A 59,490-nucleotide genomic window follows, 5' to 3' on the forward strand; every position below is an offset into this window, starting at 1 on the left:
GCGAGAAAACTATAAGTCTGTCTGTTGCAAAGTTATGCTTTAGATCTCACTCGCACTGCGTTGTGAAGTGACATCTCCAGAGCTCTGTATTAATAAAAGGCCACAAGGTAACGCACTGGTTCCTGTCTCTTCTTTCCTGCATCAACGAAATACACAGCGCTCTTAAAGTTGACGGCTTTTCGACTTAACCTAGGGTGGCACTACGCTACGTCCTTTTTGGGGGGACTTAAATGTGGCTTTCCTTTCATGTTGACCATTGCTTTCTACAGACTGCGGCTGTTTTTTCTAAGGCTTTACCATTCTTCATAGATCCCGCAAGAAATAGGCCGATGCTAGACACGCCTTGCACACCATCGTCGGCCGCGCTGCTTGTCAGAGTGTGTGTAGTCGCAGTTTAAAAGGAGAAACACAATACTCAACTAGCGTGCGCTAAAAATAATTATCAGAAAAAGTTTCATGTATATCCAACTAGGCGTCGTTGTTGCCACAACAAGATGAAGGCATGGTGTATTATAGGGGTAACGGATGACACGCTTGTTTATGCCAACAGCAACTAAACCGTCACGCCGTAGGTTTGATATTTATCTATGCTATAACCGGCTACTTCCTCCTTTTCATGCAAAATGTCGGTTGCATTTATTTTTAACAGGTGTGCTATTATTAATCATGCAAGGTTAATTGCCCTCTTGTTTATTTTTAACAGAGATCAGCACTTCCAGTTTTGGCACTTGGTATAGAAATTAAAATTAATAAAATTAATATTCATTAATTATGAAACTCAAAATACAATCAATCATTGTGTCAGACGTCTACAAGAATGAAAGACATAAAAAAGGAATAGACGTTTACATGCATCATACGTTTACCACATGAGTTCAGAAAACTAAAATTGGGTGGTTAAATATTTAGATACATGTACTCTATAGCGGTAGCTAACAGGCTGCTATGCATGTTATAATTATTAAGTTGTAGTCCAACGCTTGTAGCACCACTTGTTAATTCACTCAAGTCAACTGACATTTTACCAGAGTCTTGGTATCCTGTGTACAGGGTGTCAACCTTTAATAGCCTTATTCATGAGTAAGTTTTTGAAAAAAAAAAAGGAAGTTCTGTGTCTTAATATAAATTTTCATGTAAATGCTGTTAATGCCAACAATCGACTACAGCATAAACCGATATCTATACATACTCAAAATATCCAGACATCTGATTAACATCTTATTATACAGAACTGACAGATATCCTACAGCTACTGCTACTGAATAGGCATACCTAATAAACTGGCAACTATTTTACAAGCAGTTACTTTTATTATTTATTCTTAGCAAGAATTCTTCTATGGAAATCTCAGGCTCTACAACTGTATGATCCAAATCCTCAAACCTAGAAATTCAGGTCACAGATAGTTTTACCATGATGTGTGTTCAGAGGCCCGCGGACCACTGTTGTAACTGTTGTTAAAGGCTGGAAAATCCAAAGCTTATCTTTCGCCATGAGGTATTTGACAGAACCTAGGATCTTTTGTGAAAGAATGGGATGGTAAAATTACGTTGCTGAGAGACATGTCTTCAAAAACAAAGATACGGAAGCCTGGATTTCCTGGAGTCATTCTTGTTAGCAGTTTGCTACCAACATCTTGCACTGGATTTTTCTTAATCTGAAATTCTTCTAACAATTACATCGGTGTTACAGCAATATCAAGACATAGGATCAAGTTGAATGTGAAATTTTAACAGTAGTATGGAATGTAACGAAAACGTTATGCTCCTGTGATCCATGTATCGTGAATGTATTCAGAATGTAAATGAGCAAATCCAGCATAAACACTTATTTTCTTGTAAAATATTAAAAGCAGTGTGGCCAGATGGTCACACACCGAGTACTTCTGGAATGGGCCCAGATCAGAAACACTACACTAGTAAGTCATCGGTTGAGTTTTTGGTCGGTCTCTGGGCAGCATCTCCCTTCTTACACATTAATGTGTTTTTTCAGAAATAACAGTGCATTAAATTTACCATGGTACCATACAGCATGTGCCTGCTTGGCTCTAGGAAATGGTGCTGCTGTGTGACACGTGACACCCAGGCCCTCCAGAAAAGGATGCAGGAGACCACCTACAAAACGGTGGCCTCCACAGCTATGGAGGGCTCCTCTATGTCTGCTTTACTCTGCACCACCCGCAGCTCCAGCTGTGCGGGACTCGGCCGGCTTCCTGGCCCCGCCATCTCTAACGGAAAAACCCAAAGAGAAAAGCTTCACTCGAGTATGTGTTACACAACACATGTAATAGATAAGACTGCAGAAGGTTTTCACTGGCCAGTGCCAGCCAAACACGTCATGCTTACCCTTGGTATAAGTGATGGTTCTTGTGGTCTTGGCTGTGTTTACCTTGTCTTTGGATATCCCCAGTCGGCTTGTGTTTGTGGATATCTAGATCTGTATGTAAGCACACACTGGGTTTCACTTGTGTTGTCCTACAGTGTTCTGTTTATAATTGTGATCCGTGTGTTAGAGTATATGCTCTAGTGTATGTTTATGTATATGTTTATGTATATAGTTACTGATCGTAAGGAGTGGTGCCTGTTTGTTTGGGACTGGGGTTATTGTCTGTTTATTGTCTTTTTTGTAGTGTAGTGTAGTTAAATGTGGGGTTCCTTTTGTAGTGTGGGTATTGTTTATGTTGGCATTCAGCCACACTTAAAGCTGATCAGTGTGTGTGTGTGTTCACAATTTTATTCAATACACCAAGTTTCACCTCATCTACTAGTCCATACTAGTCCAAATGACTAACCATTTCACATACCATTCCACTATCAGCTACCAGTCTTATCACTGTTGTGACCTCACCGCCTAGACAGGCTCGTAATAATCGGTGTCTTCAGCCCCTGCACCTCTGGACTGCTGCACATAACCATCTACAACTTCAGACAAGCTTTTGGAACTTAACTTCTTGCATTCATTATACCGAGATGTGGAATCTTTGTTCTTTGTTTACCACTGACTGTTAGGAACTCATTCAGGGAACGTTGAATAGGACAAAGCAGTGTTTGTTCTCTTAAGACATTGGCATTCTATTCCCAGATTATTACTTTCTATTGCTATTCTCATCTAATCTATAGATGACTCACATGCTAACAGCTGAATAGTTTGTTAGAATACGAATTCTGCATAGAATTTCTGCATAGAAAACCAAATAAATAAATGGTTTACTTTTTAAAACAAATAGGGACATGAGTTTCATGTGATGTTAATGTACAAAAAATAATGTTTAATATACACAAAACATTAACCAAAGTAACAAATATTTACCTTCTGATCCGCTTGTTGGTTTGCGTGAAAGAAATGTAAACCCGTAACGGATGAATGTAATAAGGACACTTGCAGATTAGGATGTTGAATAATGATTTACTTGCGGAAAGACAGGGGCCAGATGTGATGCCGAGGATGAACAAACAGGAAAGGTTTTCCAAATCAGAGAAGGCACAGGCGTAAGTCAAATCCAGAGTAACAATAAACATGTGATGTCTAGACAGGGAAAAACCAAAGTATTGTACTCCAAAAAACAGTCCAGGTAGAAAACATGAAAAAATACAATCCAAATATACTACTTAGTTAGCATAATGAAATGGCAATACTTTGCACTGAGGAATGATTACAGCTTTGCATAAATATTAAGAAGTTAATTAGAGTAAGATATAATCAATATTCGGAAAGGCCAATCTCCAGTGTTCTGAGGCATGCAGGGATTTGGTGTTCGGCTTGGTGGAGTAGGGCAGCGTGACAAATCCTGAAAAAAAAGATTACTTTTACTTTTACTTATCAAATTACTTTGAATCATAATCAAATAATATAACAGTAAATTAGATAAATAAAATATACAGAACCAATTCAGACGAAAAATTTACATGAATCTTGATTTGTATAGGTGCCTTTTGAAATCTGGAGCACAACAGAAGATGTGCTAGCACCTGGAACAATGCCAGTGACTCCTTTTTTCTTCTCTAGCAGCCATACAAAATCACGATATAGATAAATTACTTGTAGCAACAAATCATACATTAACAGCTACTTTTAACTTGTACAACACTGGTAGGATGGCTGTGCTTAAACTCGGTGCTTAAATTGTGAATGGGCAAATATTAGGTTCTTAACGGTACTGAAGTCCATGTATAAAAACCCTAGAATTTTGGAATGCAAATTGGAAAAAAGGCAAAGGCAAACAAGAAACCAGGGGAAGTGCAAGCTGCACAGCCACAGAATCATCCATAAACTTCTCCACCTTTCCATAATCTATGAAAACCTGAACGTGATGGGGGGTGGGGGTGGTAGTGAGGGTGGGGGTGGTAGCAATCCTTGATGCTACAAAGCCAAAAATGGACAAGCCCCTCCATACATGATATCAATGGTCAAAGCCCGAGTACATCGAGCACTTTGAACCTCAGTTATGACTTGGCTTGAAATGCCATGCTTCAAGTCTCACGGAAGACAAGCATTGAGACTGCTCTCTGTCCTGGCTCCAAGATGGTGCAAAGAACTTCCACTTGCTGTCCGAACAGCAGAGTCCCTTGCAGTCTTCAAACGCAAACTGAAGACCCATCTGTTCATGGAATATTTAAATGACCATTGACCCTGCTCCTATGTTGACTAACAACATTGTTCATTGATATATTGGACTCTAACCTACTCTACTGGATAGGATGTATTCTATGAGTATATGACAAAGCACTTTTGTAAGTTGCTCTGGATAAGAGCATCTGCTAAATGCTGTAAATGTAAATGTAATGGTGCACAGATTCTACAGTTTAGGATCCATTTGCCAAATTTCTCAAGAAAAGGCACAAAGGAAGCAAAAGCAGGTTGATCATCAGAATCTGACTCAGAATCTTTATATGCCAAGTACCAGATGTACATAGTTATGTATATACATAAATATACAATCTACAAGTGCTTTTAAGTGCATTGGAAGTCTAGTAAAAATCAGGTGCTTCAGTATATATTGTACAGTGTTTTTGCGGCTGAAGACATGAGCACTTTGTGTGTAGCAAATATATTTCATACGTTAAAATGCATGTGTGCACATTGACTACAGGAGAGGAAAGTGGAGAAAGCAGGTATGGAGCTGACGGTTAGTTTGAGTCTTTAGAGCTCTTACTCCTGGCCTCCACTGAGATGGAAGCCATTGGAAGAAAGTGACTAGGGTATATTGCATCAGCCATGATCTTCCTCAGCCTCTTCCTCCACCTAGATGAGGTGCTTGGATGTGGAGAGCCAGCAGCCAGTAATTTTCTCTGCACCATCACACAACTCACTGCAGCCTAGACTTGATGTGTCGAAACAGACAGAGATGGAGAAAGTGATGGTGAGTTCCATTATGTTCAATTATAAAGGCACTGCTAGATCTTCTTCATATCAGCAGCGTTGTGTGTATGGAGTTTTGGATTTGTACACCATGTCCCATTTGCTTGCAAATAGTATAATATTTACAGAATAGTTTCTGTTTGTGAAGTTTTGGCACTAAATTAGCACCATACGTGTGTGTCCCATTTCAGATCCTGCTTAATATTGGTGCCCAGGAATTTATAAGAATCTGCTCTGCTTACTGACTTTCTAATAGCACTGCAGGGTTGAGCTTCCTGAAATCAATGATCATCTCCACACTGTTTTGTGTTTAACACCACATTGTTACCAACCAGAGTGGTCATTTGCAAAATTAATAAGTTTAATAGACTCATTGTTACAAGTACAGTCACTGTAAAGTGAGCACACAGGCCTGTTGGTTGGCAGGTTGCCACTGTTGTACCTCTGAGCAAGGCTCTTAACCCTCAATTAATCAAGGAATATTCAGCTTTGGAGGTGTCAGCTAAATGATGTAAATGTTAGATAGAGTTGTTACTGTTTCCTTTTGGACAAAGTTGAGGATGCACATTTACTCAAAGTGATACAGAATGCCTAAAACAATAACATCAGGAAAAAAAAAACAGCACTATACCACAAGAAATAAATAATTTCAGATAACTGAAAGAATAATTAAAAATAAAACTAAAAATTGAACACAACTACCACAACAACATAGTTTACTAAGAATGCATAAAAGTAAAAATAAAGAAAAGAAATAAAGTAAAATACAAACAATGCAACAATAAAAGCTATAAATCTAATCAAGTGTTATATAAAAATAATTAAGATATAAATTCGGAATGTAAATGTATTAATGTGTATTATTAGTATTAACTAATATTAGTACTACAGTATTAGTATTAAAAACATTTTCCAAGAAAAAGACTGGTATTGTTCTTTATTTTTATCATATATTGGTCTATAATAAATATATGATGTTTTAAAAATTTAGATTTATGACCAACAAAAAGTAGTTCACCCACATAAGTTAGTAAAACTAAACACACACACATTAATTTATAGTTAAATCTTAATGATTAAATAGGAATGTTTTAATAACTTTTCAAACAAGTATACAAAGTTATGATTTGATAATAGTTAAAGAACTGCAGGTCTAAAAATGTCACGGAACGCTCGCCTCCCGCGAGGCACGTCGTTTGGCCAGCCACGTGCAGTGGGAGGACTCATTTGTGGCCACGCCTGCGCACACCTGTACTTCGTTTTGTCTGCGTGTATTTAAACTCACGTCAGGGTGTGCAGCGTTGTTGGTCATTGTCGATGTAACGTGTTGATGTAACGTTTTAATGTTTCTTCGTCATTGTGAAAGCGTTTGCGTGTTCATCGTGTTCGTTTAAATGTCACTCGTTTCATGTTCATGTTATCGTTTCCAATACGTTTGAGTGCCGCTGTCATTTATGTAATAAATGTTCGTCCCTGTCGAAATGTTCGTCCCTGCGCGTCCTGCTCCACGCCCTGCTGCACTCGGGCCACCACGCGTTACAAGTAGATCATTCTGAGAAAATGTAGTTATGTACTATCCACCTCTGAATATGAAATATATATACATATATATGTAGCACCATCAATATAAATAGGCTAATTATCTTAAATACATACGATCCAATTAAACAATTTTATTACTTCATGGGATACAGTTCATGCTTTATTTATTTTTATGTATGCATTTGTTTGTGCCTAAAGGTTTCCTGTATGTGAGAGGCTGTGATTGATATTCTCTCCCCAGTCCCATTTTTTGTAAAATTCTGCAGCTTTTGTAAATTCTGCAGCTTTTCATAGCGCAAAGTGCAACATCCTACAACATATTCACTATATTGTTTCAAGAGCATTCATAAGCACACAAACACGTGAGCTGAAGTGGAGTATCAACAGGAGGGTGTGCTGATTAAACGCCGCATCTGTCTGTATTTTTTTGTGCAGCCCTGGAAATATCATGGACCATCAGCTATGAGGTGTACACCTCTCATATCCTTTGCTTGGGTAAGCGGGGAGCTTCTAATTAAGTATGTTTAAGAATCTAATTAAATTGGTTGTTGAAGTATATCATAAATTATGTAAATTTTACAACTTTTCGTAATCCATTTCTGTGTTGATCACATTATGGGCACTTTTCACATGCCTGAAAATATGTTCTTCTATGTTTACTTTATTTCTATGAGGAATTCAATAGTAAACTGATAAATAACAATTGCTCTCTTTGGTGAGCTTCTAGATGTTACACCAAATGTGTCACATAACTTTGCATGACGTGTAGTGTAGCGCTTACCAGTAAGCATTCTTATATCTTCAGTTCTGGATTTCTCCATATACTGAGTTGAATCTTTCAAAATATTGACTGCTTTGAAATCGGTTCTTTTTTCTTCCATGTGTTTGTTGCTTTTCACAAACAAATAAGAAATGGTACTTACAATCTATAAGTATATAGACCTAAGATATTTAGACACAGTAACTCGGTTGTTGTCTTAGTAGGTACAGATGTAGATTTCATTTGCAATGTGGCCACTGATTATATATGTTAAAAACAAAATGACCTATTCTTATGTGGCCTGTCCCGCTGCTATCTTATTTTGTATTGAGCAACAGCAAAACATTCTAAGTGATTGATATTCACTATATATATAAATGACTAAATCTAACTTGAAGATTTATTTAATTACAGATATACTAGTATGATTAGACAATATTAAAGTAAAATTATATTTATGTGCATGTAGCACTTATTAAATATATATATTTTAATAATTCCATTTAAATGTATAGAGAAAAAGAACTCACAGACTCATCCTCTGTTTCCCTGTGACCAGAAGCCACTTTCCTTTTTAGTCTTCTGTAACAGAAATTAAATGTTATGTTCTCTGAGCTACACCAAACATATACAAAGATTGAAGTTGAGAGCTATACTAAGAATGTTGACTAACACACCAAGACACATGCTGAAATGTGTCATGTGCTGTAAGGTAAGTACAGTATCTCCTAAACAGTATCTCCTGAGTACAGTATCTCCTAAACAGTCATGATTATCTGTGAGTATTTGGTATGAGCCAGGTTTAATTAAAATGAAGCAAATGTTTTCTTTTTCTGATAGGAAAGACTGTATGTATCAGAGTTTCTGTGGTGTTACTAATCTGGGTGTGATCAATAACTTCAAAACCTCTAGTCACATCTTCCTTGCTTCAGATGATGTAACATAGAATAACCATTTTGGTAAAGGTTGAATTGTACTGCCCAAACTGGTGGCACAATCCCGCTCATTAAATTAATCACTAAGGGCCCTCTTTACACAAGACTGTATTTAAATGATCTGCTGTGTTAAGCTCTACTAATATAGTATACACTATAGTATTCAATGGTAATGGGGTTATTATAAAATTAGGTGAATGTTTTATAAGTAGATGATAAGAAAACCTTATGTGATGTTTATCAGATCAGAGCTGGGTTTCCCAAAAGCACCATAAACAAAGATAATCTTTAAATGGTATTATACGGAACACTCTCTCTCTTATTTAAGATTATCTTTATTTCTTGAAGCATTTGGGAAGTGGGGCCCAGGTTGGTAAAAGAGTCCTGTGATTTTTCTCAATCTGTTGAAGTGATGACTCACCTCATTTGATGAGACTAGGCTCATTTCAAGAATCCTTCCTAAATACGTGATCTAATTTGCCCACTAAAGTGGAGCTGAACAACATTTCATACCAACATAAAAAAGTACTTATAAATTTTTAAATATAAATTTGACAAAGCAGTACTATTTCCTGTCTTCTCTTAGTATGATATCATGTATGCTAATGAATTTTATTTCAGACATACAGTATATTAGCCTAATATGCAATATTTCCAAGACTAGAATTTACCAAACTTTTTCATTGACTGTAGGCTGATCTAAGCCTGATTATTTTAGTCACAAAAATGCCAAGACTGTAATTTAGGCCATGCTGGATTCAATTACAGGTCTCCATATGCTGGAGACCAATATAGATTAAGTGAGCCATCAGCCAGTGTAAGAACTTAAAGCAGCCAAGTGAACAGGTGTTGCTAATTGCTCCTGATTACTGTGAAGTGGCCCTGTGTCTTCCTCTGTTGACTGAAGATGGCCTTGCTGGTGACCCAGTTTCTTTCAAGGTAAGCAGCCTATTAATTTAAGCATTAGTCCTATTCCATTCTGCGCATTATTCTCTATTAGTGTAAGCTTAGCATTCATTTAATTTTATGCAACCCCACAATATCCGTACATATAATACGGATGTAATAATATACAATAACATTCCAATGAGTATAATTTTCAGTCAAAGTAATTCTCTCAACACATCTGTGTTCGTACTAATAAGTACAGGAAAACCAGACAGCGATGATTTCAGTATGTAGTTTGCCTACGGGCGTGACGTTGAGATGCGCTCAAGTATCCTCGCTGTCTGCTTTTGTTCCCACAGTCCCACACTTGGCTACATGGAAAGTGAGAGGCAGAGCGAGACACTACGCTTCGTTGCCATGTTGTGTAAATGTACTATTATGTGCGCACTGGTCGTGCATGAGCTTTGTATTTACCAGTTTTCTTTCAACATCTTGAATCTATGTTAATATTATGCGAGCTCACATGTAACCAAAGCCTGTGATCTGAAATGCTGAAATAAGCGTTTCAGATTAGCCACCTGCAAAAATGTTCCTTCAGACATTACAGACCGTAGCCTTCTTAAGGACACACACATGCCTCACTTTGTAATATCACTGCAACGCCACTGAATAACGTGACTGTTCCAGTTAGACGCACAAAGCTCTTTCTTCTAAGATTCTAACGCATCCTGTGTCCTGACATTTGATATACGGGAGACACTACGTCCTGTCTATCCAGTTTGGTGTATTTTACATTTTAATAAGGCAAATATGAGGAGGAGTGAATAGCTATATTCCTAAATCGCTGTGAAGCATACTGAACGAACTTCAGGTGAAGAATTTCACTTTGATATAGCTGCAGAAACAAGGGCAGCAATTCCAGACATCACTATAACCCAACACACACAGGGTAGTACATGCATACCCGAATGTGTGTTTTCCCCTCCAAATGTCTCCTGCCCTTTTGCTTGTTTTGTTGTTCTTAGTCTCCCTCCATCTTTGCTCAAAGGTCAATCATTGCTAATCCCTTAATGCTCATCACATTTATTTGACAACAGATTTGCGGTTCCAGATTCAAGACTTATCAGGCACACACATTTCTAGTAAAACGTGCGCACACACCTTAAATGAAATCCTTACGTTGCTAGTCCTCCAGACACCAACAAGACGCAATCAAAAGGAAGACTAAATAGTTCAGTAATAGTGGTAGTGTATGTGTAGAGTCCAACCTTCACTGTGTGTGCGCGGTGGAGGCAGTAAAGGGGAATGAGCAAGGGTTGGAAGTCATTCTAAAGCCTAACAGTTTTGGGTCAAAGCTTCTTGTTTTCTGGACTTCCCACCCCTGCGTTATCTGCCCCTGCTCGTAGCCAGCTATGTAGTCACTCAGGTCCGGACCCTGGAAGTTTTATAGAGCTTAAACTGAAACCAATTCTTAATCATCCATATTTCTACTTGACTGACTAGCCCTGCTTGATTCATTTTTAAAAACTTGCAAAGATAAGATGTTTATGGTAACACTGTGACTCCTTTCTCATTTTACAGTGATGTTACAGTCAGGGTAATGTTAGCTTGTTTTCGATGCTAAGGAAACTGATTTAGTTTTATATCACCAAAACAACAACAACAACAACAACAACAACAAAACCCCCATAAGATGTAACCTCACAGTTTAGCCACATTATTCAGATGAAAACTACGTGGTTGATGATCCAAGTTCTGAATGCACATAAGCAAGCATTTTTTCAGAGATTGCAGCACTACATACAGAAGTCTGAGGCAGCTTCATGTTCCAGCAGTTAGCCATACACAACCCAGCATCACACAGAATGCTCAAATATCATATCAGTATCATATTTCCAACATGGATATGCATGATCATATGATACTGTCATAGTTTCTGTGTGCAACTTGCTTTCTCTGTGAAATTAGAAGCCTGCATAGACAAATCTTGTCAAGTAGTGCTTGTCTTTGGATGTACTCACACTAGGCGATCTGAATTTGAATATTGAGGTTTCACTACACTGTACTATATAAGGATTATAGTAAATTAATTTTATTTGTGGTTAATTTTATTTTACAGGTTTGTATTGCTTTTTTTTTTAGTTATAGTGAATTGTTTTATAGTATTTCTTATTTCTGTTACCTTAGAGCCATATTAAAGTGACAGTTACCTTATACAGTACTGTGTCATCATGACTGCTTGTCCTCTGCTTTACAGTTTGGTTTGGTTATTGATTAAACAAGGATTTGCATAGAGGATCTAGATCCTTTATTTAAGTGCAAGCTACAGCACAAGCATCTTTTGTTGTTTTGTGTTTGAATAGTAACTATCCAAAACATTCAGACAAAACTATTTTACACCATCAGAAAGGTGAAAAACATATAAACCTGTGATTATTGTGAATAGAAGTATTGAAAAGAATTGTCATTTTTCTAGGGGAGCATATAGTAAGTTGATGGTGCCATACACTCTTTGCGTTGTGTTGGTGATAGTGTGGGTAAGTAATAGCCAAAGGAACAGCTGTGTCCACAGTTGTCGGCAAATAAAGCTGCACATCTGCTCCTTTTAGCAACTGTTCTCCTGACAATCCACAAGGTTCAACACCACTGCAGGCCCCTCTGCTCATACTCTATTTCAGTTAAACATATTTTAAAGAGAGATCAGGAAGTTTAAGACAAGGTTTAATGTGTATTTAGCAAAACAGACCTAAAATCATTTTAAACATTTAGTGTTCCTTCCAGAGTTTGTTTTCCAGCAGAGAGAGGACAAGAGAGCATTGTCTTTGTTATTTGCAGTATTTGACATTTATTACTCCAGCCAAAATATTCCACTTGAGCCTTGACAGAAAGGGCCAAAAAGCCCTTTTGTGAAATGTTTTGGAGATCTTTGCGACCGATTTGTAGGTTCACCGATCAAATTAAGATTTGGGCCTCTTCTTGTGTCATTTAAGATCTGATACATATCTGACCTGTGTCCATGCACAGTGACAACTGTCAGATCAGAATATGGGCCTGTTCAAACACGGTATTTCACAATTTAGATCTTTCTACCATTTATGTTGTACTTTATCATTACATTTTGTATGACAATGAAATTGTTACCCACCCTGTTATAATGTGAAGCCTCAAAAAGACACCTGAACTTTGATGTCAGTGACATTACAACTACCACTGATGAAGTGATGCATGCACAGTATGTATCTACACTTAAATTTCTTAATTTTTTGTCGAACAATTGAAACTGTATGTGATCAAGCTTAACATCAACCCAATAATGGTAAAATATTCAGTTAATTAATATAATTTTAAGAAAACTTTATTGATCCCAAAGGAAGTTACAGAATATTAAATGTCTGTGAAACAGTATAAGGTCATCTTGAACAATTTAATGCATTTTAATGCTCACATACAGATCTACACATACACAAACACAAGCACAGGCTAACTAGGGATATCACAAGACAAGGTAAGCACAGCAAAAATAACAAACTCACAAATCACCACCAGTACAAGAAGGAGCTTGGGCAAGCCGCTGTCTTTTCCTGCAGGGTCCTTATATAAGCCACAGCAATCCCTCAAGGAAGGGCGAGGCCAGCAGCGAGGTGCACAGACAGTCCTAAATCCCGAACTGGACCAAGAACACACTACAGCAGTCCAGGAGTGTAACATGCTCCAAGTTGTTGCTCCTCTGTTCTTTCTGAACGTGTATTCTGAGAAAAAGAACATTGATGGCACTGTAATTATAGATAATACACCACAACAGTAACAATGAAAGAGTGGGGATTAAAATCGTGTGGATTAAAATCGTGTGGATTAAAATTAGCATCTTTTAAACTCACCTGCGAGGGTGACTGAGTAGGCACACGGTCACGGTCGCGGTCGACATGGCTGTGGATGCATTCGTATTAGTGTAACACCTGTCATTTGCTATGTCTTAAAACGAGAATTATTTTGGGAATGTGTTATTAACGTTACTAGAGAACAAAATAAATGAACATTTTATGGTAGTAAGATGCAAAAGAACACAAATATAGGAATGCCAAAATAAAAGAAAAACAGTCTACTTTATATTCAAAATTGACAAACTTACTGAATTCCTCTCCATAGCTGTACGAGATGTGTGAACAAGCGCTTACGAAAAAAATACAAAAGAAAAAGTAGAATAGTAACCAGAATAATTCCCAGAATAACCACAGTGGTCCATGTGGATTCTACATAGAGGAGGAAATAAGAGGAGGAAATAATAAGGGTAGAAAAGGAAACGGAGAGGAGAGAGACAAAGAAAAACAATTAAAAAATAAGAAAATGCAACAAATCTTTTGTATATGTAGTGCAGATCGCCGCTTGTAGATGACTAAAGTTTTATTGATTGATGTGAAAGACAAGTAATAATACATCAAAATAGTTTCTTGGCCAAAACCAAAACTCAGGATACACTGGACTGAAAATGGGTAACCAAAATAAATAAATTAAACAAACAAACAAACAAATAAATAATATTAACTAATTAACTGTATTCATTAATTTGCTTTTTATGATTTTGCAGAGAGGGGCAGAACACATATTGTGTATTTTGCAGGGTATGAATTGGGCTACACTTATTTTGCTTAAACTCATCATCATGTGATGACATATAAAACCAAAACGTTCCATTTAAACATTTAGCTGATGCTTTTTTAATCCAAATTGACTTACGATTATGACTGAATACAACTTGAGGGTAAAGGGCTTTTAGGTTCCGTAATGAGGAGGAAGGGAAATCTGGTGTAACTTTTGGGCTCCAACAGTGGCAGGGTTTGAACCAGCAACCTTCCAAATAAAAGTCTAATACTTTAACCACTGGGACATTTCTTTTTACACGTGGAGGTAAGCTATCATTTCTACTGGTTTTGTTCAATTATTGTTGCCACATTGCAATCTGCCATGTCAAGTCATTTTATGGACACATTTTTGGTCAGTAAAATGTACTTACTTTATGGACATATGTCCAGAAAATATTTAAAATGGTATTTTTATGATTTATAAATTAAAAATTGAATATTATGGCATGATTATGTTTAGAACTTTTCAAATAAACCAAATTTTAAGATACCAGTAGTGTTAAAGCTGTAGAGATGAAAAATGTGTGTCCAATTTGTAATGTTCTCAAATTTGCCAGGCTCGTATAACTGTAAACATGACACTTTTACTATGAGGACTTTCCAGTGAAACAGTGAATTTCCAGAGAGGAGAATTTTTATTAAAACGTATCTACAGCTTGTGTTTATGGAAATTTCCCACAATATAAACACTGGCTGGCTATACAGCTGATCATAAGGTGAAGTTCAGGCCCTGCTGAATGTGCAAATGGTACTCACCTCTATTAACATATACATAGAGAGATCCTGTGACACTTCCATACTGGTTTGAAGCTTCACAGACATACAAGCCATTATGGTCAGAAGATAGTGGGATTAGAAGTTTGTCTTTATCATCAACTTGGATGTTCACCCTGTCAGTAAAACAAACAAATTATTGTGTGTATGTATATCAAACCACCAGATCCAGATCCAGACCTCCAGTTTTCTAATTATATTCACCTGTTCCCTGATTTGTTATTTTGGCAGTATATATTTACCACCTATGACTTTTCCTTTGTAAGGTCTTGTTTTATTCTGTGTTTCTGAGCAGTTTTGGTCTGTTTCCTTTCCTGGGTACTGTCTATAGACATTTTATTGTTTGCTCTCTTGGTCAAGTCTCTTCTGGATTACTGCCTGGTTGTTTGATCTCCTGCATGTTACTCGGTCACTGCCTTTTTGTCTCATTCCTGGCTCTCTGTTTTGAATATGCAGTCTGAGGACTGTCAGACATGACAATCAGCAAGAATGAAGAAAAAACCCTTGCAAAAATTTAAAAAATGGTATATTATTAGCATTTAATGACTGAAGATTTCTTTTGTAGCTCAACCAAACAGTGAGCACAGCTACCTTTTACTAATGTTTCTACATTTGATAATCTGTGACAGGTGTCAATGCTATAGCTGCAGCTACCATTGGTATACAAGAAGCCCTACTAACCTCCTCCAGGTGAAGGTTGTTGGTTTTGGATTGCCATCTGCTTCACAGAGAAATTCTTGATGTTTTGTTGCTTTACCAACGGATAAAATATAAGCAACCTGAGGAGGATCTGAAAAAAGAAAAGCAGAACAAATATTAATAAAAATGTAAAAAGGTAGCTTGAAAACTGCACACATTGAAAAGAAATCTAATTCAAAGAAAGAAAGTCTAATTGTAAATAACCTGGGGGGGGGGGGGGGGGGAGACGACACCTCTGTGGGTATTTACTCTCAGCAGATTCTTTTAATTGGCAAACATTTGTCATTTTTAAATTCTGTACCCTACATGAAGGCCCTGGTAGACACATACATATGTAGGAATGATCTTAGTTTGACTTGCATATACTTGCATATATTGCATATATATTGCATATATTTTACCTTCTGACATGGCTGCATGCTGTGTTGCAAATGCCAATATAGTTTTGAAAATCCTGCTGATACTATGAGGCAACATTTTTATGGAAATGTAATTGAATTAGTATAAAAATTTTTTTTTCCCTTTCAAGGGTAGACTTTGCATTATTTCCAATAGAAAACCTGGAGAATATGACTCATACCAAAGCACAACTGTGGGTTTGTGTCAATATAAACCAGTAATGCTACCTAAAGGACCTGGACTGTTTTTAATCTGCCCTTTTAAATGATTTTTTTCTCACTGTATAAATTTATTTTTTAATTTTTTTGCTTAAGCACTTTTCATAGAAAGTGGCATTCAAAGTGCTTCATGCAGACAGGAAAGAAATAAATCTATCACATCAGGAAAGCTAAACAAATAAATTTGCCTAAAATGTTTTGTAAAAAATGTAAAACATCAGACTAACTGTTGATGTGACATGATTTAAAATTGGTCTACATTATTTAGCAAATATATTTACATTTATCAAATTTTGTAAATGCAGTTTTTCTGCAAAACACTCACTTGTATCTGACATACAGAACACAATAAAAATAAGCCATTTGTTAGAGGGTTCAATAGTATACTACAGCCTTCAATGATATGTTCACAATTAGCAAATCACATTATAGTCAGAATCATGGTGTGCAGTTCCAGTGTTAAGAATATGCTCTATGTCTATGACAGCTTTCTTATAATGAGACTATTGTGTAGTCCAGCACCAGTTTTGTATTCAGGGCCATGTGGTTCACCAAATACTGAACCTTCTACTGGTTAAGTTCTTTACTTAAAATGGATTACTATTGTGTAGTCCAGTACCAGTTTTGTATTCAGGACCGTGTGGTTCACCAAACACTGAACCTTCTGCTGGTTAAGTGCTTTACTTACAATGGATTACTATTGTGTAGTCCAGTACCAGTTCTGTATGCAGGGCCATGTGGTTCACCAAACAATGAACCTTCTGCTGGTTAAGTTCTTTGGATGCTACACCAATCAAATGACTTGTAACAGTGTAAGTTCCATCGGTTTGCAGAGACAGGCTGGTCTCTACTCTCACAGAGGTGTTCAGAGCCAAGAGCCATGACACTTCTGCTGCAGGCCTTGTTTTGGCTGCAGTGCAGGTCGCCAAGGTCACGTTACCATCACCAGCAACAGGAATTATCACAGGGCCGACACTGACAACAGGCGGAACTAAAATTGAAATGAAAGAAAAAAAAACGTAGTTGCTGACAAAATATAATAGTAATACAATATACATGTAACCATTCAATTTAAAGTTGAACTTTATGGTCCTTCTATATGCTATAAGGCCTACCAAATAAACTTTAAATGCATACTGGTCTTTTATACTTTCTGCAACATATATTACATTGTTATATTCTATAGCAACACTAAAATACATGAACTGGACAATTAGGTATTCATTCCTATATTCTAACAAACATGAGTCACGATGAGTAACACTACAAATACTGTTTGTAAAAAGCCTGTTATCTGCCTGGCAACTGAAAACTTGCTTGTATTGGGACTACTAGTAATATTCTGTTTATGCAATGCAGCTACTTGCAAGCTAACAATATCCAATAAAGTGACAACAAAAGTGAAAAAACAAGTCTTACCCAACACAGTGAGCTTAATCTCTGTCCCAAATGGCCCACTTGGGAATATGTTAAAGATGCATGTATATATTCCTTCATCCAGTAATGAAACATTCTTCAGAGCAATTGAGCCAACACATTCTTGCATGTTCCCTATAAAATCAATTCTGTCTTTTAGTCCATTTATATGTTCTGTTATGCCATCTGGACTGATGACAAAAAAGTTCCTATTTTCTGGCTTTCCCCGTGTTCTTTTTTGCCATGTAATCTGTGTAAGTTCCTCCTCTGTATCAATCAGCTGACAGAACAATGTGGCACTGCCTCCTTCTTGAATGGTCACACTCCTTCCAATGACTCTTACAGCTGTACATAAAAGAAAGAAAAAGAAAGAAAACACTTCTATAAAACATTAGGTACATGCTAAAATGGCATTAGGTAAAGCCAGGTAGAACACACAGTAAGATATCCAAATATGTGCACTTAATTAGTAAATCAAAAAGCAATACTTTACATAATTTAAGCAGTAACACTTCATGATAAGACTTGTGTTCTATTTGCTTAAAAGATTCGAAGCATTGCAGTAGGAGTGAGCGATATGACGTAAAATTCATATCACTGGCATTTTCCATTATACAGATGATATCCTATCACAAAAATACCCCCCAAAATAGATTCATAGTAATAACTTTTATATGCCCTTCAAAAGAAATAAATTGTAATAAACCTTAACTTATAAAATCAAAAGACGAGAGTGAGTAAACTGCGTTACAAAATCTTGATTTGCTGAAATATGTAAGACTTGGAGTTAGGGTTATTTTAGTTATTTTAGTAAACTTGCTGGTTTATTCGCCACGTGACACAGGCTCGCTCCAGGAGTACAGTTGATAGCTCATACATGAGTTGTAAAAACATCCAAAACTCATAACGCGTTACTAAAGAAGTAAATAATGATAAATGAAGAGCTGGGTCCAGCAATGCCCGTTACGTACAGCACAAAACCAAAACTCAGCGTGGCCTACGTGCACACGCCTTATACGTAAACGTAATTTAAGGGGACAGTACACAAATTACTGACCGTTACAAATGACACACAAAAAGAAACCCTTCAACAAGATTCAGAGAAATGCATGAAACTGTACAACTTGTTTGAGAGCTGAGAGGGAGCTCAATGTTGCTGTGATTGTAAGGGGCTGCTCTAGAAAGAAACCCAGGGCTGAATTTAATTCCCAGCCCAGCCCTGATGAGTTGTAGAACCCTTAAATATATATTTTTAAAGATTTCCAATCTCCTTTTCCCTCCTACACCGTTTCAGGATGAACTGCTATTTTATACAACTCAACTTTCATTGTCCGTAGGGATGACTGTGGTGTGGGTGTTGCTGTAGAAGCCTTTGAAGCGAAGAGAAATAGGGGGACACGCACAAAAAACCCTCAAAAAAATAACATGTTTCCAGCGCTTCATTGACTTCTACGACAGGTCTATGCTACTGATAAAGTCTGTTTGTGACCAATAGAAAATTCTAAACGCGAGAAAACTGCTAAATGTGGCAAGTACTATTAAACCCTTCGAAGCTACTTATAAACGGACTTGGCCCTTGTAGTTTACGTTTTTTTTTGTTTTGTTTTTTTTTACAAACTGGTTTAAGTGGTTCTTTATATCCAAATCGGCAATGATGAAAGCCAAGGAGTACTACACCTATTTGGTCAGGCCTACACCAAAGTTCTTCAAAAACAGTCATTGTTTCTCTTCATTTAGGAAGCGTTAGTTTGATAACATAGGAACGCCTGGATAATGCGAAACTTGACAAATTGGTCAACACAGGTTACGAAGAGTACCCTTACCTGTAATTCTGCCGTGGCGTAGAGTGGACACAACGATATGAAGCAGAAGATATGTTTGAAAATACATCATTTAAGATGGTGGCTGCTCTGGATAACGCGGACTGGGACATATCCTGATGCAGCTCAACCAAAAGCTCTGGGTGGACAAAACCATCTAGGAGGCTCTGAACTCGGGGTGGTGAGAGAGGAAAGGGAGGAAAGTAGAGTCACGGTTCCGGTAGAATGGCTCTAGATGCCTGTGGCAGGAACTATGGACGATCACGAACTACAGGAGCCCACCCTCTGGACTGATGAGCGCGGATGAATCTCTGGCGAATGAGCTAAACACATTCTTCGCTCGCTTCGAGGCTACATCTAGCAACGCTAAGGCTAACAGCACTAATGGTGCTATCGGCGCAGCCAACGGGTCATGCGCAGAGCCCACCATAGGCAAATGCCTCCATCACGGAGAGTGACGTGTGGAAAGTGTTCAAAAGAGTGAATACCCGGAAGGCGGCGGGACCAGACGGCATCTGCGGCAGAGTCCTCGAAGCCTGCGCAGAAAAGCTAGCCCCGGTATTCACCGGCATCTTCAACCTCTCCCTGACACTCGGTATTATCCCATCCAGCTTCAAGCGATCCACCATCGTCCCCGTCCCGAAGAAACCTCTTAAATAAGAGAGAGAGTGTTCCGTATAATACAGTTTAAAGATTATCTTTGCTTATGGTGCTTTTGGGAAACCCAGCCCTGATCTGATAATCATCACATAAGATTTTCTTAACATCTACTTATAAAACATTCACCTAATTTTATAATAACCCCATTACCACTGAATACTATACTGTATGCAAAATACAGACTAACTGTTGATGTGACATGATTTAAGATTGGCCTACATTATTTTTTATAGCAAATTTATTTACATGTATCAAATTTGTCAAATTTTGTAAATGTGCTAGAAGCAGTGTCTACAGATAGATTTTGCGCACATGACACCTTGTGTTCAGTTGAAGTACCCTTTGGTGATTGTAGACAGGTTTTCCAAGTGGACTGAGACGTTTCTTTGTTCTAAGGAAGACTTTCCGCACTGTGGTTAAAATCCTAGCTAGCCAAGGAGACAATGCCGATGGTATGGTGTGCCTCAGGTAATAGATTCAGATCAGGGACCCTGTTTCATTTCCAAGGTAACTCAGAAACTATGCACCTACCTAACTATTGGCTGGAGGTTTCACATCCCTCATCATCCTCAGTCATCTGGCATTGTTGAGAGAATGAATCGTACCTTGAAAGAAAGGTTAACAAAGGCAATGATGGAAACAGGAAAGAAGTGGATAGATCTACTGCCAGCAGTGTTATGTGAGATCAGAATGACGCCCAATGCCACCACCAAATTGTCACCATTTGAGGTCAATTTTGGTAGACCATTTACCACTCCATGGGTCAGAGGTAACCCAAGTGTTTCTCATTCAGGTGACATGGACGTGATCTTGGCAGACTACACCCAAATGTTGATTGAGAAACTGAACAGTGTGTATGGTCATGTCTCTTGCGCTCTCCCTCTTCCCACAGACAAGCCTACTCTTCCATTTATTCCAGATGATACTGTTTGGGTCAAATCATTGAACCCTCGGAAAGTTGGTGAAGCTGCGTACGGACCCCCAACAACCGTGATCGCAGTGACCCGAACCGATGTGCTAACATCGGGATCAGCACAGTAGATACACGCCAGCTGACTGAAGAAATCACCAGTAGCTAACGCATCCAACAAGCCAAATGCACCTTAACACATTCACATAGAGTACAAAATTTGTTATATGATTTCATGCTGAAGGCCTGCTCCTCGGCTGCACCACACACCAACGAATTACTCCTTGGCCCTGTACACTTTAGCATTGGTATTATAACTTGATAGGCAGTTAGGATATCTATCAACATCCCTTTGCAGACTCTTTGGTCTTTTCTCTCCTTGTTTTCCTGATAAGTGCATGCAAAACCTTACTATAGGAATAACGGGCGCCATTAGTGTGATAATATTGGCATTATTTTCAGTCTCGAAAGGTACAAAAGGGGGGATAGTGGGCTTTCAGAGTCATCAACAACAATGTAATGGCAATTTAGTTTGTGAGGTCTCCCTGGTAGCGGCAGGAGAGGCGGAGCCTCTGGAATGTCAAGCATTCCATACACCATGGGTACCAGCCTCGGTAGATGATGTTACAGCAGCAGCACTTAATTATAACTCATCAGACTGTCAAATCAATATGGGAGTAGGGTTTATGCTAAATGTATCTAAGGCAGTAGCTGCCATTGGTAATCTCCCCGCATGGGCCTTGGATGGTGGTTCATGGCCGGACCACAGGACAGACTGCGACATTGACATTAGTAAATGGTATTACCTCAATTCAGAAATATGTCCCTACCAGTATTACCTGTGACAGGTACCACCTTGTCTGTGTTCTGCAGGCTTACCTGATGGTCCATTTTTAGGCCACATGCCATGTAAAAACGAGGTATGGGCATTAGGTGTGGGACTGGGCAGATGCACAATAAATAATATAACAGGCACACCGTCTCTTTGCCCTGTGATCCTGGGCACTTGAGCATCTACAGCTATCATGTGGATATGCGGTAGGATGGCATACTCCAGCCTACCCACTTTGATTGTTAATAATACCAGTCATCAATTTCCCTGGAAAGGATGTTGTACCCCAGCATTAACTATCCCATCTCTGGTCATATATACACATTCGCAGTCGACATCAGGCAGTGCTAAAAGGTCTATAATTATTGGCACCCCTAATAGGTATGGTGGGTATGTAATGGCCAACCCATGGACTGACCCTGGAGCAAACATAGGTTAGAGTTTGTTCCTGGTAGGAGGAACTACTGCAGCCCTTAATAAAATTAATGGTTTGGCATGGCAGGTACTTAATTTAGCCAATAGGACTGAAAACGCCCTGGCATTTCCTACTGCATTCAAAACCGCCAGGGTGGTACCAATCCTCAAGAAGGCCACACTTGACAGCTCCAGCGTTACCAACTACAGACCGGTATCACTTCTCGCTTTCCTCTCAGAAGCCCTTGAATGAGCAGTTTATAATCAATTGTCTCTTTTTCTCACCCAGAACCAGCTGCATGATCCCAATCAGTCTGGCTACAAACCAGCACATTCTACAGAAACGGCCCTCATAGCGGTGACTGAAAAACTTCATGCCACTAAAGCTGCCAAACAGTCATCTGTTTTGATTCTTCTAGACCTTTCAGCAGCCTTTGACACAGTAAACCACAACATTCTTCTCTCTGTTCTTTTCAGGCTTGGTGTGACTGGCTCTGCTTGGAGATGGTTTCAGCCCTATCTGGATGGACGGTCCTATCAGGTGACATGGAGAGGATCCACATCCAAACCACGTAGACTCTCTACTGGTGTTCCACAAGGCTCAGTATTGGACCCCCTTCTCTTTGTATACTCATTCTGTTGGTGACGTAATATCTTCTCTTGGTTTCTCCTACCACTGCTATGCCAATGACACTCAATTATTTCTTACTTTTCCACCCTCTGACACGCAGGTCTCCAGACGTATCTCGGCGTGCTTCACTGACATTGCGTCATGGATGACAGCTCACCACTTGAAGCTCAACCCCAGTAAAACTGAGCTTCTGTTCATCCCAGGTACTCTCAACCCTTACCATGACATCACTGTTTCCTTTGAGAACTCCCTGGTATCACCATCCGAAGCTGCCCGTAGCTTGGGCGTAACTTTGGACAACCAGTTGTCGTTCTCAACTCATGTTTCTAATCTAACCCGGTCTTGCAGATTCCTCCTTTGTAAGATACGAAGGATTCAACCCTTTCTTTTGCAGGAAGCTACCCAGGTGCTTGTGCAGTCTCTTGTGATCTCAAAGCTAGACTACTGCAACTCGCTACTTGCTGGTCTTCCTCTAAGAGCCATCAAACCTCTACAACTTGTCCAGAATGCAGCAGCACGATATGAAGCAGAAGATATGTTTGAAAATACATAATTCAATCTTCTGAAGTTCACACGTTAGTCCACTGCTGCGCTCCCTTCATTGGCTCCCTGTAGCTGCACGCATCAGATTTAAAACCTTGATGCTTGCCTACAAAGCCAAAAATGGACCAGCTCCTTCATACATGTGGTCAATGGTCAAAGCCCGATCTGTACCTCGAGTACTTCGAACCTTAAGTACGGCTCGGCTTGAAATACCTTGCTTCAGGTCTCACGGATGACAAGCATTGAGACTATTTTCTGTCCTGGCTGCAAGATGGTGGAATGAACTCCCGTTTGCTGTCTGGACAGCAGAGTCCCTTGCAGTCTTCAAACGCAGACTGAAGACCCATCTATTTGCAAAATATTTAAAGGATAACTGACACTGCTCCCTTATTGACTGACTAATTTAGTACTTATTGTAGGGCACTATTTATGCTTTATAACAAACTCTAGCACTTATTGTTTATAGCACTTATCATTGTTTAAGATAGATCTTATGTATTTTGCACTTCTAGGTATCAGCATTCATCCCTGTATTCTACAGTATTCTAGTTCATTGGTATGTTTAATTCTAACCTACTATACTGTACTTGGATATATTCTATGAGTAAATGACAAAGCACTTTTGTAAGTCGCTCTGGATAAGAGCGTCTGCTAAATGCCATAAATGTAAATGTAAATTTGCTTAAAAGATTCGAAGCATTGCAGTAGGAGTGAACGACATGACGTAAAATTCATATCACTGGTAAAAACATCCAAAGCTCATAACGCGTTACTAAAGAAGTAAATAATTGCTGGGTCCAGCCAACCGTCATGTACAGCACAAAACCAAAACTCTGCGTGGCCTACGTGCACACGCCTTTTACGTAAATGTAATTTAAAGGGACAGTACACAAATTACTGACTTACAAATGGTGCAACAAAAAAATAACCTTCAAGATACAGATAAATTAAACTGCACCACTTGTTTGAGAGCTGAAAGGAAGCTCATTGTTGCTGTGATTGTAAGGGGCTGCTCTAGAAAGAAACCCAGGGCTGAAGTTAATTCCCAGCCCAGCCCTGATGAGGTACCCAATATTTGGCGGAGGCACCGTTGATGGAAAACGTTTGGTTTCTGAGCGATGCTCTTTGTGTTCCTCCAGGTTTCACTGGCGTAAATGGTGGTTGGGATGACAATCGCGGAGTACAGACGCATTTTGATTCCTGTATTGATTGTTGTTGAGGACCAGTTGCGGCGTAGATGCTGGAACACACCCGCCGCCTTTCCGATCCTACATCGAACATTCGCTTCTGAGCCACCGTCATTATTGGATACTATGCTGCCGAGATATGTGAACTCGTTGATGTCCTCCACCATTTGCTGCCCAATAGTTATCTGCACCTTCGTTTGACGATTCACCCGCATGACCTTGGTTTTGTCTGTGTTAATGTGTAGGCCAACCTTTTTCGCTTCGCCCTCAAGGCATGTTGTCATGGATTGTAGAGCCGGTTTTGTATTCGTTAGCAAGGCAATGTCGTCTGCGAAATCGAGATCAGTGAGATGAGATCCATTTGTCCAAGGGATTCCAGTCACTGGGCTCATCATCACCTTTTTCATGACGTAGTCGACTGCGAGCAAAAAGAGAATTGGCGACAGGATACATCCTTGCTTGACTCCGGTTTCGATGTTGAAGAAGTCTGTGTAGTCATCGTGTGTCCTGACGCAGCAGCTAGAGCTGATATATAGGTTCTGGAAGACATTGACAAACCGTTGTGGAATGCCGTAGGCTCGTAAAGTTTTCCACAAGGAGCCCCTGTGGACGCTATCAAAAGCCTTTTTGAAGTGGATAAAGTTGATGAGCAGGGGGCGCTGGAATTCGATGCACTGTTCAATGATATTACGAAGCGTGTAAATCTGCTCACTGCACGATCGGCCTGCTCTGAATCCGGCTTGCTCTTCCCGGAGAATTTCGTCCACTGCATGTTGTATGCGCCGTAATAGAACGCTACAGAAGACTTTCCTAGGAACCGAGAGGAGTGTAATGCCACGCCAATTGTTGCAATCGGCGGTATTGCCTTTCTTGGAGAGTTTCATGATTACTCCTTTCCTCCAGTCACTTGGGACGCTCTGATCTTGCCAGCACTTGTTGAACAGCACTGTGAGGGTGTTTGCAATTGCGTCTCCACCGTGCTTTAGCATTTCCAGTGCTATCTCATCTAGGCCGGGTGCTTTGTTGACTTTGAGTGTTCGAATAACCACCTTAGTTTCCTCGATAGTGATTAGATCAAGATTAACTACCAGGTCTGGAGGTGGCGGTGTGGCGCCAAAGTCATAGGTGTTGGCAGGGGTGGGCTGGTTCAAGGTTTCCTTGAAGTGTTCTACCCAGCACGAGTCTTGTTCTTCTCTGGTGAGCAGAAACACCCCGTCTTTGTTTTTGATGGGTGCACTTGAGTTGCTCCATGCCCCAGTCAACTCTCGTACAATGCGGTACAGCGTCTTATTGTCATTCTTGCTAGCCGCCTCATGTGCTTCGGCTACTTTGCATTCCAACCATGCCTTCTTGTCAGATTTGCAGCTTCGTTTGACTGCCCTATCCAGTTACCGATATCGCTCTGCTGTGGTTTCCTTGTCAGGGTCAGCTTTTGCCTGTTCGCATTGGCATTTTGCGATTTTCCTTTCGTCAATCAGGCTCCAAGTTGGGTCCCGTATCCAACATTCTTTCTGTGTCCCGCGTCGGCGACCCACGGTTTCCTTTACCGTTTCTATGACTGCTTGTTTGAATGCCATCCAGTATTCGTCGAGGTCGCCCGCATCTTGGAGTAGCTCGAGCCGATTTCTCGACTACAGTTGGAATTGTTGGACTCCGGCAGGATCTTTCAGCTTCTCCACAGCGTAAGGACGTTGTCGTTGCTTTTGTTCTCTCTGCTTGAGCCGTAACCGAATTGAGGATCATACGAGATAATGGTCCGATCCAACGTCCGCTCCGCGATAGGCTCTGACGTCCAACAGTGTTGAACGCCATCGCCAGGAGATACAGATAAAGTCAATTTCATTGTATGTGGCTCCATCCGGCGATCGCCAGGTTTTCTTATGGATGTTTTTGTGTCGTAAGTATGTGTTACCAATGCAGAAATTGTTCATATTGCTAAAGGATAGAAGTCATTCACCATTATCGTTGGTTTGTAGCCCCGAACTGTGTGGACCAATGGTGTCTTGTAGCAGTCCATAGAACATATCCTTCCGATCGTCATCGGAGTCTTCGGTTGGAGCGTATACTTGGATGATGGAAGTTTTAGCGTGTCTTGATTGAAATCGCACCGTGATGATGCGATCGTTGACAGGTCTCCATCCAAGCAGTGCACATGATGCCTTTTTACTAAGCACCAATCCGACACCATGAATATGGTGCTCCTCATGTCCTGAATACAGGACTGATTTGCCATCACTTACGATCTTTCCCGATCCAGTCCAATGCATTTCGGAGATGCCCAATATGTCAAGATTGTAGTTCCCACTTTTGCAGAGAGTTCTAACGTTCCAGGTGCCTAATTTGGAAATCATTTTTGCATCGAAGGTTCCGGTCTGCATCGGGCGTTGGACACCCTCGGGGGTTTGCTCCAGCAGCATCATCAAGTTAGAGCCAGGTCCTCTTTGCTGATGGGATCGTTTAGAATATTTGCTTGTTGTTTCCATAGCGGTAGAAGTTTCTACAGGGCCGGGTTGCTGGCCCGGCGCCTAACCCTCCTCCTTTCGCATCCGGCGCTTGGGAACCGGCAATGGATGAGTTGTAGAACCCTTAAATAATAATTGTTTTTTTTTTTTTAAGATTTCCAATCTCCTTTTCCCTCCTACACCGTTTAAGGATGAACTGCTATTTTATACAACTCAACTTTCATTGTCCGTAGGGATGGACATGGTGTTACTGTAGAAGCCTTTGAAGCGAAGAGAAATAAGGGGACACACACAAAAAACCCTCAACAAAATAAGCACGTCATTGACAGGTCTAGACTACTGATTAAGTCTGTTCATGACCAAGAGAAAATTCTAAACAAGATGTGATGGAAAATGATACGAAACTATGTATTATGTGATTCATATAAAATCACACTGATCCTTTTGTTCGTAAATTAATAATGCTGTTTGCACATTTGTATCCGCCTGTTGCTGATTAAGTTGAACATGTATCAGGAACTGTTAACATCAAGGTCAACTTGACACACAACCCACACTGTTTGGAGTCAGTTTGGGTTGGTTTGTGGGAAAAACCAAGCCGAGAGCCGATTGGCTTATAGCCACAGCAACAAAGGAAAGAAGAGCTGCTTAAGAAAAGATGATTGGTTAAAGACAGCACAGGAGTAGTATAACTAGCCACGGTTTTGTATACTCGGGGCTCCCTACCTGAGGCGAGCCAAACATTTATTTTATTCTTTTTCTTATTAAATTACTCTCTTAATCACGTCTGACTTGCTGTTTATTCAAAATTCCACAACACAAGAGAAAACTGTTAAATGTGCCAAGTACTATTAAACCCTTCGAAGCAACTTATGTACGGACTTGGCACTCGTAGTTTACGTTTCCTTTTTTTTACAAACTGGTTTAAGTGGTTCTTTATGTCCAAATCGGCATTGATGATAGCCAAGGAGTACTACACTTATTTGACAGTCAAATCAGAAAGAGACAGGTTGAATCAGATGTGTATGAGCAAAGCATTCTCTTAACTTGTAGTGCTGAGGCCACAAGAACTGGAAAACTCTGACCAAGAACATTTCCTGTCCATTTCTATTGTGCGTGAAAATGAAAGAAGATCTGATCCAAAGCCATGTCTAAACATTATTAACAGATACTACCTGTTTTGTCAGAGCACAGAGAACTCCTTCTGTTGATCAAAGCAATACCTTATTGAGAGTCTTTTAACTATGCCAACTGATCACAGTGAATGAATGTTTGAATAAATAAACATTTTACCAATTAGATATACATGTAGTTAACCCTTATGGTGTTCGTTTGTCTTAATAAAGCAGTTAATTTGCTAATATCGTAGAGAGTGATGGTTCAGATATACACTATGCAGTGTACTTGCTGAAAGACATATTATTTATACTTCTAGTTTACATTCTACTCCAAATAAACAATACAATATGATATTCTCAGAAATGTGGGAAAACATATTTCTTGTCTAAAATGTATGAGGAAAATAAGAAGTAACAGTGAGTTCTGACTGCATTATATTGTTTTTAAGCTAGTGGCACCTCATATAGAGAGAATGAGTCAAAAGGCAGGAGCACCATGTGAGTGGGTTCATGCTGGTTTTGTAAGAAACTAACACAGGCAGTTCGTGTCTGTTGAAAGTGGCGTTGGTTAATTACACAGAGACAAGGGAAAACACTTTAATTTTGGGAAATTTTAACAATGTTATAACAGTGGCATAACAGTTCACCTTTTTATTTGTGTTTTCTGAAATGCTAGTTGTAATGAATTAGCCTCATCCATATATTTAATTAGCCTCATGCATATACTCATAAGTACAAATATGTGGACAAATTTGTCAAAATTGACTATATATATATATTTGGTTTTACATGAAAGCTATCGCTATCTAAAAATTTATGAAAAAAGTAATATATGCAAACAAATAGTAAAGATTTAAATAGACCATAGCAAAAAGCACAGTGAACAGCAGTAGTGAGAGTTCAGAATAAGCACAATGAACAACACTAGAAATCAGTTACAGCTAATACAGCTAATCAGGAAAATCTCTGAAAGTAAAGTGTGCAAGTAAGCCATAGTTACAAACTGTTACTGATGGCATAAAGGAATTCACTGATTTAATCTATGTATATCCTTGTGCATCTTAAAAAGTAATTTCCTGTGGTGTGCCACAGTCGCAAGAGAGTTTCAGTGTTCTCGCTGTGTTTATGGATGCATGTGTTTAGTACACAGACACTACAACTACTTGATAAGGATGAGAGACAAATTCACTTTTACAGTTTAACCAACTGCCCTCCTCTGTTGAAAAGGTCAGGGGTTCTGAAATTAATTGTACTTAGGTGGATTAAATAGTCCTAATTTCCATATCTTCAAGTGGTAAATATCTTACATACAGAGATAATATAACAAAAGATTAATTGGTTAATAAAACATTCTTAACAGGACTTTCAACTGTGCTTAATAGTGTCAAGTGCTTCTCCACTTACAACAACCATTCTGACCAAAATAGTTGGTTTGTGTATAACTGTAATTTAAAATGATAACAGCTGTCGCAGGACAAAGAGGCAGAGGCCGTGGTCGAGGACGAGGCCGTGGAAGAGGAAGAGAGAGGGAGCTACAAGCAGGATGATGGCGTAAGAGATGACCGATGCTGCACGTGTGGAAAGAAAGGACACTTCACAAGAGACTGTAAAACACGGAAGGAGAGGGGCTATGCAGAGGAAGCAGACTGACGGGCAGAGTCGGGGACGGGTCAGCCGCAGCTACAGATAAGAGCACACACACATATACACACACATCATGCACACCGCACCCTCCCAGCACACACGCACCACACCCTCTCTCCCTCATGTCTGCAGTATACTGCACCTCCTTACTCTTGCTTGCCACAACTGCCCCTAACAGTGCAGGGTATACTATGTCATTCCTGGTGGACTCAGGCACTGCAAAATCTGTATTTCAGGTTAGGGAATTAGATCAAGTTCAAGTTTGGTTTATTATGTCCTGTTATCTGGGAAAACATTGACTACGGTAGGGGCCACTGGACATATTGCCCTAGAGCATTACTCACACCCTCTCCCTTGCCAAAGTGAAGGGGGTCAGAATTTCACCCATGCATTCTTAATGTGCAGATGTCAGATATTCTCAAACAAAGCGAACAAAAAGGGGTAGACGTAATGAAATTGGAAAACCTGCACTGTACCGCATGTGTGTCCGTAGGGCCTGATCATGAGTATGAAAAGAAGTAGTTCAGCAAGGAGTTCCCAGGAGAGGTCATTTGCCTCGATTGTGTGTATTGGGGAAAGGGGAAGTGTGTAGCCTCAGGGATGCTAGCTGAAGGACCGCCTACTCACAAAAAGGAGCGTTTTGCCATGGCACTCTCACATCCTCATGTGTCAATCACAAAACCCAGAGGCCTCGAATGGGCAAATTTGGGGCCTTGGGTTAGAGTAGAACAAGAAGGTGCATGAAAAATTATGAGCAGGGAGAAGCTGCACGTGAACAAGAAGACAAAAGGTGCAATTTACCCTCAAGGTTACAAGACATGTAGAGGTGGTAGAAGAGCATGAGGGATGGCAGGAACAGGCTTTCCTCCTCTTGAGTCCCACCTCCTAAAAAAGGATCCCAATGTGTTGTGGGCATGAGGGAAGAATGATGTAGGTTGATTAAAGGGGTAGCACCAGTAAAAATCACACCCAAGTCAGATTACAGGCCCAAGCAATGTCAGTATGCCCTGAATCCAGAAGCCATAGAAGGCATTAAATTAGTGTTCAAAGACCTCCTGGACGTAGGAGTGATAATGCCATGCCCGGATTTGCCAGTGCGAACACCAATTTTCTGTTAAAAAACCAGGTCGTAACGAATGGAGGTTTGTACAGGACCTCCAAACAGTCAATGCAGCAGTTAGACAAAGAGCTCCAAACATCCCAAACCCGCACACAATCCTCTCATCTATACCAGACGATAGTAAATGGTTCACTGTCGTGGACCTAGCTAACGCCTTTTTCAGTGTTCCAGTGCATGAGGATAGCCAGTATTGGTTTGCCTTTCAATTCGAGGGAAAACCTTATACGTTCACACGCTTGTGTCAGGGGTATTGTGAATCTCCCACTATAATGACGCTCTCAGAGACAGCCTAGCACCACTCCAGTTATCGGAAGGCAGTATGCAATTGCAGTATGTTGACGATTTACTTCCGGCTGCACCCACTCAAGAACAGTGTGAAACAGATTCCTTGCGCCTCCTCATGCACTTGGCCGAAACTGGCCACCGAGTCAGTTAGGTCGAAGCTACAATTTGTACAGCCAGTAGTAAAATTCTTGGGTCATATGATTTCTGGAGAGAGGAAGGCATTGGCCATTCATCAGCCATCGCTCGCATTCTAAGGCCTACCACCAATTGCCAGCTACTTTCATTCCTAGGAACATGCTCATACTGCCACACCTTCGTTCCTAATTATGCACATTGAGAGCTATAGTCTCAACAGGGGGATCTCAAACCAAGGTGGAGTGGACCCCAGAGGCAGAGGAAGCATTTGTGGGGTTAAAACAGGCCCCTCAAACCACAACCACCTTAGGTATACCAAATTCAGACAAGCCATTCACCCAGACAGTTGATGAATGAAATGTGTATATGACATCAGTTCTCCTGCAGAGGCATGGAGACAGAAATAGGCCAGTTGCTTACTATTCCTGCAAACTAGATCCGGTGCCCGCAGGCCTGCTACCATGCCTAAGGGCAGTAGCGGTGCCTGAAACGGCCTTGGCCGCGTCACGAGACATCATGGGGTATAGCCAGTGTTAACAACTAGAGAGAGAATAGTAATAGTAGAGATCAGAAGATCAGAGAGCCCTGAGATGCTTTTTGTACCTTGGCCATTTTTTGTGTTGCTGAAACCACCACATGTTGCATCACCTGCTTTTTAAAAATGAGTCATACTGAGCAGTAGCCATCTTTCATGTTCACCTCATAACCCAGACTGACACCATCCTACATTGTGACCTATGGTAAATTAGGTTTAAATTGAGAATGTATGGGATGTTTTTTATTCACCAAGGAACAACTACAGCAGAGAGGAAAGAGACAAAGTAAAAACAATTGAAAAAATAAGAAAATGCAACAAATCTTTTTTGTATGTGTAGTGTAGATCGCTACTTGTAGACGACTAAAGTTTTATTGATTGATCTTAAAGACAAATCATAATGCATCAAAGTAGTTTCTTGGCCGAAACCAAAACTCAGGATACACTGGGCTGAAAATAGGTAACCAAATTTTTTTTTTAATTAGTTTATATTAACTTTATTTGCTTTTTATGATTTTGCAGAGAGGGGCAGAATTTTAATTATTTGTATGGTAAACACACATTGAGTATTTTGCTGGGTATGAATTGGGCTGCACTCATTTTACTTAAACTCATCATCATGTGATGACATATAGAACCAAAACATTCCATTTAAACATTTAGCTGATGCTTTTTTATCCAAATTGATTTACAATTATGACTGAATACAACTTGAGGGTTAAGGGCTTTGCTCAGGGGCCCAACAGGGGCAACGATGAACCAGCAACTTTCCGAAAAAAGTCAAGTACTTTAACCACTGGGACAGTTTTTAGATGGGGAGGTAAGCTAAAATCACTTTTACTGGTTTTCCTCAATGATTTTAGTCACATTTCAACCTGCCATGCCAAGTCATTTTATGGACACATGTTTTGTTGGTAAAATGTACTTACTTTATGGACATATGTCCAGAAAATATTTAAAATGGTATTTTTATGATTAGAAATTAAAATAGAATATTATGGCACAATTTTATGTTTAGAACTTTTCAAATAAACCACATTTTAAGATACCAGTAGTGTTAAAGCTGTAGAGATGAAAAAACATTTGTCCAATTTGTAATGTTCTCAAATTTGCCAGGGTTGTATAACTGTAAACATGACACTTTTATTATGAAGATTTAAAAGTGAATTTCCAGAGAGAAGAATTCTTATCAAAATGTATCTACAGCTTGTGTTTATGGAAATTTCCCCCAATATAAACACTGGCTGGCTATAGAGCTGATCATAAGGTGAAGTTCAGGCCCTGCTGAAAGCGCAACTGGTACTTATGTTCAGAAGCCCACGCTCCGGACTGATGAGCGCGGATGAGTCTCTGGCGAACGAGCTAAACACATTCTTCGCTCGCTTCGAGGCTACATCTAGTAGCATTAATGCTAACAGCGCTAATGGTGCTATCAGCGCAGCCAATGGCTCATGCGCAGAGCCCACCATAGGCAAATACCCTCATCATCACGGAGAGTGACGTGTGGAAAGTGTTCAAAAGAGTGAATACCAGGAAGGCAGCGGGACCAGACAGCATCTGCAGTAGAGTCCTCAAAGCCTGCGCAGACCAGCTAGCCCCGGTATGCACCGACATCTTCAACCTCTCCCTGACGCTCTGTATCGTCCCATCCGGCTTCAAGTGATCCACCATCGTCCCCGTCCCGAAGAAACCTCTTAAATAAGAGAGAGAGTGTTCTGTATAATACCAGACTATGGATTTATCATGCCAGATGTTCCAAAATTATGGGACATCAAATCAAAACAAGAACTCAATTCTGATGATCAAGACCTGTCCTACCGGATAGCTGGATAAATAACTGCACTAATGCATCAAATTAAACATAACATCAAACACAAGCTCTTGAACAATTGTTGTTTTTTTTTCTCAATAGTAATGCGTAATTTTAGATTCACATATTTATCTATGTATATGGGGTCTCCTTTTAACTTGCTAATCATACTGAGTGATATTTCATTTAGTGGTAGTGAGAAAAAGTGACACACGTTGCACTCACACATGAAAGACTAGCATTGGCTGCACATACAGTTAATCAGAACAAATCATATGAACATGAATGAAATACCTCCATAAGCTGGGAGAAACATGACGATGCAGCAACCCAGATGCAATATCCTACTGTGAAAACCAACATGCCAGTATTTTTCCCCATTTGATTAAATAAGTGTCTGACACACATTCAGCACTGTGTGAACGAGGAGATGTTGTTGAAGTGTGCAGATACAAAGAGGATAAGAGGAAGTGGGTTTACGAAAGCAGAACATCTCTGAAAGCAGACCACAATGTCTCAGTGTAAGAGAACATTAAGGTTCTTTAAACTTCCAAGACTTGCTGTTGTATACTGCAACTGCATATCAGTCAAATTATTTTTAATGTGGTTAGTGAATAATTTGCAGTAATAGCTGAATAATACTCCTTATAGTGAATAACTAAATAACAACCCATTTCTTTCTTAGAAAAAAACTGTTTTGCTTTGGGAGAGCATGAACATGTCAGTCATCAGGTGTTGGCTGTTTGACTGATACAGATGAGACTCAGATTTATCAGCACTACACAGTTTAAAAGCACTGCATATTTAAATAACCCTGTGAGGATGCATGTAATGACAGTGAAATGAGAAAGAGACAGGTTGAATCAGATGTGTATGAGCAAAGCATTCTCTTAACTTGTAGTGCTGAGGCCACAAGAACTGGAAAACTCTGACCAAGAACATTTCCTGTCCATTTCTATTGTGCGTGAAAATGAAAGAAGATCTGATCCAAAGCCATGTCTAAACATTATTAACAGATACTACCTGTTTTGTCAGAGCACAGAGAACTCCTTCTGTTGATGAAAGCAATACCTTATTGAGAGTCTATTAACTATGACAGCTGAGCACAGTAAATGAATGTTTGAATAAATAAACATTTTACCAATTAGATATACATGTAGTTAACCCTTGTGGTGTCAGTTTGTTTTAATAAAGCAGTTAATTTGCTAATATCTTAGAAAGTGATGGTTCAGATATACACTATGCAGTGTACTTGCTGAAAGACAAATTATTTATACTTCTAGTTTACATTCTACTCCAAATAAACAATACAATACGATATTCTCTTAAATGGGGATAAACATATTTCTTGTCTAAAGTGTATGAGGAGAACAAGTAACAAGTAACAGTGAGTTCTGACTGCATTATATTGTTTTTAAGCTAGTGGCACCTCACATAGAGAGAATGAGTCAAAAGGCAGGAGCACCATGTGAGTGGGTTTATGTTGGTTTTGCAAGAAACTAGGACAGGAAGTTTGTGTCTGTTGAAAGTGGCGTTGCTTAATTACACAGAGACAAGGGAAAACACTTTAATTTTCAGAAAAATTTTAACAATGTTATAACAGTGGCATAACAGTTCACCTTTTTATTTGTGTTTTCTGAAATGCTAGTTGTAATGAATTAGCCTCATCCATGAGATGCATATACTCATAAGTACAAATATGTGGACAAATTTGTCAAAAATGACTTCTATATATATATTTGTTTTTACATGGAAGCTATTGCTATCTAAAAATTTATGAAAATACATGGAATATATGGAACAACAAGCAAAAAGTAATATATGCAAACAAATTGTAAATATTTAAATAGACCATAGCAAAAGCCACGTGAACAGCAGTAGTGAGATTTTACAATAAGCACAATGAACAACACTAGACATCAGTTAAATACAGTTGAATACAGCTAATCAGGAAAATCTCTGAAAGTAAAGTGTGCAAGTAAGCCATAGTTACAAACTGTTACATGATGGCATAAAGGAATTCACTGATTTAATCTATGTATAACATTGTGCATCTTAAAAAGTAATTTCCTGTGGTGCGCCATAGTCGCAAGAGAGTTTCTGTGTTCTCGCTGTGTTTCTGGATGCATGTGTTTAGTACACAGACACTACAACTACTTGATAAGGATGAGAGACAAATTCACTTTTACAGTTTAACCAACTGCTCTCTTCTGTTGAAAAGGTCAAGGGTTCTAAAATTAATTGTTCTTAGGTGGCTTAAATAGTGCTAATTTACATATCTTCAAGTGGTAAATATCTTACATACAGAGATAATATAACAAAAGATGAATTGATTAATAAAACATTCTTAACAGGACTTTCAACTGTGCTTAATAGTGTCAAGTGCTTCTCCACTTACAACAACCATTCTGACCAAAATAGTTGGTTTGTGTATAACTGTAATTTAAAATGATAACAGCTGTCGCAGGACAAAGAGGCAGAGGCCGTGGTCGAGGACGAGGCCGTGGAAGAGGAAGAGAGAGGGAGCTACAAGCAGGATGATGGCGTAAGAGATGACCGATGCTGCACGTGTGGAAAGAAAGGACACTTCACAAGAGACTGTAAAACACGGAAGGAGAGGGGCTATGCAGAGGAAGCAGACTGACGGGCAGAGTCGGGGACGGGTCAGCCGCAGCTACAGATAAGAGCACACACACATATACACACACATCATGCACACCGCACCCTCCCAGCACACACGCACCACACCCTCTCTCCCTCATGTCTGCAGTATACTGCACCTCCTTACTCTTGCTTGTCACAACTGCCCCTAACAGTGCAGGGTATACTATGTCATTCCTGGTGGACTCAGGAATGTCATTCCTGGTGGACGCTGCCTGATCTGTCATTCAGGTTAGGGAATTAGATGTCCCGTTATCTGGGAAAACATTGACTACGGTAGGGGCCACTGGACATATTGCCCTAGAGCATTACTCACACCCTTTCCCTTGCCAAAGTGAAGGGGGTCAAAATTACACCGATGCATTCTTAATGTCCACAGTGTGTCCAGTAAATCTATTAGGATGAGATTTGATGCGCAAGCTATGCATCATAATCGAGTCCATACCAGAGGGCCTAAAGGTAATCGAGTCAACAGCACAAAAGATGTACTCTTATTAAGTTGAACCACTGTACTCATACCAGTGGCTGATTGCGCAGGAACCCACCAGAACTGACTATGTGCAGATGTCAGATATTCTCAAACAAAGTGAACAAAAAGGGGTAGACGTAATGAAATTGGAAAACCTGCACTGTACCGCATGTGTGTCCGTAGGGCCTGATCATGAGTATGAAACGAAGTGGTTCAGCAAGGAGCTCTCAGGAGAGGTCATTTGCCTCGATTGTGTGTATTGGGGAAAGGGGAAGTGGGTAGCCTCAGGGATGCTAGCTGAAGGACTGCTTACTCACCAAAAGGAGCGTTTTGCCATGGCACTCTCACATCCCCATGTGTCAATCACAAAACCGAGAGGCCTCGAATGGGAAAATTTGGGGCCCTGGGTTAGAGTAGAACAAGAAGGTGCATGAAAAATTATCACCACATGTTGCATCACCTGCTTTTTAAAAATGAGTCATACTGAGCAGTAACCATCTTTCATGTTCACCTCATAACCCAGGCTGACACCATCCTGCATTGTGACCTATGGTGAATTAGGTTTAAACTGAGAATGTATGGGATGTTTTTTATTCACCAAGGAACAAATACAGTGGAGAGGAAAGAGACAAAGAAAAAACAATTGAAAAAATAAGAAAAAAATGCAACAAATCTTTTTGTGTTTGTAGTGTAGATCGCTGCTTGTAGACGACTAAAGTTTTATTGATTGATCTTAAAGATAAATAATAATGCATCAAAGTAGTTTCTTCGCCAAAACCAAAACTCAGGATACACTGGGCTGAAAATAGGTAACCAACATTTTTTTAAAATTTATTTATATTAACTTTATTTGCTTTTTATGATTTTGCAGAGAGGGGCAGAATTTTAATTATTTGTATGGTAAACACACATTGAGTATTTTGCAGGGTATGAATTGGGCTGCACTCATTTTACTTAAACTCATCATCATGTGATGACATATAGAACCAAAACATTCCATTTAAACATTTAGCTGATGCTTTTTTATCCAAATTGATTTACAATTATGACTGAATACAACTTGAGGGTTAAGGGCTTTGCTCAGGGGCCCAACAGGGGGCAACGGTGAACCAGCAACTTTCCGAATAAAAGTCAAGTACTTTAACCACTGGGACAGTTTTTAGATGGGGAGGTAAGCTCCACCATAGGCAAATGCCCTCATCATCACGGAGAGTGACGTGTGGAAAGTGTTCAAAAGAGTGAATACCAGAAAGGCGGCTGGACCAGACGGCATCTGCGGTAGAGTCCTCAAAGCCTGCGCAGACCAGCTAGCCCCGGTATGCACCGACATCTTCAACCTCTCCCTGACGTTCTGTATCGTCCCATCCGACTTCAAGTGATCCACCATCGTCTCCGTCCCGAAGAAACCTTAACCTTCCGGCCTCAATGACTACCGCCCTGTTGCCCTCACATCGGTTGTGATGAAGTGCTTCGAAAAGCTAGTCAGAGACTTCATCACCTCTTCACTGCCAGCCTCCATGGACCCACTGCAGTTTGCATACCGCCACAACCGCTCCACTGATGATGCAGTTGCACATCTGCTTCACACCACACTGACCCATGTAGACAAAGGGAGGGGTAATTATGTTAAAATGCTGTTTGTTGCCTACAGTTCAGCATTTAACCCCATCATCCCCTCCAGACTCACTACTAAGTTGGAGGATCGAGGACTGCATCCATCCCTGTGTGACTGGATCTCCAACTTCCTAACAGACAGACCACAGTCAGTACAGGTGGGCAACTGTATCTCATCCACCCTCACCCTCAGCACTGGAGCTCCTCAGGGTAGTGTCCTAAGCCCCCTGCTCTACTCACTGTACACCTATGACTGCGTGGCCACTTCCAGCTCTACCACCATTGTCAAGTTCGCTGACGATACTGTCGTTATGGGCCTGATCTCGAACTACGATGAGAGGGCCTACCTGAAGGAGATTAAACACCTGGAGAACTGGCTGAATGTCAGCAAGGCAAAGGAGCTGATTGTGGACTGCAGCAAGAAGCAGGAGTGGCACTACCAACCTGTGAGGATCAACAGAATCATGGTGGCGAGAGTAGACAGTTTCAGGTACCTTGGAGTTCACATTTCGCAGGACCTGTCCTGGTCCCGCCACACCAACTCCCTGGCAAAGAAGGCTCATCAGCGTCTTTACCACTTCAGACGCCTAAGAGACTTAAGAACAAGGTGCTGCGGAACTTCAACACCTGCACTCCTGAGAGCATCCTCATGGGGAACATCAAAGCCTGGTTTGGGAACAGCACCAAGCAGGACAGACAAGCACTCCAGAGGGTGGTGCGTTCAGCAGAGCGCATCATTCATACGGAACTTCCTGACCTGCAGACCATCTATCACAAGCGGTGCCAGACCAAAGCCAGGGGGATTGTGAAGGACCCCACCCATCCCAACGATAGCCTCTTCTCTCTGTTGAGGTCAGGGAAACGCTTTCGCTCCCTGAAGACCAACACAGAGAGACTGAAGAAGAGCTTCTTCCCGCAGGCCATTCGGGCCCTGAATCAGGGCAACGGATGAACTGTGGGGACCACTCTGTGCACTGCGTATAATGTCAATAACATCATAAAAAGACTGCAATAACTAAATTGTAAACTGTAAATTGTATATTGCAACTGGTAATTGTACATTTTGTATATACACATATATACATATACATTGTGCATTGCGTATATATACATATTATAAATATATCGTATCCCAGTATCTCCTCAGCTCGGACAGAGAAGTCACAAAAGCATTTCCCTGCGAGTTATACCTTGTATGACTATGTACATGACAAATAAAACTTTGAAACTTGATTAACGTATGCTGCATTCATGGCCAAGGGGAAACTGGATGTTTCTTACTGTTAAGTAGGAAAAATCCACTTGAAAGCCGGCCATCTTGCTCGCTCAGTAGCAAAACAAACGAAATGTAACAGTGAACATTCACATTTACGACACAAGATTCCCAAATGCAGGTGAAAATTCGAGTTCCCAGTTGTGAATGCAACACTACTCGTCCGCCATTCCGCCCAGAACAAACTGTGTCCCGGAAATACGTAACTTGTTAGTATCCAACTAACATGCTTGATTGGCTAAACTACAGAAGGTGTAACACTATGAAGAAATTTTACATTTTATATGCACGTCTTAAAATTATGAAGTTTTTAATGTATTTTTAATGATAGGACACAAAACCCTATTTTGCAGTATGCCTTAGAATCAACCATCATTGTGCTATCCAAGGCTTTAGTTCAGGGTGACTTTTCCCATTCTTTCCAGTAATTCTGTTTGTATTTTCCTTAAGGAGACCGCTCAAGAAGAGACTGTTGGCAGGTCTTAGAATGATCCGAGTTCTGCTCGATAAGCAAATGTGGTGACAAAAGTAAAAATAAATTACTACTTAACATCAAAGAGGATATGAGTGGAAGTGTCCGGCTTAAAAACTCTTCAACTAAAGGTCAGTTTAAATGATGACGTGAAACCATACCATTTATGGTAGTTACACTCCTGGACTGCTGCAGAGTGCTCCTGGTCCAGTTCGTGATTTTGGTCTTGCTGTGCACCTTGTTACTGACTCTGACCTGCCTTAAGTGTTTGCTTTCTTATATAATGACTCTCCTGGGAGAAGAAGGCAGCTCGCCCCAGCTCACACTAGAGTCGTCATAACAGTGTGGGAAGTGCCTTAGTGTTTGTTTGGTTCTTGTGGTCTTGGCTGTGTTTACCTTGTCTTTGGATATCCCCAGTCGGCTTGTGTTTGTGGATATCTAGATCTGTATGTAAGCACACACTGGGTTTCACTTGTGTTGTCCTACAGTGTTCTGTTTATAATTGTGATCCGTGTGTTAGAGTATATGCTCTAGTGTATGTTTAGGTATTTGTTTATGTATATAGTTACTGATCGTAGGGAGTGGTGCCTGTTTGTTTGGGACTGGGGTTATTGTCTGTTTATTGTCTTTTTTGTAGTGTAGTGTAGTTGAATGTGGGGTTCCTTTTGTAGTGTGGGTATTGTTTATGTTGGCATTCAGCCACACCTAAAGCTGATCAGTGTGTGTGTGTGTTCACAATTTTATTCAATACACCAAGTTTCACCTCATCTACTAGTCCATACTAGTCCAAATGACTAACCATTTCACATACCATTCCACTATCAGCTACCAGTCTTATCACTGTTGTGACCTCACCGCCTAGACAGGCTCGTAATAATCGGTGTCTTCAGCCCCTGCACCTCTGGACTGCTGCACATAACCATCTACAACTTCAGACAAGCTTTTGGAACTTAACTTCTTGCATTCATTATACCGAGATGTGGAATCTTTGTTCTTTGTTTACCACTGACTGTTAGGAACTCATTCAGGGAACGTAGAATAGGACAAAGCAGTGTTTGTTCTCTTAAGACATTGGCATTCTATTCCCAGATTATTACTTTCTATTGCTATTCTCATCTAATCTATAGATGGCTCACATGCTAACAGCTGAATAGTTTGTTAGAATACGAATTCTGCATAGAATTTCTGCATAGAAAACCAAATAAATAAATGGTTTACTTTTTAAAACAAATAGGGACATGAGTTTCATGTGACATTAATGTACAAAAAAGAATGTTTAATATACACAAAACATTAACCAAAGTAACAAATATTTACCTTCTGATCCGCTTGTTGGTTTGCGTGAAAGAAATGTAAACCCGTAACGGATGAATGTAATAAGGACACTTGCAGATTAGGATGTTGAATAATGATTTACTTGGGGAAAGACAGGGGCCAGATGTGATGCCGCGGATGAACAAACAGGAAAGTTTTTCCAAATCAGAGAAGGCACAGGCGTAAGTCAAATCCAGAGTAACAATAAACATGTGATGTGTAGACAGGGAAAAACCAAAGTATTGTACTCCAAAAAACAGTCCAGGTAGAAAACATGTAAAAATACAATCCAAATATACCACTTAGTTAGCATAATGAAATGGCAATACTTTGCACTGAGGAATGATTACAGCTTTACATAAATATTAAGAAGTTAATTAGAGTAGGATATAATCAATATTCGGAAAGGCCAATCTCCAGTGTTCTGAGGCATGCAGGGATTTGGTGTTCGGCTTGGTGGAGTAGGGCAGCGTGACAAATCCTGAAAAAAAAGATTAGCAAATTACTTTGAATCATAACCAAATAATATAACAGTAAATTAGATAAATAAAAATATACAGAACCAATTCAGATGAAAAATTTACATGAATCTTGATTTTTATAGGTGCCTTTTGAAATCTGGAGCACAACAGAAGATGTGCTGGCACCTGGAACAATGCCAGTGACTCCTTTTTTCTTCTCTACCAGCCATACAAAATCACGATATAGATAAATAACTTGGAGCAACAAATCATACATTAACAGCTAATTTTTACTTGCACAACACTGGTAGGATGGCTGTGCTCAGACTCGGTGCTTAAATTGTGAATGGGCAAATATTAGGTTCTTAACGGTACTGAAGTCCATTACAATAATATTAGAGCTCCCTATTTTGTTCTAACCAGAACATTTCGAAAGTGTATATCAAGTGAACAGTTGGCATTTATTTCATGTGTATGCTGTATAAAAACCCTAGAATTTTGGAATGCAAATTCGAAAAAAGGCAAAGGCAAACAAGAAACCAGGGGAAGTGCAAGCTGCACAGCCACAAAACTTCTCCACATCATCCATAAACTTCTCCACTATTCCATAATCTATGAAAACCTGGACGTGATGGGGGGTGGGGGTGTTAGTGGGGGTGGGGGTGGTAGCAATCCTTGATGCTACAAAGCCAAAAATGGACAAGCCCCTCCATACATGATGTCAATGGTCAAAGCCCGAGTACATCGAGCACTTTGAACCTCAGTTATGACTTGGCTTGAAATGCCATGCTTCAAGTCTCACGGAAGACAAGCATTGAGACTGCTCTCTGTCCTGGCTCCAAGATGGTGCAAAGAACTTCCACTTGCTGTCCGAACAGCAGAGTCCCTTGCAGTCTTCAAAAGCAAACTGAAGACCCATCTGTTCATGAAATATTTAAATGACCATTGACCCTGCTCCTATGTTGACTAACAACATTGTTCATTGATATATTGGACTCTAACCTACTCTACTGGATAGGATGTATTCTATGAGTATATGACAAAGCACTTTTGTAAGTTGCTCTGGATAAGAGCATCTGCTAAATGCTGTAAATGTAAATGAAATGGTGCACAGATTCTACAGTTTAGGATCCATTTGCCAAATTTCTCAAGAAAAGGCACAAAGGAAGCAAAAGCAGGTTGATCATCAGAATCTGACTCAGAATCTTTATATGCCAAGTACCAGATGTACATATGTATGTATATACATAAATATACAATCTACAAGTGCTTTTAAGTGCATTGGAAGTCTAGTAAAAATCAGGTGCTTCAGTATATATTATACTGTGTTTTTGCGGCTGAAGACATGAGCACTTTGTGTGTAGCAAATATATTTCATACGTTAAAATGCATGTGTGCACATTGACTACAAGAGAGGAAAGTGGAGAAAGCAGGTATGGAGCTGACGGTTAGTTTGAGTCTTTAGAGCTCTTACTCCTGGCCTCCACTGAGATGGAAGCCATTGGAAGAAAGTGACTAGGGTGTATTGCATCAGCCATGATCTTCCTCAGCCTCTTCCTCCACCTAGATGATGTGCTTGGGTGTGGAGAGCCAGCAGCCAGTAATTTTCTCTGCACCATCACACAACTCACTGCAGCCTAGACTTGATGTGTCGAAACAGACAGAGATGGAAGAGGTGATGGTGAGTTCCATTATGTTCAATTATAAAGGCACTGCTAGACCTTATTCATATCAGCAGCGTTGTGTGTATGGAGTTTTGGATTTGTACACCATGTCCCATTTGCTTGCAAATAGTATAATATTTACAGAATAGTTTCTGTTTGTGAACTTTTGGCACTAAATTAGCACCATATGTGTGTGTCCCATTTCAGATCCTGCTTAATATTGGTGCCCAGGAATTTATAACAATCTGCTCTGCTTACTGACTTTCTAATAGCACTGCAGGGTTGAGCTTCCTGAAATCAATGATCATTTCCACACTGTTTTGTGTTTAACACCACATTGTTACCAACCAGAGTGGTCATTTGCAAAATTAATAAGTTTAACAGACTCATTGTTACAAGTACAGTCACTGTAAAGTGAGCATACAGGCCTGTGGGTTGGCAGGTTGCCACTGTTGTACCTCTGAGAAAGGCTCTTAACCCTCAACTAATCAAGGAGTATTCAGCTTTGGAGGTGTCAGCTAAATGATGTAAATGTTAGATAGAGTTGTTACTGTTTTCTTTTGGACAAAGTTGAGGAGGCACATTTACTCAAAGTGATACAGAATGCCTAAAACAATAACATCAGAAAAAAAAACAGCACTATACCACAAGAAATAAACAATTTCAGATAACTGAAAGAATAATTAAAAATAAAACTAAAAATTGAACACAACTACCACAACAGCATAGTTTACTAAGAATGCATAAAAGTAAAAATAAAGACAAGAAATAAAGTAAAATACAAACAATGCAACAATAAAAGCTATAAATCTAATCAAGTGTTATATAAAAACAATTAAGATATAAATTCGGAATGTAAATGTATTAATGTGTATTATTAGTATTAACTAATATTAGTACTATAGTATTAGTATTAACAACATTTTCCAAGAAAAAGACTGGTATTGTTCTTTATTTTTTATCATATATTGGTCTATAATAAATATATGATGTTTTAAAAATTTAGATTTATGACCAACAAAAAGTAGTTCACCCACATAAGTTAGTAAAACTAAACACACACAAATTAATTTATAGTTAAATCTTAATGATTAAATAGGAATGTTTTAATAACTTTTCAAACAAGTATACAAAGTTATGATTTGACAATAGTTAAAGAACTGCAAGTCCAAAAATATCTAAGTAATGTCACGGAACGCTCGCCTCCCGCGAGGCACGTGGTTTGGCCAGCCACGTGCAGTGGGAGGACTCATTTGTGGCCACGCCTGCGCACACCTGTACTTCGTTTTGTCTGCGTGTATTTCAACTCACGTCAGGGTGTGCAGCGTTGTTGGTCATTGTCGATGTAACGTTTTAATGTTTCTTCGTCATTGTGAAAGCGTTTGCGTGTTCATCGTGTTTGTTTAAATGTCACTCGTTTCATGTTCATGTTATCGTTTGCAATACGTTTGAGTGCCGCTATCATTTATGTAATACATGTTCGTCCCTGTCGAGGAAATCTGCGCTTCCTGCTCCACGCCCTGCGGCACTCAGGCCACCACGCGTTACAAGTAGATCATTCTGAGAAAATGTAGTTATGTACTATCCACCTCTGAATATGAAATATATATACATATATATGTAGCACCATCAATATAAATAGGCTAATTATCTTAAATACATACGATCCAATTAAACAATTTTATTACTTCATGGGATACAGTTCATGCTTTATTTATTTTTATGTATGCATTTGTTTGTGCCTAAAGGTTTCCTGTATGTGAGAGGCTGTGATTGATATTCTCTCCCCAGTCCCATTTTTTGTAAAATTCTGCAGCTTTTGTAAATTCTGCAGCTTTTCATAGCGCAAAGTGCAACATCCTACAACATATTCACTATATTGTTTCAAGAGCATTCATAAGCACACAAACACGTGAGCTGAAGTGGAGTATCAACAGGAGGGTGTGCTGATTAAACGCCGCATCTCATGGACCATCAGCTATGAGGTGTACACTTCTCATATCCTTTGCTTGGGTAAGCAGGGAGCTTCTAATTAAGTATGTTTAAGAATCTAATTAAATTGGTTGTTGAAGTATATCATAAATTATGTAAATTTTACAACTTTACGTAATCCATTTCTGTGTTGATCACATTATGGGCACTTTGCACATGCCTGAAAATATGTCCTTCTATGTTTACTTTATTTCTATGAGGAATTGAATAGTAAACTGATAAATAACAATTGCTCTCTTTGGTGAGCTTCTAGATGTTACACCAAATGTGTCACATAACTTTGCATGATGTGTAGTGTAGTGCTTACCATTAAGCATTCTTATATCTTCAGTTCTGGATTTCTCCATATACTGAGTTGAATCTTTCAAAAATATTGACTGCTTTGAAATTGGTTCTTTTTTCTTCCATGTGTTTGTTGCTTTTCACAAACAAATGAGAAATGGTACTTACAATCTATTAGTATATAGACCTAAGATATTTAGACACAGTAACTCAGTTATTGTCTTAGTAGGTACAGATGTAGATTTTATTTGCAATGTGGCCACTGATTATATATGTTAAAAACAAAATGACCTATTCTTATGTGGCCTGTCCCGCTGCTATCTTATTTTGTATTAAGCAACAGCAAAACATTCAAAGTGATTGATATTCACTATATATATATATATATATATATATATATATATATATATATATATATATATATATATAAATGACTAAATCTAACTTGAAGATTTATTTAATTACAGATATACTAGTATGATTAGACAATATTAAAGTAAAATTATATTTATGTGCATGTAGCACTTATTAAATATATATATTTTAATAATTCCATTTAAATGTATAGAGAAAAAGAACTCACAGACTCATCCTCTGTTTCCCTGTGACCAGAAGCTACTTTCCTTTTTAGTCTTCTGTAACAGAAATTAAATGTTAAGTTCTCTGAGCTACACCAAACATATACAAAGATTGAAGTTGAGAGCTATACTAAGAATGTTGACTAACACACCAAGACACATGCTGAAATGTGTCATGTGCTGTAAGGTAAGTACAGTATCTCCTAAACAGTATCTCCTGAGTACAGTATCTCCTAAACAGTCATGATTATCTGTGAGTATTTGGTATGAGCCAGGTTTAATTAAAATGAAGCAAATGTTTTCTTTTTCTGATAGGAAAGACTGTATGTATCAGAGTTTCTGTGGTGTTACTAATCTGGGTGTGATCAATAACTTCAAAACCTCTAGTCACATCTTCCTTGCTTCAGATGATGTAACATAGAATAACCATTTTGGTAAAGGTTGAATTGTACTGCCCAAACTGGTGGCACAATCCCGCTCATTAAATTTACCACTAAGGGCCCTCTTTACACAAGACTGTATTTAAATGATCTGCTGTGTTAAGCTCTACTAATATAGTATACACTATAGTATTCAATGTTAATGGGGTTATTATAAAATTAGGTGAATGTTTTATAAGTAGATGATAAGAAAACCTTATGTGATGTTTATCAGATCAGGGCTGGGTTTCCCAAAAGCACCATAAACAAAGATAATCTTTAAATGGTATTATACGGAACACTCTCTCTCTTATTTAAGATTATCTTTATTTCTTGAAGCATTTGGGAAGTGGGGCCCAGGTTGGTAAAAGAGTCCTGTGATTTTTCTCAATCTGTTGAAGTGATGACTCACCTCATTTGATGAGACTAGGCTCATTTCAAGAATCCTTCCTAAATACGTGATCTAATTTGCCCACTAAAGTGGAGCTGAACAACATTTCATACCAACATAAAAAAGTACTTATAAATATTTAAATATAAATTTGACAAAGCAGTACTATTTCCTGTCTTCTCTTAGTATGATATCATGTATGCTAATGAATTTTAGTTCAGACATACAGTGCATTAGCCTAATATGCAATATTTCCAAGACTAGAATTTACCAAACTTTTTCATTGACTGTAGGCTGATCTAAGCCTGATTATTTTAGTCACAAAAATGCCAAGACTGTAACTTAGGCCATGCTGGAGACCAATATAGATTAAGTGAGCCATCAGCCAGTGTAAGAACTTAAAGCAGCCAAGTGAAGAGGTGTTGCTAATTGCTCCTGATTACTGTGAAGTGGCCCTGTGTCTTCCTCTGTTGACTGAAGATGGCCTTGCTGGTGACCCAGTTTCTTTCAAGGTAAGCAGCCTATTAAACAAGTGTCCTTCACAATGAGGCCAATGAATATATATTGTGTACAAATGTAAAAATGCCATTAGAAATTTTATAGAAAGAAGGAACTTACAAACCATGTTCCCGTGTGACCTGAAGCTCTTTTCATTTTCAATTTCCTGTAACAAAATTCACGTTCTTTTCTCATTGCAAATTATCATATACGAAGTTTGCAGTCACGATAAATTAGTGCAGTGAAATGAGGGGGTTTGGCAGAAGGGACTAGATTTCCCTATTTGAAGGGGAGAATGATTAATTTCCTGGCAATATAGCAGGCAACCATGAGGTTTAATAAGTTTTCCGGTGGTGTTAGGGATGTTTAAGTATGTACATGCTGACTTGGCATGCATCGGGAGAAAGACTTGGCATGCCTGAAAGCAGGGTGAGTCATAGGATCCAGGACTTGTTGTCGAAAGGACCCTTATAGCAAGAAGCCACGTAGTTTGCTTGCATGCAAGGGTTTGACCCTTTTTTCTCCTCTATGCCATTGTTTCTGTAACCTCTGATCATTCATGATCGTTTACTAATATTTTCTCACATTGTTTTAACCAATTGGTTTATTCTAGTGTGCATATGCCATTTTAGCCATTTTTCTGTTAGCTGTTGATTCATGTGGTTATTGTGCAATGATTCCCAGGCTATCTTAGCTTTGTAGATTGTGTGTGATTTGGACTAATTTATTTAGTTATATGGGGATTACCCTGAATATACTACTGAGGGTTGTATGAACTTGAATTAGGATTATTTTGGTGTGTTTTGCTTGGGTTTTTCATGCTATGCATTCATACTATGCAGGAATAATTGTTTGTGAGCCTCTTGTCTATATCTGAACCTTTGCTTTTACACTCAACAACGTCACTGAATGCCAGTGCTCTTCCTCAGACTTTGTCTCCCTCTTACCAGACACCACTGCTAAGATAATGAAGTACACATTTTTAGTTATGTAAACTGGGCAACCGTTAGATTAGTTTTTAATTATTTAGCCTTGCAAGTGATGCAAAATGTTTATAATGTACAGAGTCCGTTCTCACCAGCAATGTCACATGAACTGACTAAAAACCGCCCTAATGCACTTTAAATCTTACAGTTAGGCACTGGTTTAACTCTACAATAAATAAAGAATTTACCTCCAAGTATGCATGACATACATTGTCAGTGAAGCCATGACCCCTAGCCCTGCAGTCTCAGGAGCCCTGACTCTGAGAACTGTTGAACGCCTCCAGCATTTCCTGCATGAGGCTTTAATACAGGGTACAAAAGAGCAATGTCCTGTGCACATCACTCTAGTGTTGTCTGCATTGCATAGGAATAATAGAAAATCCCAAATACTCAAAGTTGAATGGATTGTAATACTGACCAGGCAGAAAGACGATAAATGAAATGTATATGGTAACATTTTAGCAAGACGTGTGCAATATATCCTAAAATATATCCTAGCTTTTATGAAAGGTTCTGAAATTGTATGTTTTCTAGAGCAATGAGATTTTTAAACTATTGAAAGAGCTATTGTGGTGTGTCCTGTAGCGATGACTCACCTGTGATTCCACACATTGCAGAAGATAATGAGACACACTGCAATGAGTCCTGTAACTAAGGGCACTATGTAGAGTACCATTTCTTTCATTGGAAGTGGTTTGCTCAACCTGACTGGCAACAGAATCAGCTGAAAAAATAAATGTTTAGTGTTTTACACTTGTTTATGATTGATTAATTATAAAATATCATATAGAATGTCTAAAAATACATTAAAAAAAAATAATACTTTCTGTGCTCAGTATCCATTGTTGCTTTAATGGGAAACATTCATAGTGTCCTGCATCTGAAGGCTGTACTTTAGATATCTGTTGTTTACTTGGATTTTGGGGGTCAACCTGCATCCTGCTTCATGTGTAGTTTGTTACAGTTTGGTTCTTATATGGACTTTGGTTGTAAGGGAGACTGCCATTCTTACACCAGACAAGATCTCCTCTGTTATTTCCACTATCATTGCAGGACAAAACATTTTCTCCCTGAGATGCAGTAATGTCGGTAGGGAAACTTAATTTCTCATGTGACTGCAGGAAAAACAGAAAAGAACTTGTGAACTTGTTCAGTGCCATATTAAATGATGACATGATAATGGTTTACTATTTATTGATCTAATAAAAGTTGTGTGTATATAAGGTCTTGTTTAGTTGATGTTTCTGTGTTTAACCTTACATCAGCCTGTGAGCTACGTTGTCTTCGTTGTGTGTGCATAAACGTATCACTGTGTTCAACAAGGTTCGTTCTTGCATCCTACTTAGCCTCCTGCGTTACAGTAATACCGTAACATATCTTAGACAGTGAAGATTTCAGATATACATTGTGCAATGTCATAGCTGAAATGCAAAATTCAGTTCAATATGACATTCTCAAATGTTGGAAGAACTATTTGTGGCCTAAAGTATGAGTGAAGAATGTAAAAGAACAAAGAATGTGTAACAGTGAATTCTGACTGCATTATATTTATTTTGTAACCCAGTGGTACGTGATATATTGAGTGAGTTCATTTCAACTGTAATCAACATAAAAGTGTAGCTATAGTTTTTGATGGTGTAATGTTATAAAAACTGTATATAGAATACATGTGGTCTGTATGTAGATGTTCAATTTTGCAGTTTTATAAACCTTAATTAAAAGCTAAAACAAACAAAGGGCAAATCCAAAGTCTAGCAAACACAAGCTCAAAATGCAGCAAGTCAAAACCAGCAACACCAAACTCTTCTCCAATGAGTCCTAAGCTGAATCCTTTGTCTCTTCCTCTTCCTTTTATATTGTGGAAAACCTGGGGTGGATGGGAATGGGAGATACCGGAGAGGCAGAGGCAAAACTTGGAACACAGAGAAGACGGACACACAGGCAGACATATACAAAAAGGCTAGCTAAACACTGTCCCAAAATATAGTTGCCAAGAGAGTTCAGCAGTGAGGAAATTGGTTTCATTGTGTCAGTTCATCATAAATCTGTGGCAGGTAACTATCAGTGTAGGAATTAGTATTTGTATTAGTATACTGATTAGTATTTGCAGCTATTGTGGGTTAACAAGCATTTTGTTTCTATATATAGCAGTTTTTAGACAAGATGTAGGCCTGGACTGGTACGAGTTGATGCTCAAGATTAGCCACCTGCTGAAGGTAAATTTGACCTCCATGGCATATCATTAGGCATAGGCACTATTTGTTAAGAGATGTTGCTGTGTTTTAATTATGAGTCTCATAGTGGCTACCAGGTGTTGTCTTTACTCTTGGTTTAGCTAATAGAGGTTGACACATAGAGGTTAATATATTCCTTGTATTCTCTTTAGTAACTGCTTGTAATCAGAATAATTGATTATATTAATTGTCATCTTGATACTTGTTTATTTCTTTTTGAATGTAGAAGTTTTCTTATTCTATTGGTATTGTTTTTTATTTTGTTTTCTTTTTGTTCTTTGATGGTGGTTCTTTGTTTTATTTGTTTATTGAAGGGTTGGATTCAGTTTTTTGAGTAGGATCACTATATATAATCTGCTGTGCACTTTACTGAGGTTTGGTAACAATACACAGCACAACACTCTTTGTATGGAACTGCACTGTAACACACTTCTGCACCCAGTAGGTAGTAGAATTCTAACTCTTCCTTGCAATGCTGTTGTTGGTAGTTTCAGTGTATAGGCACCAGAGCTGCTTTGTTTTCTTCGTAGATAAATGTAGGTCCTCACCCATGCTAAATTGAGCAGTGCAGATTAATTGTGCTGATTAAAATGAACTTTGAGAGATTTACATATTCACCTCCAACCCAGGTTTGATCTTTCAAACCCCCCAAGAGCAACTAGCTTCCCTCAGGCATCTGTGATTATTAAACTAATGAAAGAAAAATGGCTAATTGATGTATGGAGAAATTTACATCCATCTGGGCAGCAGTTTACATACTATTCAGCCAGTCAATGTATACACAAGGACAGACTACGTCTTGATGTTTAAAATGTGCACTGTCACATTAATACCAGCATTCCCTGCAACAAAACATTGTGGGAACAAGAGAAAAAAATGAGTGTAGAAGTATCACCAGCGATATTATGGGATGCTGCAAAAGTCATTATATGGCTTGGACCAGGTCCTGGAACAGGTGGGTTTCTCTCAACTTGCACTATTGTTCTTTTAGCCATACACTTAACAATACACTTCAGGAAGGGGAATGCCTCCCTCATGGAGTGAAGCTGTTATATCAGTAATTCCAAAAGAAGAAAAGGATAGAACAGAATGCAGCTCATACAGACCGAGTTTTAAATGTGAACTACCCAGAACAGAACATTTACCTATAAAGGGGAACTAGACCAGGCTGCACTTTGTCACTGAGTTTTTCACTTGTTTATAATAACATTAGTCCAAGCAGTTTGGGAGAATAAATAAATCAAAGGATTATATTAGAGAAGACAAAATCTACACACATGAAAATGATGATCTTTTGTCCTCTCAGATTCTGAACATAGTATACCAAAACTGATCTAAAGAATTTTCGTTCATACTCAGGTTATAAATTGAACATTAATAAAACCCAAATTCTGGTCGGTAATTATTCACTTAAATTAGATATTGGGGAAACATCTATTGTTCTTTTTGTTTGTTTTCTGATTCTTATCTATGTAAAAGGAAAATTACACAAATAAAAGTACAAAATGAACTTTGAGAAGTGCTAATAAAGCTTTCTATATTATCACAAAATAAATCAGTAAACCAATAATTATTTTATAAATCAGCAACTGCATGGAACTTTACATTTGTCTGTCATTTAGTTGAAAGATTTATGTTACATACAAGAATTTTATTGCATCTAACATTGAATCATTTAATTCCCAGGTAACCAGGTAAATTAGAGGCTGTCATTGGCTACTGCTTGCAGCCACAAAAAAATAACAAATAATTTTATCTTTCATGCATATATCAAAAAATGTTTTTCTCTTGTGTGCCCTTAGTCCCTTTGCAGAGTATTTGTGTATGTTAGACACTTACACACACACACACACAAACATATGCACACTATTTCTGAGTGGTACATTTTGTAAGTGCTTTAACACTAGTCTAATTTCTCATGCAACTTGGACTGGGTTCCTTTCAGTGCTTGGAGAGTACTGATGTTTGTGATGTATAACATAGCTGTTAACTGTGTGGTCATGCAGTTACCAGGCCTGTTTCTTCATCCTTTCTGAGCCACCAGTTACTGTTCAATAACAAAGTAGTGGAGGAAAGCAGAACATATTCTGGTAGTGTGACTGTTCTACTTCAGTAAATGCTCTTTTTTTTTGGCATGATTATAATTTCAAATGGAAAAATGGCTAGTTGAAGTTTATAGATTTTACCTTTTAGGTTGGATTACAAAGCTGTAACTGAAACTGGCATTCTCCATTCTCTCATTCCAGAATTTTACATACATGCTAGTGTGACCGGCATTTGGAAGCCATAGTTTGACTTCTCTGTGTCTGTTGGTTTGTTTGTTAGGATATGAGCACTGGAAAGGCCAGGTGCTGATTGCTGATGAGCTGCATGTCCTTTATGAGGGCATCACACTCAACAAAGTCAACCAATATGACTACATACTAACGTGTATAAGAACTCAGTGCACTGTGGAGGAAAAATCAATAGGACTCGAGCCAGATGTGCAGATGAGCGAGCTTTATTGGTTCTGTCCCTTATGCATCGAGGGAAAGAAGCCTCAAACTTCTCTCTAACATGAATTTATATACCCCCACCATTCCCCGTTGTTCTCTCATGAGCTAATCTCGTGACTCCAGATGCCAGGCCTCTCAACCGTCCTTGAACATTTTTTCCTGCTAAAAACAAGTTTATTCCCTGCTGCTGCACCCCTGCCCAGCAACAGTTAAGCGATAACTGTCATAATCCATCACTTCTCTATTCGCCTTTCTTGCAGACTGGTCAAGATGAGGGCAAAGGTCACATAAAGGTCACATTTTCCTTAGTCCTCCTTTAAGCAAGCATTAAGCATTTTCCCTCACAACACCTTCTGTCGGCTGCTGTAAATGACACACATTGTTATGTTTAAACAATACAACAACAAAACAAGTTATAGGTATATTTAAGTTACAAGGTATATTTAAGTAATGCAGATTTTAGATGATGCATGATCATTTATAGTTATAGGTCTTCAAGTATAGTTTGAAAGAACGTGGCCCAAAGTGCTGACGTGGCTGACTGTAAATAGTTGACATTTAGCACATGAAAGCAAAGAGTAAGTCCTTCATCATATGTGCTTCGTGTCCAATTAGGGTACATCAGGGATGTGTCTTTGCTGGAGATGGTGGTGAGCATGGTGCAGGAGCTGAAGGGAACCAACCCCAACCTTGTGTATGGTAGATGGTAGACTATTCTCTTTATTTGTCAGAAGCAGCAATGACTGAATCCCTTACTGTTGATCAGGTGCAGAATTGTAATGCACAATGGATTTTGTAAGAGTTTTGCAAAATCAGGCCAGGCTTGCCTCTTTTATGCTTTCCTTTGGTGTTATCCAGTTTTCGAGGACAAGGAATCTCTTGCATATCTTCAGCTGTTGTGATTAGTCTTATCTAAGTATTTTTGAAATATTAAGCAATTATACACAAAAATCTGGGCACTGACAGAAGGGTCAAGGAACTTGGTGAATTAATGTGTACACATGTTTCTTTTGTTCTTCTAGTGTGAGATCCAGTACTGGGTTATAATGGGGCAATGGTGAGTAGTTTCATTTTGTACTTTTTTTTTTTTTCATATTTCATTTGACTGAATCAAAATGATTATTTTATGTGGAGATTTGAATTTTTGGATTAAATTATTGCATCCCTCTTGTCTGCTTTTTCAAATAAAATTAAACATTACATCTTACAAAAGGTTTCTCTCTGGTGTTCAACGACTGTAAAAACACACTTTTTTAATATTACAGAAGCAGAGCACATTCCTACTCTTGACTCCACAGTCCTGCACAGATCTGAGTTCTTCTAGACTCCATTTCGAATAAATATTTTGTCTGAACAGAGACACTGCAGTAGAATTTTTGGGCAGAGGAATATAAAAGGGCTTCTCATACAAAGAAATTTCTTCTAGTGAGCCAAATAATATCAGAAGGGTGTCAACATATGCATTTGTTAAACCAAAACCCGCAAGCATGACATTTGCTCACAACTTTCGAAAAATCAGTTTTATTGGATGTTACTCAAAAGACCCTGGAAAGATGACCCACATGTTTCACTGTGATGATAGCTAAATGTTATTCTCTTTGAAGTTGGCTCCCTATCTAAAAATTGTTGTTTGTTTTTTTGACATCCATAGATTTGTGAAAAAATACACTATTATAATACATCAGAACAAATGTTTTAGCACAAAGTCATTTAACAGCAGTACAAATCGGCATCAGCAGAATGAAAAGACCATTTTATTAATTTTAGATCCAGAACATCATGGAGGTCTACACATTGCTCTGTATGATTTACCTTACACTTTCCCCTCAGAATGCTTTAGCCATAGCATTCTGAAATTAGTAATGCATTAATTTTTAATTAATGCATGTTTTGATGCATCAAAAAGTTAAAACCATTATAAACCTGTCAAGGTACAAAAACTGATTTATTTGAAATGTTGTTTGTGTGCAAGTAGGTAATATGTAGATTCATATACAGTCTAAACATGTGCCAACTCAAAACATGCTATTAGCTTTCAGCAACAGCTTTTACCATAGTTGCCATTAACACACATCTTTCGTTAACACAGACTAGTATATTCATTCTCAGTAAGAGTCAGATTTTCTGTGACTTACATTTCTTCCCTTAGGCTAACTAAGTCATTGCTAACCACCATACAGAAGAATGGTATTTAATAAATTGTTTTTCAGAGCTTGGGAACACACTTGTGGGGTGTGGTTTTTGCATAGCTGCACTGTTTTGAGTCGGTGATGTACTCAGTGCTGGGTTTAAAGACCCCAATGTCAAGTCATTCTTTCCCTCTGCACTGTTTCAGCGTATGTTCCAGAAGAAAAGGTTGTGCCAGTTGCTGACATCATTACCCCTAACCAGTTTGAGGCTGAGTGAGTGCACTGTAATTCTCTGGATCTAACTCTAGTCTTTGTATATTTGCAATTTTCAATATCTCGTTTGATTTGGTTTTACACAAGATTTCAGGTTTATGGAGACATACAAGACATACATATGTCAGCTCACATTAGTAATTGTTTTAATTACAAGTATTAATCTCTTTGCAAATGTCACATCATGTCATTATGACATGTTTACGTGAAAGAGCCACTTTTAACCATGATTTCTTTTTGCATACCCAGCTAATAACTTACACAATTGCACAATTTCAATAGATATTTTAAAGGTGCTTTTTCTCATTTGTAAAATGTTAACACTTGTAAAGTATAATGTGAATTTGCAAATAAACTCAAAATTCATATTTGCAAAGGTTGATTTTCAGCTACAGGCCATAGGTCACCCACATATTTATGTATCTTATGTCCATAGAGTAATCATTTCAGTCAGAATCAGGATCAGCCAGGAGAAAATCTGAAACATAACCATGTAGTTGTGGAAGGTGGAGCTGTATTCTCTAGTAACATGTTTTTTTCATTAACTGCTTCTTTTTTGTGTCTGAAAGGCTTCTGACAGGCAAAAAAATCAGCACAGAGAAAGATGCAGTTGAGGTGAGTCTTCATAGGCTCAATAACGTGCATCATTTCTGAGTGTCTTCCAGTACTGCTTTTAATTCCAACATAAACCCCAGACCCCAATCAAGTGGGTCTTTAGTTTGAGCTGCATTGTGTAGCATGATCACACAACTGTAATGATGCAGAATTCATACCACCAAAGACCTTGCTTTCTAATACAGACACTAAACTAAATTTAAGTCTTTAAGTAAGCCAACAGTTGATAGATGTTTGTTGAGTAGCTGAAAATTAGAACATTTTGCTTAGTTTATCATTGTCAAATTGTCAGATTATCACAATAGGGTTTTTATCCATATGGCCCTACATGAACTACTATATTGATGTATACATTACTGTAGCATTCTAAGAATGCTGACTGGTTGTCATACCTTATAAGGCTATAGACCTGCTGCATGCAATGGGTCCTCACAATGTGGTCATCACCAGCTCTGACCTGCTCTCTCCTCTTGGAGATCAGCACCTGGTGGCCCTGGGGAGCTAGACTACAGGTAAAACCTCGCATTCATATTTACAAAGGTGTATAGGTTCAACTTCAAACATGATTTTACCTCCTGTTTTTGAGCTGATTAGCAAATCGGAACAAAATGTTGATGAAGACTCTAATTTTGCGAACTATTCATACTATTTAATTGGTAGATAAAAAGAGCTAGTGATAAATAATTTAGTGTGTTATTTGTATGTTTCATGACTTTGCTTTTTCGTGACGTGTTCCAGTGGGAGCGGGCGGCACTAAGGAAAAACAGCACATCCGGATGGACATTCCCAAGGTGGATGCTGTGTTTGTGGCCACTGGCGACCTGTTTGATGCTATGTTGCTGGCATGGACACACCACCACCCCAATGACCTCAAGGTATGATTGGACATGAAAGCCTAAAGATACCATATTATTGGGCTTGTTGACAAAATAATACTGGCTCATACAAACAATATTAACAGCTGACTGAGAGAACATGTTTGGCTTGCCTGCAAGGCTGGTGGAACAATCAGTAGCCAAGGTGTGGTTAACTGCTTTTCAGCAGAAGAGTAGCACATTAGTCTGACAACCCACCCTATGCAACAGGGCATGGAGGAGTATCATATTAGTCTGTGTTTTCCTTGTTTTAAAAAAATCTATTTTTAGATACTGTATTATGCTGATTAACTTTATTCTTTGATGATTTTGGTGGTTCCCAGTAATCAAAGTGAATTTAAATTAATGTAATTATTTTTTCTTTCTTCCTGTGCCTACTGTAGCATGTATCCTAAACGCACATCATCAAATGCCCACCAGGTGTCATTAATGTGTCATGCTTGGTTTTTACCATAGACTAGTTCTTCTGGGGGAGGGATTTCAGGCTTGGTTATAAATATACCATCATGTGGTATGGAAAAGCTAATTCTAATCCTCTAAACAATTCACATTGAAGCGTAGAATTCAATAGGAACATATCTTACATTAGCAGATCATGGACTAAAAAGAGCTTGAGAAACACTTGACTTTTTGCTGTTACTAGTTGCAGTTATAACACAAACCACATGTCATTACCACAGACAGCCTGTGAGAAGACCGTTTCTGTGATGCAACATGTGATTAAGAGGACCATCACTTATGCCAAGGGTAAGCATGACATGTGTTTGGTTGGCACTGGCCAGTGAAAACCTTCTGCAGTCTTATCTATTACATGTGTTGTGTAACACATACTCGAGTGAAGCTTTTCTCTTTGGGTTTTTCCGTTAGAGATGGCGGGGCCAGGAAGCAGGCCGAGTCCCGCACAACTGGAGCTGCGGGTGGTGCAGAGTAAAGCAGACATAGAGGAGCCCTCCATAGCTGTGGAGGTGGTCTCCTGCATCCTCTTCTGGAGGGCCTGGGTGTCACGTGTCACACAGCAGCACCATTTCCTAGAGCCAAGCAGGCACATGCTGTATGGTACCATGGTAAATTTAATGCACTGTTATTTCTGAAAAAACACATTAATGTGTAAGAAGGGAGATGCTGCCCAGAGACCGTCCAAAAACTAAACCGATGACTTACTAGTATAGTGTTTCTGATCTGGGCCCATTCCAGAAGTACTCGGTGTGTGACCATCTGGCCACACTGCTTTAAATATTTTACAAGAAAATAAGTGTTTCTGCTGGATTTGCTAATTTACATTCTGAATACATTCACGATACATGGATGCACTCTCTTTACATGGATCACAGGAGCATAACGTTTTCGTTACATTCCATACTACTGTTAAATTTCACATTCAACTTGATCCTATGTCTTGATATTGCTGTAACACCGATGTAATTGTTAGAAGAATTTCAGATTAAGAAAAATCCAGTGCAAGATGTTGGTAGCAAACTGCTAACAAGAATGACTGCAGGAAATCCAGGCTTCCGTATCTTTGTTTTTGAAGACATGTCTCTCAGCAACGTAATTTTACCATCCCATTCTTTCACAAAAGATCCTAGGTTCTGTCAAATACCTCGCGGCGAAAGATAAGCTTTGGATTTTCCAGCCTTTAACAACAGTTACAACAGTGGTCCGCGGGCCTCTGAACACACATCATGGTAAAACTATCTGTGACCTGAATTTCTAGGTTTGAGGATTTGGATCATACAGTTGTAGAGCCTGAGATTTCCATAGAAGAATTCTTGCTAAGAATAAATAATAAAAGTAACTGCTTGTAAAATAGTTGCCAGTTTATTAGGTATGCCTGTTCAGTAGCAGTAGCTGTAGGATATCTGTCAGTTCTGTATAATAAGATGTTAATCAGATGTCTGGATATTTTGAGTATGTATAGATATCGGTTTATGCTGTAGTCGATTGTTGGCATTAACAGCATTTACATGAAAATTTATATTAAGACACAGAACTTCCTTTTTTTTCAAAAACTTACTCATGAATAAGGCTATTAAAGGTTGACACCCTGTACACAGGATACC

At 39.0% G+C, this 59,490-nt stretch overlaps 1 protein-coding gene, 1 long non-coding RNA gene and 1 pseudogene across 3 annotated transcripts; 1 reads left to right on the forward strand and 2 right to left on the reverse strand.

The window, feature by feature from the left end:
- Positions 1–12,816: 12,816 nt before the first annotated feature.
- On the reverse strand, positions 12,817–19,687 carry LOC113569033 (nectin-1-like). 2 transcript variants are annotated; one of them, XM_035523896.1, is made up of 8 exons: positions 19,453–19,686; positions 17,633–17,974; positions 16,902–17,204; positions 15,579–15,687; positions 14,880–15,013; positions 13,613–13,733; positions 13,362–13,410; positions 12,817–13,232 (listed from the first exon to the last, which is right to left on the reverse strand). In XM_035523896.1, exons 1-8 carry the CDS (start codon positions 19,520–19,522, stop codon positions 13,167–13,169), a joined length of 1,194 nt encoding a protein of 397 aa, XP_035379789.1. In that variant the 5' UTR covers positions 19,523–19,686; the 3' UTR covers positions 12,817–13,166. The 2 variants fall into 2 exon arrangements, with proteins under 2 accessions (XP_035379789.1, XP_035379790.1); XM_035523897.1 differs by lacking the exon at positions 12,817–13,232 and having other exon boundaries at positions 13,363–13,455; positions 19,453–19,687.
- Positions 19,688–29,106: 9,419 nt separating this feature from the next.
- On the reverse strand, positions 29,107–34,178 carry LOC118240994. The gene is made up of 3 exons (XR_004775767.1): positions 34,030–34,178; positions 33,456–33,618; positions 29,107–30,735 (listed from the first exon to the last, which is right to left on the reverse strand). It is a non-coding gene; the product is annotated as an uncharacterized LOC118240994 (long non-coding RNA).
- A 17,741-nt stretch (positions 34,179–51,919) lies between these two features.
- LOC118242595 lies at positions 51,920–58,807 on the forward strand (annotated as a pseudogene).
- The last annotated feature ends 683 nt before the right edge of the window (positions 58,808–59,490 follow it).

The sequence above is a fragment of the Electrophorus electricus genome, chromosome 2, assembly GCF_013358815.1.
Source record: "Electrophorus electricus isolate fEleEle1 chromosome 2, fEleEle1.pri, whole genome shotgun sequence".
Lineage (NCBI taxonomy): Eukaryota > Metazoa > Chordata > Actinopteri > Gymnotiformes > Gymnotidae > Electrophorus > Electrophorus electricus.

Bases quoted from the DNA above. Each gene is read 5' to 3' on its own strand.
- LOC113569033 (XM_035523896.1), bottom strand. From the start codon at position 19,522: ATGATGTATTTTCAAACATATCTTCTGCTTCATATCGTTGTGTCCACT. The intron at 15,014-15,578 runs GTTAGTAGGGCT...TTTTACTGACAG, and splicing joins ACAACCTTCACCTGGAGGAG to GGTGAACATCCAAGTTGATG. The intron at 13,411-13,612 runs GTAAGTTTGTCA...ATGCATCCACAG, and splicing joins CAGCTATGGAGAGGAATTCA to CCATGTCGACCGCGACCGTG.